Source organism: Zootoca vivipara, chromosome 16 (assembly GCF_963506605.1).
Source record: "Zootoca vivipara chromosome 16, rZooViv1.1, whole genome shotgun sequence".
Lineage (NCBI taxonomy): Eukaryota > Metazoa > Chordata > Lepidosauria > Squamata > Lacertidae > Zootoca > Zootoca vivipara.
In genome coordinates, this window is record NC_083291.1 from 25,530,450 (window position 1) to 25,602,201 (window position 71,752).

Consider the following 71,752-nt stretch of genomic DNA (forward strand, 5'->3'; position numbering starts at 1 on the left):
TGTTCAATCCTTGGCATAGCACAGTGAAATATTGAAGGAGGGAGTAGCATCAAACGTGATAGTCCTGCATTCCTGATGCCACCTGCCATACACTCGGTAATCATATCTTCAGGTAAAGTGGTGACTCAAGAGAATGACTTCTTCTTCTTGTTGTTGTTGTTCGTAGCTTCGAGAACACTGTCCAACCATCTCATCCTCTGTCGTCCCCTTCTCCTAGTGCCCTCCATCTTTCCCAACATCAGGGTCTTTTCCAGGGAGTCTTCTCTTCTCATGAGGTGGTCAAAGTATTGTAGCCTCAGCTTCAGGATCTTAAACCTTTCTTTAAAAATGTTTTGAAGATCGGTACTAAATAATGAATGTATAACTAATAAAAGAAATGATTCAAAATATTTTCTACCCCCTCTACTTACTGCCAATATCCCTGTCAGTAGTGATTTACAAGTAGAAGTGTTTGAGTAAATAATTACTGAATGGTGGATTTCTAGGCTGGGGCGTACCTTAGGGCAGGCTTAGGAGGAGAGAGAGTTGATATGTTTGATTAGAAAACAACAACATTGCTGACATTTTCTTAATAACGATAATTAGAGAACACCATTTGGACTTTTGGACAGCCCTCTTCTTTTTAGGCAGCCCTTTGTCTGATGTGTAGAATGTGCATTAAGATTTCTTTCAGTTCTTGATTGGACAATATTAAGATCATGGAGTGTGCTGAAGGGACTGCAGAGAGCACGATCTCAAGAGCTAATCGGGCATTTGTGCCTTTCCTGTACAGACTAACCATAGGAATGATTAATGAAGCAAAATATGTAATGCCAAAGAAAAGAGAGAATAACAAAGACTTCATGACATTGAGATAGACCTGAGTGCTGAGGTCCTTAATGACAGAGCCTCTCTTTCTTAGATACCTTATGTGCCTCCAAAGAGAGATGAGCAAAACCATGGATGCCGTTACACTGAGGATGAAACTCATGCATAAAGAACATAACTGTACAGTTCTGAAAACGAATAATGGGTTGTCGCAAACCTTGCTGAGACTGGCATTCCGTGGCAGAGTTCTTGAGAGATTGCAGAGCTTCTTGTTTTCAAAATAAAGAATGGTTGGATGAACAGAGAAGAGCATGAGAGCTATTACCACCATTCCGAGCAGTCTGGGTGCAAGTACATTGATCCTTAGTTTCAGCCAGAGGAAAAGGTGATGGGGGAAGTTGGTGACCTTCACACAGTAGAAAATGTTGAGCCATGTGGCACACCAGAGGCTAACATGGGTGAGAAACATCCAGCAAAATGAGCTAATATCCTGTGTAAAACTATGCATATATTTCTCTAGAAGGCTGTAGTACAGAATATAATTGATCATGACAGTCAGCTGCAGCATAATTCTGGAAGTGCTCAAACTGGTCAAGAGGCAGTCGCAAGGGGCCATCTTCCTGTTTTGGAGCCATCGGTGCCCATTCACAACGATGATAAATCCATTTCCTAACAAGGCAACAGCAGAGTCAATTGCTAAAATGGTCTGCAAAAAGATAGCAAGTGGAGTAGTTATGCCCATTGCTGTTACTTTCTGCCAAAAATGCCTGAGTGGAAGAAGTATCGGTGTGTAATTCTCCTGCTTTCTTTCAGAGGTCCAGCAGTGGAGACTTGGGCTTTTAAAATGATGGGATCATGGTGTGGAAAGAAATGCAAATCTTAGAAGGATTCTGTTACTAATGACAGAACCAGGTATCATGTTATTTATACTTGGATTTTGACATATACTGAGATTTCAATGATCAACCAATCTCTGTCAGTTTGGGGTGTGTGTGTGTGTGTGTTGCAGGGGTATCCTTTTTCAATTCTTGGACTCTAGGTAATTTTGTTTCACCAGAAGCAACCTCCCAAACTGTTTTAATGTGAAATGTGAAACAGCTTCCAACAACATGGATAGGATATGCTACTGAACTATAATAGAAGAGCAACTAAGTCCATGACGTACTGGTGAGATGCTGCTGGGGCTGCGTCATGGGGAGGAATCTTTGGTGAGCCATGGATTGAAGCCTTGGGAGTCAAGAGAACGAAAGGGAGAACCAGGACTGAGAGCAAGTAAGAAGTCAGGACCAAACAAAGCCATTTAGGGCCAACGGATACCTAGGAAGCAGGACTGAAGAGTAAGTCAGATGTCAGGGCGGAAGGGCAACCAAAGGATACAGGGACATCAGGTTCACAGGTCAGTCCCAGGCCTGGGGATATTAAGTTGCTTAGGCTGCTCTTGGAACTAACACAGAACCTGGAGCATTTATACACTAACCCAAAGCTTCTCTGTTGAAACCTCCATAGGTGTCTGTATATGTACTGTCTCACCATTCTCAAGGCAGCTCTTTGGGTTGGCCTCATCCATTAGGGAAAACAGGGCTGGCCCAACAATGACATGGGATGAAGCAGCTGCCTTAGGTGATGGGATTGCCATAGTCACTGTCTGAAGTGGTGGTGGCAGCATGTGAAGGCCGGAGTCAGGGGGAAGTCAGAAATAAAACAGCCGGTGCCAGTGATGTTAACTCTATTCAAAGAAGCAGAATAGCTCAGGCCCAGTGAGCCCAGCAACTCTTCCCCAATACCCAATTAAAGCAGTTGTGGGGAGTGAAGGTCTCTGCCTTCCAACAACAACAACAACAACAACAACAACAACAACAATTTTTTATTTGTACCCCGCCCATCTGGCTGAGTCTCCCCAGCCACTCTGGGTGGCTCCCAATCGAATATTAAAACAATACAGCATTAGCACAATTACAAAAGTCACAAACAATACATAAACCACATCAAAAAATACACAACCAAATGGAAAACAATTTCCACATAAATCAAAATCTAAAACTAAGAATACAACCTTAATAAAATCACATAGGTAAAAAATAACAGGATTTTTTTAATAAAGCAAAACAAAACGGAGCCCTCTCTGCCCAGCAGCAGCGGCAGCAGCAGCAGTCCTTTATAGAGCCCATCAGGCCCCGCCCTAGGCCAGGTGGTGAGTGGCAGGACTGGGGCCTCCTCTCTCCAACTCTCCAAGTCTCCTCCTTGCCATCATCTTACCCAAGGAACTGAAGAATTCTCTGCTTTTCTTTCTCCGCTCCGCCCTCTTCATACCTCCATGGGTTCTGGGAGACCAAAGGGGAGGGGAGCTGGTCACAGCAAGAGGGGGAGGCTCCCTGCCTTCTTCAGCAGCCTGACTCCTTGCTGCCTCTTGACTCCTTCCTCTCCAGCCTCCTCTTCTGCCTCTGGTTCAGGATTACTCTTTCCCACAGCCTCTTCCTGCTCACTAAACCCTGTTACCTCTTCAGCTTCCAACACCTCCTCCTTCCAGTTTGCTCCCTCTTCTCCTTCTTACCATACATTGCCATCCCACCACCAATCCCCTGGCTCTATGTTGTCTTCCTTTAGGGGTTCCTTTGGAGGTTCCCCTGCTAGTGACTCACACCACTTCTCTGCACCCAGGCCGTCACTGACAAAGCAGGGCATCCTATTAAAGGCATGAATCTGGATTGGACATTCTAGTAGAATGTGGGGCAGGGCTCCCTCCCCCTCTTCCTCTTCAGTGCCAAGCTGTCAATTTCCAACTCTCTTTCCATAATTTCCCCCATGATTATTATTCAATAGTTTTACCTTTATCTATAGCCCATCTAATCATCACCTCTTTTACCTGTTCGTCCTTCACCTCCCACTCCAGTAATGTTTCATAACTTTAAGAAATTGCCTTGGTGTTATTTTGTAATAACTCTTTATCTAGTAATGAGATTTCCTCTTTTCTTGTCTGGCTTGAACACTTCATTTAGTTGGTGATACTGAATCCACCCTGTGTGGATGGTGTCTTATTTCCTCATAGTCTTTTAACATCAGTTTTTTTATTTTATTTTAATAAATCCTTATTTGTAGTCCAATTTAGTTCCATATTTTTCTTTTTTACTGTTATCACTTCTAAGGGTGAAATTCACCAGGGTGTTTTCGGTTCTAGTAGTTCTTTGTATTTACCCATACTCTGTATATCGATTTTCTTATGATATGACTAGCTGGCCCTGTCACGCGTTGCTGTGGCTAATCCCTGTGAGTGCTACCACCCTGTGTTGATCCATGACATATCCCACCCCCTCCTCCCCCCATCCTGGCTTTCCCCTGTGATTTCCCCCAACCTGTCCCGTTAGAGACGTATCATGCCCCCTCTTCCCACCACCCCCGGGTCATCCCTTTTTGAGATTGGAATTATGACAACTTTCCCCTGCAATATAAAGTTTTGCTGTATCAGGAAAACATGATCTATTTTGTGTTTATTTGTAGGACATATGTCGGGGTTTCTATTAAGCTGACCTGTAACCAGATTTTTGCACTGCTCCTGCTGCTATTTGAAGCTCAGCCATGTTTAGACTTACCATTATATGTGCAAACCCAGACTTATGGTTTGTCTTGTTTCAAACAATCCACAAACAGTAGGCAAGTTTTGTTTCCTTCTTTTGGTTTGCTTGGGAGATACAAAGCAAAAGTCCAGGTTGACATGTAAAACGTTTTTAGTAGTGCTGCAGCAGCAGGACCAAGGAAGGAACAAAGTGGTCACAATTTTCCGGTCAGGCTTGCTAAAGAATTGTTTGGCTTAGTGTGAAATTGTGAAGAAAGGAAAAAGTTAGTTAACATTTTGAAGTGAGGTATTTATTTTTGTCTTTTGGAGAGGCCCAGTGCTGTTGTGGAGGCGGCCTGGTTCGTGGGGGTGGCGTTATCGGCGGTGGTGGGATCCAGAGCCGGCTCTAGGTAGACTCCCGGTGGCGTGGGGTGCTAGGAAACCATGCTGTGCCCTGCGAGGGCGGGGGTGCCGGAGCGATCTCCGCCCCTCAGCGCCATGGTGCCCAACCTGCTCAAGACTGCCCTGGTGGGATCCATGGGGTGGGGGTGGATCGGTGTGATCTCCAGTGTGAGGGTGGGTCCCGCAAGGCGGCGGGATCAGCGGGGGTACGATCTGTGGGGTGGGGTGGGGTCTTGTTCGGGGGGAGGGGGTCACGGGAATTAGTTTGGAGAGGCCTAGGGCTGTTGTGGAGGCGGCCTGGTCTGTGGGGGTCGCGTTATCGGCGGCGGGATCCGTGGGTGTGGGGGAGTGGATCAGTGTGATCTCCGGGCCGGGGGTGGGTCTCAGGAGGCGGTGGGATTAACGGGGGTGCAATCCGTGGGGTGGGTGGGTGTGGAGTGGGCTTGCTCGAGGGGGAGGGGGTCGCGGGAGGTTAAGGGATCGGGGGCGGGATCTGTAGGGTGGGGGTGTGGAGTGGGCTTGCTCAGGGCAGGAGGGGGTCGCGGGAGGCGGCGGGATCGGCAAGGGTGGGATCCATGTGGTGTGTGTGTGTGTGGAGTGGGCTTGGTCGGGGGGAGAAGGGGTCGCTGGTACGTGATCTCCTGGGCGGGCGCGGGTCCCTGGGGAGCGGCCTGGTCTTGGAGCGATCTCTGAGGCGGGCTTGGTTCCCTGAGGAGCGGCTTGGTCTCGGGGCAGTTTGCTCTCTGTTGGAGGCGTGGTCTCCAGGGCATGAGGGATTGTGGGAGTATGTTTGTCTGTTGTTCATTGAATGTCCACTGGAGGGTGCAATTTTTGACCACAAATCCAGGGTTTTACCTGTGTTTGGTGTGTCAGCTGGTCAGTGTAAGTGCATGATTACCTGCTCACATGTGACTCTGAAGTTGTGGCCAAATTTCAGGACGATCGGGTAAGTACTTGTGGGAGAAAAGTGGGGAATAACACACATGCACATTCACCATATATATACTGTGCCTTGGGTGAGGTAGAATCCACAGAACACATTCTACTGAGTTGTCCCTTTTATAATGATTTAAGGCAATATCTTATAGCCCCATATTTATCTCAGTTTAGTTCCTGACTAAGAGAACGGCAGGCAGCATATTTGCTAAACAAGCCCACTGGGAAAATAACCTTCTCGGTGGCTAAATTCCTCTTCCTGGCGCTCAAGTGTCGGAAACGTATAATCGAATGTCTTGATGTGGGTTACCTGTAGGAGGTTTAGTAGCGCGGTCATACCCCATTTATGTATCCCTCTGATGCCTTCAGTTTTATATTTTTAATACTTTTATATATCCCTCTGATGCCTTCAGTTTTATATGTTTATATTTGTATTGAGAAATGTTTTTGTTTTGTTTCTGACTATCGGTCGAATAAAGTATATTGATTGATTGATTGGTTACATATTGGTCTTGTTTTTGTTTAACTTGAATCCTGCTACTTTCTCAAATTCAAGAATTCTTTCTGTTATTTGTGGCACACTTTCTTCTGGGTTAATAACAGATCATTTAGAAAATACCTAAAGGCAGCCCTGTTAAAAGAAGTTTTTAATCTGTGATATTTGATGTATTTTAATGTTTGTTGGAAGCTGCCCAGAGTGGCAGGGGAAGCCCAGCCAGATGGGCGGGGTATAAATAGTAAATTATTATTATTATTATCTGTGAAGGCCTTTATTTTATGTGATTTTTTTATAATATTTTTTATTAAGGTTTTTCAGAATACAAAAAAAAGAGCACAAAAAAAGAAAAAACACAACAATGGTAACACTACAAAAAAGAATAAAAACACAGAATCAAATTGCTTGTTCCTTAGTCCCTTCACATTGTTTGTAGGGACCCCCTCGGGTTTCCCTCCCTGTGGTCCTTTAGTAAATTTATAGTTAGCAAATTCTATATCATTTTAATCACCTTATATATCTTATTTTTTAACTGTCATCTCACATATTATAAATTTCCACAGTTCATTTACAACTTAATTTCTATTCTAATATATTACTTTGGCATATTTTTAAAGATATAATTTAAAGTATTTCCATTCTTCTTCCATCACTTCTTCTCCCTGGTTGCGGATTCTTCTGGTCATCTCAGCCAGTTCCATAAACTCCATCATCTTCATCTGCCAGTCATCGATCGTTGGTAATGTTTGTTGTTTCCAGTTCTTAGCAATCAGAAGTCTCGCTGCCGTTGTAGCATACATTAAAAAAGGTACATTTTTCTTTGGAATCTCTTTCCCTACAATGCCCACTAGAAACGCTTCTGGTTTTTTAACAAATGTGTTTTTCAACACTTTCTTTAGTTCATTATAAATCTTGTTCCAGAAGTCACTTACTAGTGGACACGTCCACCACATGTGGTAAAAGGATCCTACTTCTTTCTTACATCTCCAACATTTATTATCATGACTGTGGTATATCTTTGCCAATTTTACTGGTGTAAGATACCATCTATACATCATCTTCATTAAATTTTCTTGTAATAAACTACATGCAGTAAACTTTATATTCACATTCCACAATTTCTCCCATTCCTCAATCATAATATTATGACCCACATCCTTTGCCCACAAAATCATAACATTCTTTGTTTGTTCATCTTTCGTATGCCACTCAAGCAGCAATTTATACATTCTGGAAAGTATTTTCGACTTGGGTTCTAACAATTCTGTTTCCAACTTTGACCTCTCTGATTGAAAACCAATTAATTTATCCATTTTGAAAACTTCATTTATCTGATGGTATTGGAGCCAATCATCTAATTTACATTTCAACTCCTCATAAGTCTTTAACTTAAATTGGTCTCCTTCTTGAATCAACAAATCTCTATATTTCGGCCAACTGGGTTCCATGTTTACTCTTTTACGAACCTTGGCCTCTAACGGTGAAATCCATTTAGGTGTTTTTCTTTCTAGCAAATCTTTATACCTGGACCAAACACTGTACAATGCTTTTCTTATTATATGTGTTTTAAAGCCTCTATGGGCCTTTACTTTATCATACCATACATATGCATGCCAGCCATAAACATTGTCATATCCTTCTAAATCTAGAATATCTGAATTTTCCAACAAAAACCAATCCTTCAACCAGCAAAAGGTCGCTGCTTCATAATAAATCTTTAAATCTGGCAGGGAAAAGCCACCTCTTTGTTTATCATCAGTAAGTATCTTATATTTAATTCTTGGCTTTTCCCCCTGCCATATAAATTTTGACAAAGCCTTTTGCCATTCTTTAAAGCAATCCAACTTCTCGACTATTGGCAACGATTGAAATAAGAACAACATCTTTGGCAATACATTCATTTTAACAGTAGCTATACGGCCCAACAGAGAAAGTTTCAAGTTGGTCCAGGTTTCTAAATCTTTTTTCACTTCATTCCACATTTTCACATAATTGTCTTTAAATAGATTCAAATTTTTTGCAGTCATATTAACACCAAGGTACTTTACTTTCTTAACTTAACTTAATTTACTTTCTTAACTTAACTTAATTTACTATCTAAATTCTTATCTAAAACTTTGGTTTTTGTTTTATTCAATTTAAAACCTGCTACCTTTCCAAATTCTTGAATTACTTCCAGAGCCCTTTGCACACTGGACTCTGGATCCTCTAATGTCAGGACAAGATCATCTGCAAAGGCTTTAAGTTTATATTGTTTCTTCCCTACAGTCACTCCTTTTATTTCATCGTCCTTTCTAATCCTGTTGAGCAAAACCTCCTCAAGGTCATCTTATCAGAATGTTCCCAGCTTCAGTCAGTTATGAAACACAGTCACAAATAGGCAGTCTGAGTGTGGAAATTGAAACAATTCTAACAAGGGTAATATTGTAGCATAAGATTCCTGGCTTTTTTGGGTTAGAAAGTTGCAGATTTTACCTTAAACTGGCCTTTATTCCTTTAACAGAAAGGCTGCAGTCAGATCAAAGCCTGTCAAAGGGTGAACAGAAGTTCATGAGTTGATTGTTCTCTGACGTCACAAAGGAATGCCTGGCTAGAGCAGACGGAGTCCCGCTTCCAGGGTTCTGAAGCGATCCATTAATACTTTAAAACTTGAAACTGCAGGGTTATTTTAGAGACCCTGCTCTCTTTTGTAGTAAAGCAGAAAGTCGAAGAAATAAAGGTTACAAAGTCTTGCTTTAAACAGTTCGCTGCGGAGGCTTGTCTTTGCTTTCAGCGCTACCGCAGGGGGGGAGAACCCGACCTCCGTTTTAAGAGTTCTCCCGGTGGCCAAATTGCTTGAAAATTATGGCAAACTTCAGATTTTACTCACTGTGGCCAGATTCAGGTGTTCCAGTATTTATTTTCGAAGAAAGTTGAACGCTGTTTCACCGTCGGATGTCAGAGCTGCTCCGATGAAGGGAAGCGCTATGCCTGCCGTGTCTCTGCCTTCCACCTTCCCCGCTCTCGCGCCCTTATTAGGGCTCTTCGGGGGGGAAGGGAGGTCAAAAATAGACAGCCGCCAGGTCACCAAGGCTTCAGGTCGCTCTACCTGAACTTTCGGGGGGCAGCGCGCTCTGCAGACCCCCCCAGGACCCTTCAAAGGACAGGAGAAAATCTCTCCCGCTGCCGCCGGCGCTCGCGTTCAACCCGATGTGATTTTTTTTCCTCCACTGTTATGCCTTTTATTTTTTGTGTCTTTCCTTATTGCAATCGCTAGGAGTTCAAGTACCATGATAAATAATAAGGCTGAAAGAGGGCAGCCTTGCCTGGTCCCCGTATAAGAGCAAATGAATAAACATACATATATCTAGCGTTGAATTAGAACGTAGAGATAATAGCTCACTAAGTCATGTAAGTCATCATGACAATCCCAAACATTGTTCAGAGAGACTCCTTCCTGGTATTTGAGGACCTATCATGGATCATAGAAATCGTCAGTAGAAAATATCGAGCCATGTAGCACACCATAGGCTAACATTGCTGAGAAACAACCAGAAAAATGAGCCAATACCCTGTGTAAAAGTACACGTATATTTCTCTGGAAGGCTGTAGTACAGAATATTATTTATCATGACAGTCAGCTGCAACAAAATTCTGGAGGTGCTCAAACTGGTCAAGAGGCAGTCGCAAGAGGCCATCTTCCTGTTTTGGAGCCATTGGTGCCCATTCCAGCAGTGGAAACTCTGGAGACATGGGCTTTTAAAATGATGAGATCATGGTGCGGAAAGAAATGCAAATCTCAGAAGGTTTCTGTTACTAATGACAGAACCAGGTATCATGTTATTCACATATACTTGGATTTTAACATAGGCTGAGGAGCAAGCTATAAGTCAGGACCAAAAAAAGTCATTTAGGGCCCAAGGATTATTCAGAAGCAGGACTGAAGTGTAAGCCAGACATCTGGGCCAAAGGGCAACCAAAGGACACAAGAACACCCACAGCATAGGGTCAGCCCGAAGCCTAGGGATATTAAACTTCCCAAGCACATGTTGGAAGTAATTCAGAACTCGGAGCATTGACACACAAACCCAATGCTCTGTTCAAGCTTCAGTGGTTCCGGTCATGTACAGTCTCAGAGATCTCAATATGACTTTTTGGGTTGGGTTGGCTTGACTCTTCTTTTTTAGACCTTGCTAAGTCCATTGATCAAACATCGCATTTACTGGGAACTAGGCACCCAGGAATTTTTAGGGATCCTTGCCCAGTGCTCAGCTGAGAGGGACATGCTCTCATCGCCAGAGGACTTCCATGGCTCTGAAGACATGGCTGTTCAATCCTTGGCATAGCACAGCGAAATATTGAAGGAGGGAGTAGCAACAAACGTGATAGTCCTGCATTCCTGATGCCACCTGCCATACACTCGGTAATCATATCTTCAGGTAAAGTGGTGACTCAAGAGAATGACTTCTTGTTGTTGTTGTTGTTGTTCGTAGCTTCGAGAACACTGTCCAACCATCTCATCCTCTGTCGTCCCCTTCTCCTAGTGCCCTCCATCTTTCCTAACATCAGGGTCTTTTCCAGGGAGTCTTCTCTTCTCATGAGGTGGTCAAAGTATTGTAGCCTCAGCTTCAGGATCTTAAACCTTTCTTTAAAAATGTTTTGAAGATCGGTACTAAATAATGAATGTATAACTAATAGAAGAAATGATTCAAAATATTTTCTACCCCCTCTACTTACTGCCAATATCCCTGTCAGTAGTGATTTACAAGTAGAAGTGTTTGAGTAAATAATTACTGAATGGTGGATTTCTAGGCAGGGGCGTACCTTAGGGCAGGCTTAGGAGGAGAGAGAGTTGATATGTTTGATTAGAAAACAACAACATTGCTGACATTTTCTTAATAACGATAATTAGAGAACACCATTTGGACTTTTGGACAGCCCTCTTCTTTTAAGGCAGCCCTTTGTCTGATGTGTAGAATGTGCATTAAGATTTCTTTCAGTTCTTGATTGGACAATATTAAGATCATGGAGTGTGCTGAAGGAACTGCAGAGAGCACGATCTCAAGAGCTAATCGGGCATTTGTGCCTTTCCTGTACAGACTAACCATAGGAATGATTAATGAAGCAAAATATGTAATGCCAAAGAAAAGAGAGAATAACAAAGACTTCATGACATTGAGATAGACCTGAGTGCTGAGGTCCTTAATGACAGAGCCTCTCTTTCTTAGATACCTTATGTGCCTCCAAAGAGAGATGAGCAAAACCATGGATGCCGTTACACTGAGGATGAAACTCATGCATAAAGAACATAACTGTACAGTTCTGAAAACGAATAATGGGTTGTCGCAAACCTTGCTGAGACTGGCATTCCGTGGCAGAGTTCTTGAGAGATTGCAGAGCTTCTTAGTTTCAAAATAAAGAATGGTTGGATGAACAGAGAAGAGCATGAGAGCTATTACCACCATTCCGAGCAGTCTGGGTGCAAGTACATTGATCCTTAGTTTCAGCCAGAGGAAAAGGTGATGGGGGAAGTTGGTGACCTTCACACAGTAGAAAATGTTGAGCCATGTGGCACACCAGAGGCTAACATGGGTGAGAAACATCCAGCAAAATGAGCTAATATCCTGTGTAAAACTATGCATATATTTCTCTAGAAGGCTGTAGTACAGAATATAATTGATCATGACAGTCAGCTGCAGCATAATTCTGGAAGTGCTCAAACTGGTAGCAAGTACATTGATCCTTAGTTTCAGCCAGAGGAAAAGGTGATGGGGGAAGTTGGTGACCTTCACACAGTAGAAGATGTTGAGCCATGCGGCACACCAGAGGCTGACGTTGCTGAGAAATATCCACAGAAATGTGCCAATATCTCGTCCATATGCACGCATATCACTCTCTGCAGAGTTGCAGTACAGAATTTTATTTGTCAGCATGGTCAGCTGCAGCATAATCCTGGAGGTGCTCAAACAGGTCAAGAGGAAGTCGCAAGGGGCCATCTTCCTGTTTTGGAGCCATCGGTGCCCATTCACAACGATGATAAATCCATTTCCTATCAAGGCAACAGCAGAGTCAATTGCTAAAATGGTCTGCAAAAAGATAGCAAGTGGAGTAGTTATGCCCATTGCTGTTACTTTCTGCCAAAAATGCCTGAGTGGAAGAAGTATCGGTGTGTAATTCTCCTGCTTTCTTTCAGAGGTCCAGCAGTGGAGACTTGGGCTTTTAAAATGATGGGATCATGGTGTGGAAAGAAATGCAAATCTTAGAAGGATTCTGTTACTAATGACAGAACCAGGTATCATGTTAATTATACTTGGATTTTGACATATACTGAGATTTCAATGATCAACCAATCTCTGTCAGTTTGGTGTGTGTGTGTGTGTGTGTGTGTGTGTGTTGCAGGGGTATCCTTTTTCAATTCTTGGACTCTAGGTAATTTTGTTTCACCAGAAGCAACCTCCCAAACTGTTATAATGTGAAATGTGAAACAGCTTCCAACAACATGGATCGGATATGCTACTGAACTATAATAGAAGAGCAACTAAGTCCATGACGTACTGGTGAGATGCTGCTGGGGCTGCGTCATGGGGAGGAATCTTTGGTGAGCCATGGATTTAAGCCTTGGGAGTCAAGAGAACGAAAGGGAGAACCAGGACTGAGAGCAAGTAAGAAGTCAGGACCAAACAAAGCCATTTAGGGCCAAGGGATACCTAGGAAGCAGGACTGAAGAGTAAGTCAGATGTCAGGGCGGAAGGGCAACCAAAGGATACTGGGAAATCAGGTTCACAAGTCAGTCCCAGGCCTGGGGATATTAAGTTGCTTAGGCTGCTCTTGGAACTAACACAGAACCTGGAGCATTTATACACTAACCCAAAGCTTCTCTGTTGAAACCTCCATAGGTGTCTGTATATGTACTGTCTCACCATTCTCAAGGCAGCTCTTTGGGTTGGCCTCATCCATTAGGGAAAACAGGGCTGGCCCAACAATGACATGGGATGAAGCAGCTGCCTTAGGTGATGGGATTGCCATAGCCACTGTCTGAAGTGGTGGCAGCAGCATGTGAAGGCAGGAGTCAGGGGGAAGTCAGAAATAAAACAGCCGGTGCCAGTGATGTTAACTCTATTCAAAGAAGCAGAATAGCTCAGGCCCAGTGAGCCCAGCAACTCTTCCCCAATGCCCAAGTGAAGCAGTTGCGGGGAGTGAAGGTCCCTGCCTTCCAACAACAACAACAACAACAACAACAACAACAATTTTTTATTTGTACCCCGCCCATCTGGCTGAGTCTCCCCAGCCACTCTGGGTGGCTCCCAATCGAATATTAAAACAATACAGCATTAGCACAATTACAAAAGTCACAAACAATACATAAACCACATCAAAAAATACACAACCAAATGGAAAACAATTTCCACATAAATCAAAATCTAAAACTAAGAATACAACCTTAATAAAATCACATAGGTAAAGAATAACAGGAATTTTTTAATAAAGCAAAACAAAATGGAGCCCTCTGTGCCCAGCAGCAGCAGCAGCAGCAGTCCTTTATAGAGCCCATCAGGCCCCGCCCTAGGCCAGGTGGTGAGTGGCAGGACTGGGGCCTCCTCTCTCCAACTCTCCAAGTCTCCTCCTGGCCATCATCTTACCCAAGGAACCGGAGAATTCTCTGCTTTTCTTTCTCCGCTCCACCCTCTTCATACCTCCATGGGTTCTGGGAGACCAAAGGGGAGAGGAGCTGGTCACAGCAAGAGGGGGAGGCTCCCTGCCTTCTTCAGCAGCCTGACTCCTTGCTGCCTCTTGACTCCTTCCTCTCCAGCCTCCTCTTCTGCCTCTGGTTCAGGATTACTCTTTCCCACAGCCTCTTCCTGCTCACTAAACCCTGTTACCATAGCACGCCAGGCACTCCTGTCTTCCACTGCCTCCCACAGTTTGGTCAAACACATGTTCGTAGCTTCTAGAACACTGTCCAACCATCTCGTCCTCTGTCTTCCCCTTCTCCTTGTGCCCTCCATCTTTCCCAACATCCGCGTCTTTTCCAGGGAGTCTTCTCTTTTCATGAGGTGGCCAAAGTATTGTAGCCTCAGCTTCAGGATCTTAAACCTTTCTAAAAAAATGTTTTGAAGATCGGTACTAAATAATGAGCGGGAGGCAGTGGAAGACAGGAGTGCCTGGCGTGCTATGGTCCATGGGGTCACGAAGAGTCGGACACGACTAAACGACTAAACAACAACAACAACAACTAAATAATGAATGTATAACTAATAAAAGAAAGGATTCAAAATATTTTCTACCCCCTCTACTTACTGCCAATATCTCTGTCAGTAATGATTTACAAGTAGGAGTGTCTGAGTAAATAATTACTGAATGGTGGATTTCTAGGCAGGGGCGTACCTTAGGGCAGGTTTAAGAGGAGAGAAAGTTGATATATTTGATTAGAAAACAACAACATTGCTGACATTTTCTTAATAACGATAATTAGAGAACACCTTTTGGACTTTTCATGTGAAAATAAAAAAGAATTTATTTCAGACATTTGGGTCAGAAGATTGGGTAAATATTGCCTAATGGAAAGTAGCTCAGTAGGATGTCATTCTAGAGTGAATGTTTTATTTGGGGGGGGACTTTTTTATGTAACTGACAGATGGAAAATCAGAAGTCCTTTTACTTTTCTTATTTTCTTCTTTCTTCTCTGATTATTTTGGAGCCTTTGCTACATGTAGGTAGTGGGTGGAGAGGTGGGAAAGGGAAGACCTCCCTGGGCGAGAGAAGCGGAGAAGAAAGGAAAGCTCCCAAGTGAAAGCTGGGAGGGTTCACCATGATCTGTGTAACACCTACTTCTGTGAGGACTCTACATTTTCTTTTCTTTAATTTTCTGTTTTTCTTTTTACATAGATTCCTTTTTCATGTCATTGTATTATGAGGCAAGTTAGAAAGAGAGGGGGCAATGGAGGGAGAGAATTTTGTCTTCTTGGATGCAAGGGATGCATGACAACAGCCCTCTTCCTTTAGGCAGCCCTTTGTCTGATGTGTAGAATGTGCATGAAGATTTCTTTTAGTTCTCGATTGGACAATATTAAGATTATGGAGTGTGCTGAAGGGACTGCAGAGAGCACGATCTCAAGAACTAATTGGCCATTTGTGTCAATCCTGTACAGACTAACCATAGGAATGATTAATGAAGCAAAATATGTAATGCCAAAGAAAAGAGAGAATAACAAAGACTTCATGACATTGAGATAGACCTGAGTGCTGAGGTCCTTAATGACAGAGCCTCTCTTTCTTAGATACCTTATGTGCCTCCAAAGAGAGATGAGCAAAACCATGGATGCCGTTACACTGAGGATGAAACTCATGCATAAAGAACATAACTGTAGAGTTCTGAAAGTGAAGAATGGGTCGTGGCAAACATTGCTGAGATGGGCATTCCGTGGCAGAGTTCTTGAGAGATTGCAGAGCTTCTTGTTTTCAAAATAAAGAATGGTTGGATGAACAGAGAAGAGCATAAGAGCTATTACCACCATTCCGAGCAGTCTGGGTGCAAGTACATTGATCCTTAGTTTCAGCCAGAGGAAAAGGTGATGGGGGAAGTTGGTGACCTTCACACAGTAGAAAATGTTGAGCCATGTGGCACACCAGAGGCTAACATGGGTGAGAAAAATCCAGCAAAATGTGGCAATATCCTTTGTAATAGTACGCGTATAGTTCTCTGGAAGGCTGTAGTACAGAATATTATTTATCATGACAATCAGCTGCTGCATAATTCTGGAGGTGCTCAAACTGGTCAAGAGGCAGTCGCAAGGGGCCATCTTCCAGTTTTGGAGCCATTGGTGTCCTTTCACAGCTATGATAAATCCATTTCCTAAAAAGGCAACAGCAGACTCAATTGCTAAAACGATCGGCAAAAAGATAGCAAGTGGAGTAGTTATTCCCATTGCTGTTACCTTCTGCCAAAAATGCCTGAGTGGAAGAAGTATCGGTGTGTAATTCTCCTGCTTTCTTTCAGAGGTCCAGCAGTGGAGACTTGGGCTTTTAAAATGATGGGATCATGGTGTGGAAAGAAATGCAAATCTCAGAAGGATTCTGTTACTAATGACAGAACCAGGTATCATGTTATTTATATATACTTGGATTTTGACATATACTGAGATTTCAATGATCAACCAATCTCTGTCAGTTTGGGGTGTGTGTGTGTGTGTGTGTGTGTGTGTGTGTGTGTGTGTATTGCAGGGGTATCCTTTTTCAATTCTTGGACTCTAGGTAATTTTGTTTCACCATAAGCAACCTCCCAAACTGTTATAATGTGAAATATGAAACAGCTTCCAACAACATGGATAGGATATGCTTCTGAACTGCAGTCGAAGAGCAACTAAGTCCATGACGTACTGGTGAGATGCTGCTGGGGCTGCGTCATGGGGAGGAATCTTAGGTGAGCCATGGATTTAAGCCTTGGGAGTCAAGAGAACGAAAGGGAGAACCAGGACTGAGAGCAAGTAAGAAGTCAGGACCAAACAAAGCCATTTAGGGCCAAGGGATACCTAGGAAGCAGGACTGAAGAGTAAGTCAGATGTCAGGGCAGAAGGGCAACCAAAGGATACAGGGACATCAGGTTCACAGGTCAGTCCCAGGCCTGGGGATATTAAGTTGCTTAGGCTGCTCTTGGAACTAACACAGAGCATTTATACACTAACCCAAAGCTTCTCTGTTGAAACCTCCATAGGTGTCTGTATATGTACTGTCTCACTATTCTCAAGACAGCTCTTTGGGTTGGCCTCATCCATTAGGGAAAACAGAGCCGGCCCAACAATGACATGGGATGAAGCAGCTGCTTTAGGCAGCACCTGAGAGAAATGGCACCGAGGAGGAAGAGGGAGCTGCTGCCCCACTGCTGCTTTAGGTGATGGGATTGCCATAGCCACTGTCTGAAGTGGTGGCAGCAGCATGTGAAGGCAGGAGTCAGGGGGAAGTCAGAAATAAAACAGCCGGTGCCAGTGATGTTAACTCTATTCAAAGAAGCAGAATAGCTCAGGGCCAGTGAGCCCAGCAACAATTCCCCAATGCCCAAGTGAAGCAATTGCGGGGAGTGAAGGTCCCTGCCTTCCAACAACAACAACAACAACAACAACAACAACAACAACAACAATAATATTTCTTTTTTTGTACTCCCAATCGAATATTAAAACAATACAGCATTAGCACAATTACAAAAGTCACAAACAATACATAAACCACCTCAAAAAATACACAACCAAATGGAAAACAATTTCCACATAAATCAAAATCTAAAACTAAGAATACAACCTTAATAAAATCACATAGGTAAAGAATAACAGGAATTTTTAAATAAAGCAAAACAAAACGGAGCCCTCTCTGCCCAGCAGCAGCAGCAGCAGCAGTCCTTTATAGAGCCCATCAGGCCCCGCCCTAGGCCAGGTGGTGAGTGGAAGGACTGGGGCCTTCAGGCGCTGAGCAGGGGAGTCCTCCTCTCTCCAAGTCTCCCCCTTGCCATCATCTTACCCAAGGAACCGGAGAATTCTCTGCTTTTCTTTCTCCGCTCCGCCCTCTTCATACCTCCATGGGTTCTGGGAGACCAAAGGGGAGGGGAGCTGGTCACAGCAAGAGGGGGAGGCTCCCTGCCTTCTTCAGCAGCCTGACTCCTTGCTGCCTCTTGACTCCTTCCTCTCCAGCCTCCTCTTCTGCCTCTGGTTCAGGATTACTCTTTCCCACAGCCTCTTCCTGCTCACTAAACCCTGTTACCTCTTCAGCTTCCAAAACCTCCTCCTTCCAGTTTGCTCCCTCTTCTCCTTCTGACCACACATTATCAACCCACCACCACCAATCCCCTGGCTCTATGTTGTCTTCCCTTAGGGGTTCCCTTGGAGGTTCCCCCGCTAGTGACTCACACCACTTCTCTGCATCCAGGCTGTCACTGACAAAGCAGGGCATCCTATTAAAGGCATGGATCTGGATTGGGCATTCCAGTAGAATGCGGGGCAGGGCTCCCTCCCCCTCTTCCTCTTCGGTGCCAAGCTGTCAATTTCCAACTTCTTTCCATATTTCCCCCCATGATGATTATTCAATAGTTTTACCTTTATCTATAGCCCATCTCATCATCACTTCTTTTACCTGTTCGTCCTTCACCTCCCACTCCAGTAATGTTCCATAATTTTAAGAAATTACCTTGGTGTTATTTTGTAATAACTCTTTATCTAGTACTGTAATGAGATTTCCTCTTTTCTTGTCTGGCTTGACACTTCATTTAGTTGGTGATACTGAATCCACCCTGTGTGGATGGTGTCTTATTTCCTCATAGTCTTTTAACATCAGCTTATTTTATTTTATTTTAATAAATCCTTATTTGTAGCCCAATTTAGTTCCATATTTTTCTTTTTTACCGTTATCACTTCTAAGGGTGAAATCCACCAGGGTGTCTTTGGTTCTAGTAGTTCTTTGTATTTACCCATACTCTGTATATCGATTTTCTTATGATATGACTAGCTGGCCCTGCCACGCGTTGCTGTGGGTAATCCATGTGAGTGCCACCTCCCTGTGTCGATCCATGACATATCCCACCCCCTCCTCCCCCCACCCCGGCTTTCCCCTGTGATTTCCCCCAACCTGTCCCGCCCCAGACGTATCACGCCCCCTCTTCCCACCACCCCTGGGTCATCCCTTTTTGAGATTGGAATTATGACAACTTCCCCCTGCAATATAAAGTTTTGCTGTATCAGGAAAACATGATCTATTTTGTGTTTATTTGTAGGACACATAGGCGTACCGGGGGGGCAGGCGGGGGCAGCTGCCCCCCCAGAAGCAAAAAATTAACATATTTTACAGACCATAACCAGCACTTTTCCCCTCCAAAAACTGAAGTGGAAAAGGGCAAACGGGAGACGTGCTTTGCTTTAGCGAGAGCTGCTCGGTCTCTGCTTGCTGGGGGGCAGGCGGGCGGGAACACAGCTGTAACAAAAACACATCAAATAAATAAAGCAAAGTGACTACTGGTAGTTAAGCAGTTAAGACAATGGAGCAGATATCTCCTTTCAGGCAAGATTTGATAGCTCACCACTTCACCCTATTGTTCTTCAGTGGGAGTTGTTAATGAGCATTCAGGGATCGCATTCAGAGTTCTATTGGCGAATTAATGAGGGTGCAGAGGATTCAATTTGACTGAGGTGGCTCTGCAAGGCTAAAAGGAAGTAAATAAGGACTTCCGGTCTGGCGCCATTGAAAGCCGGAGGGGACTTTTCGGGTTCCGAGGTTCCCGGCGCCTCAGAGGGGGGGTAGTGCCGCTTGGGCAAAAGCGGCCACCCAGAGAACCCCCGAATTGGGCTTTTCGGGGACGTGGGTACCCAGCAGAGCTCCTTTGAGTCCAGTTCGCCGCCCGACAACCCCCTTTTTGGGGGGAAGACGTGCGCAGGCAGAGCGGACGGAGCCTTGGGTCTTTTTGCTACCTCTGAGGCGGTAAGCTCTGTGCCGGCGACAACGCGCGCTAGATGCCTCCAAAGAAAGAAATCTGGACTTGTAAGTAAAGAAAATTTATAAATTTGGACGAATTTGGGATACAGGAGGGGAATTTAAAAGAAAACGGAGGTCGTTCCCTCCCCTACCGAGGTACCATCAAGCAATTGCAGAGCCTGCAGCCGTATCGCTGGAACGGGACTCTGGACTTTGCTAAAAAGTAACTTGTACCCCTCCCCGGTGGTAGCGGAGCCAAGGGGAGGTGAAGGATATTTAATTTGGATCTCCGCAAGTTTCGGATATAAATAAGATCAAACTCTCCGATAGCGGGGTGACAGAAGCCTGGATGTACCGGCCAGCCAAAAAAGGATTTACTCTCGGGCACAACAGCCTATGCGCCATACTGTAATTTGAGAAGACAAAGGACGGAGATAGTCAAAACAACCAGACATGCTGTGTGAGAAAGAGATGCAAACTGTGTGGGAAAAAGTGCGAGAGGTGATGCAGGGAGTTAAAGAGTATACGAGACTGACAAAGTTATGTATTGAGAATCTACGCCAACCTCTCTCCTCTGACAGCACTGACGCCCAGACTGAAATTTCAGAAAATAAAAACTTTAACTCTTCAAGACAAGAAGACTGAGAGGACTTACAGTTATCGAACGAAGTGCAGCCGGTGGGAGAGGCTGCACGGGACATGAGCTCCCAGGACCTGTGTCTCCCAGTGAGAGAGGGAGAGCAGGTTCCTGGAAAAAACAATCAAGCTGTGCCACAGACTGAAGTGATGGCCTGGGTTCGAACCTCCTTTGTGAGAGAGGGGAGGCAAGAACCGGGCGAAGAACACGCTAACTGGGAGAACAAGAAAAAGGAACAACTGGACTGGGGATGGCAGGGGGGCTGGTGGAGCAAAGAAGCTGGGTTGAAGTGGGTGAGAGATGGAGTGGGTTGAGAGGAATTGTAAACAAAGGGACGGATTAAATGGTTTGGATTTGGACTGAACATATGAGCTGATTGGGATATCCAGGGGAATGTCATCCGGTGGAGGAGGGGGGATATTAGGTTTTTCAAATCGTAATTGGAGGGAAAGATTATTTGTTTTGATAGTTAGAATAATTTTAGTGAAAATTTAAGAGGCTAAAGGGTGTAATTAGAGGTTTAATTAAATTGGTAATGTGGTTTAAAGATGTTAGAATGTTAAATTGTATATGTTAAAATTCTTTTTCGGTGATTAATTGGAGAGATTTTAATTTAATTAGAAAATTGCTAAATAGGGGTTATATTTAGGCTCAGGAAGGGAGGAGCGGGGAAGTCAATGTTATGACAATGTGATGAATAATAGATTGGTTTTATTTTCTTTTATTTTCTTTGTCTTTTGCTTTTTGTTTTAGCTATTTTTTTCTTTTTTCTTTTTTCTGTCTTTTTTGGATTTTTTTTTCTTTTTATTGTTGATGATTGGCTGTATGGTTATATGGAGATAATGATATGAATGGAAATCTTAAGTTGAAAATGACAATAAATATAATTAAAAAAATAAAAATAAAAGGAAGTAAATAAGAAAAAGGGGGGCTGTAGCTTTGATAGACACAGTGATGTTTATAAAAAGCAGTGGTGTTCCAGTCTGCCCCTCCTCCTGCATCTGTATACTGTAAATCAGGGGTGGCCAACTCCCAAGAGACTCTGATCTACTCACAGAGTTAAAAACTGGGAGTGATCTACCCCCTTTTGGGGGGGTTCAGGTCAAAGCTGTTGAGATTTTTTAAGGAGGGGACACCCTGTTTTGGGGGGTTTAGGTCAAACTTGTTGAGCTTCTTTTAGGAGGGAGGGAGGCCCATTTTTGTTTAGGGCTTCAGGTCATAGTTCAGCTTTTTTTAGGGAGGAGGAAAATTTTGGGTGAGCTTTTTTTTAGGGGTGCCAGTGATCTAGCAGTGATCTACCACAGACATCCAGTGATCTACTGGTAGATCACAATCTATCTGTTGGACATGCCTGCTGTAAATCAAGCATAGAGGAAGCTGCTTACAAGGCTCCTGTACAGGCGTACTGGTATCTTCCTCTTGCTGCAGAGTTCCAGCGTCACCCAGAGGCACCCACAAATGTGAGTTATCTCTCTCTCCATTTCTTCCTTCCTTCCCTCCCCCTTCCATCCTTAATAAAATACTGGGGGGGGGGGCAGGTAAGCCCCACATAGAAAACCCATCAACATGGGGGGGTGACTCTTTCAAATATGATATTTACCAGTAATTGGGGGGGGGAGGCACCTAGGCCTCTAGGAATTGGCTGCTATGCCTAGGACAATTCAAGCAAGCAGAATGATGCATATGCTATGGTAATATATCAATAGAATCATAGAATTTTAGTCAGAAGGGACCACAAGGGCCATCTAGTCCAACCCCCTGCAATGCAGGAATTTTCCCCCAAGGTGGGGCTTGAACCCACAACATGGTTGAAATATTATGCTGATATGCAGCAATGCCTCGGAGCCGTCGTGACTGCAGCCGTGCCTTGCCTCGCCCTTGCCTGCCCTGCCACCCCCTCTCGCCTGCCCGACCCTCCCGTCCTCTCCAGCCAAGCAGGGTAGCCGCCGACGCTGCCAGCCCCAGAAGCACAAGGTGGCCGCTGCCGCTGCCGCGATGTCATCGGTCCTGCTGGCCCTGTAGCCCCGCCCACATTCCCACTTCGTAGCCCCTCCCCTCCCATGCCTTGGCCCCGCCCCTGAATGGCCATGGCTCCCCCCCCCCAGTTTTGATCCTGGGTATGCCCCTGGTAGGACATATGTCGGGGTTTCTATTAAGCCAACCTGTAACCGGATTTTTGCACTGCTCCTGCTGCTATTAGAAGCTAAGTCATGGTTTGACTTACCATTATACTGTATGTGCAAACCCAGACTTATGGTTTGTCTTGTTCCAAACAATCCACAAACAGTAGGCAAGTTTTGTTTCCTTCTTTTGGTTTGCTTGGGAGATACAAAGCAAAAATCCAGGTTGACATGTAAAATGTTTTTAGTAGTGCTGCAGCAGCAGGACCAAGGAAGGAACAAAGTGGTCACAATTTTCTAAATGTGTCCTGTCAGGCTTGCTAAAGAATTGTTTGGCTTAGTGTGAAATTGTGAAGAAGTTAGTTAACGTTTTGAAGTGAGGTATTTATTTTTGAGAGTCCCATGGACTGCAAGAAGATCAAACCTCTCCATTCTGAAGGAAATCAGCCCTGAGTGCTCACTGGAAGGACAGATCCTGAAGCTGAGGCTCCAATACTTTGGCCACCTCATGAGAAGAGAAGACTCCCTGGAAAAGACCCTGATGTTGGGAAAGATTGAGGGCACTAGGAGAAGGGGACGACAGAGGACGAGATGGTTGGACAGTGTTCTCGAAGCTACCAACATGAGTTTGACCAAACTGCGGGAGGCAGTGAAAGACAGGAGTGCCTGGTGTGCTATGATCCATGGGGTCACGAAGAGCCGGACACGACTAAACGACTAAACAACAACATTTATTTTTGTCTTTTGGAGAGGCCCAGGGCTGTTGTGGAGGTGGCCTGGTTCACAGGGGTGGCGTTATCGGCGGTGGCGGGATCCATGGGGTGGGGTGGGGGTGGATCTGTGTGATCTCCGGTGTGGGGGTAGGTCCCGCGAGGCGGCGGGATCAGCGGGGGTGTGATCCGTGGGGTGTGTGTGTGTGTGTGGAGTGGTCTTGCTTGTGGGGAGGGGGTCACAAGAATTTGTTTGGAGAGGGCTGTTGTGGAGGTGGCCTGGTCTGTGGGGGTCGCATTATCAGTGGCAGGATCCGTGGGTGTGGGGGAGTGGATCCGTGTGATCTCCGGGGCGAGGGTGGGTCTCAGGAGGCGGCGGGATCGATGGGGGTGCGATCCATGGAGTGTGTGTGTGTGTGTGGAGTGGGCTTGCTCGGGGGGGGAGGGGGTCACGGGAGGTTGAGGGATCGGGGCGGGATCCATAGGGTGTGTGTGTGTGTGGAGTGGGCTTGGTCGGGGGGGGGAGGGGGTCGCTGGTACGTGATCTCCTGGGCGGGCACGGGTCCCTGAGGAGCGGCTTAGTCTCGGGGCGGTTTGCTCTCTGTTGGAGGCGTGGTCTCCGGGGCGTGAGGGATTGTGGGAGTATGTTTGTCCATTGTTCATTGAATGTCCACTGGAGGGCGCAATTCTTTTGACCACAAATCCAGGGTTTTACCTGTGTTTGGTGTGTCAGCTGGTCAGTGTAAGTGCATGATTACCTGCTCACATGTGACTCTGAGGTTGTGGCCAAATTTCAGGACGATCGGGTAAGTTGTGGGAGAAAAGTGGGGAATAACACATATGCACCTTCACCATTTATATATATATATATATATATAGATTAGTAAATCCCCTGTGAACTTTCATCTTTTTGTATCCTAAATACGCATGCCACCCATAGTGGCTATTAAACACTTCAAGTACCATGATAAATAATAAGGCTGAAAGAGGGCAGCCTTGCCTGGTCCCTTTATCTGCATAAGAGCAAATGAATAAACATACATATATCTAGCTTTGAATTAGAACATAGAGATAATAGCTCACTAAGTCATGTAAGTCATTGTGACAATCCCAAACATATTTCAGAGAGACTCCTTCCTGGTATTTGATGACTTATCATGGATCATAGAAATTGTCAACCAATTTCTGATCTACAAGCAGGTTTTACCCTGTTCCTCCCCAACAAATGAATATATATTCAAGGAAAGTGCTGACTCAAGGATCACTGCTCTAAGGAAATATTCTGAAGATCTATACTAAATGAATGAATTCATAATTAAAAACAGAAGAATGAATAAATATTTTATTTCCCCCTTACTTATTACCAATATTGCTGTTAGTAATGATTGACAAGTAGAAGGATCTGTGTAAATAATTATCAAAGGTTGGATTTCTAGGCAGGAATAAACTTCAGGGGAGGTTTAGGAGGAGCAGACAAGTATTAAAAGGGGGTGGGAGTTTCTTTTTTGGATACAAAAATTCATGTCCACAGCCCTCTTCTCTTTATGAAGCCACATCTCTGATGTTTAGTATGTGCAATAAGGTTTCTTTCAGTTTCGGATTGGACAATATTAAGATTATGGTATGTGCTGAAGGGATTGCAGACAGCACTATCACCAAACTTAAACTGTCAGATTTGTCGTACCTGAAAAAACCGCTTACAAGAATGATTAAAGCAGTAAAGTACGTCATATCAACAAGCAGAGAGAAGATCAAAGACTTCATGACATTGTGATAGACCTGAGTGCTGAGGTCCTTAATGATAGAGCCACTCTTTTTCATATTCTTTCTGTGCCTCCAAAGAGAGATGAGCAAAACTATGGATGCCGCTATGCTGAGGATGAAACTCATGCATATAGAAATGAACTGTAAAGTTCTAAAAACAGAGAATGGGTCTTTGCAAACCTTGCTGAGACTGGCATTCCATGTCAGAGTTCCTGAGAGATTGCAGAGCTTCTTAGTTTCAAAATAAAGAATGGTTGGATGAGTAGAGATGAGCATGAGAGCCATTATCACTATTCCAAGCAGTCTGGGTGCAAGTACATTGATCCTTAGCTTCAGCCAGAGGAAAAGGTGATGGGGGAAGTTGGTGACCTTCACACAGTAGAAGATATTGAGCCATGTGGCACACCAGAGGCTGACGTTGCTGAGAAATACCCAGAGAAATGTGCCAATATCCAATTCATATGAACACTTATCACTTTTTGCAGAGTTGCAGTACAGAATACTCTTTGTCAGGATGGTCAGCTGCAGGATAATTCTGGAGGTGCTCAAACAGGTCAAGAGGAAGTCGCAAGGGACCATCTTCCTGCTTTGGAGCCATCGGTGCCCATTCACAACTATGATAAATCCATTTCCTAAAAAGGCAACGGCGGACTTAATTGCTAAAATGGTCTGGAAAAAGATAGCAAGTGGAGTAATTATGCCAATTGCTGTTACTTTCTGCCAAAAATGCCTGAGTGGAAGAAGGATCAGTGTGTTATTCTCCTGGTTTCTTTCGGATGTCCAGCAATGGAAACTTTGGAGACTTGGGCTTTTAAAATGATGAGATCATGGTGCGGAAAGAAATGCAAATCTCAGTAGGATTCTGTTACTAATGACAGCGACCCCAGCATGTAAATCAGCAGTAGGGCAGCATTTTTGTCTGCTGCCTGGCCACCACCTCCTCCTTCCTTGCCCACCCATTCCCTTACTTGTTTACCTTCCTTCTTCCCCCACCCATCTATTCCTTCATTTTTGCCTTTGGTGCCTCCTCCACTCGGATCCATATCCGAGTGTACCGTTATCACTTCTAAGGGTGAAATCCACCAGTGTGTCTTCGGTTCTAGTAGTTCCTTCGTATTTACCCATACTCTTTATATAGATTTTCTTATGATATGATTAGTAAATCCCCTGTGAACTTTCACCTTTTTGTATCCTAAATACGCATGCCGCCCATAGTGGTCATTAAACTCTTCCAGGTCCAGTAAATCTCCATCCTGCAACAATATCCACTCCTTTTACCAATTTAAACAAACCGAATCATAAGACAACTTTAGGTCAGGTAATGCCTCTGTATATTTTATCTGTTTAAAGTTTATGTTTAATTCTTGGTTTTCTATGCTGCCAAATAAATTTTGATAGGTCTTTTTTTTAAAAAAAAAAACAGCCCTCCCCTCCAATGATCGGTATCATTTGAAATAAAAACATCATTTTAGGCAACACATTCATTTTTACTGCTGATATCCTGCCACAAAGTGATAGTCTTAACTTATTCCAGATTTCCAAATCTCTTTTAACTTCTTTCCAAATTTTTGTATAGTTGTATTTAAATAGGTTACAGTGGTACCTCTGGTTACATACTTAATGCATTCCGGAGGTCCGTTCTTAACCTGAAACCGTTCTTAACCTGAGGCACTTCTTTAGCTAATGGGGCCTCCCACTGCCGCTGCTGCATGATTTCTGTTCTCATCCTGAGGTAAAGTTCTTAACCCGAGGTACTTCTTCTGGGTTAGTGGAGTCTGTAACCCAAAGTTTCTGTAACCCAAGGTGTTTGTAACCTGAGGTACCACTGTACTATTTTTGTTTGTCAGCCAGATTCCCAGATACTTGGTTTTGTTTACTATTGCCAATCCTGATATCGTTGTAATTCTTCTTTTTCCTGCATAGTCATATTCTTTGCTAACATATTGGTCTTGCTTTTGTTTAACATGAATCTTGCTACTTTCCCAAATTCAAGAATTCTTTCTGTTATTTGTGGCACACTTTCTTCTGGGTTTTCGGTTGTTAATAACAGATCATCTGCGAAGACTTTTATTTTATGTGATTTTTTTTCTCCACTGTTATGCCTTTCATCTTTGTGCTTTTCCTTATTGCAATCGCTAGGAGTTCAAGTACAGTGGTTTACAAACACAATTGGTTCCGGAAGTCTGTACTTAACCTAAAGTGAACTTTCCCATTGAAAGTAATAGAAAGTGGATTAATCTGTTCCAGACAGGTCCGCGGAGTACTTAAACTGAAAATACTCAAACCGAGGCGTACTTAAACCGAGGTATGGCTGTACCATGATAAATAATAAGGCTGAAAGAGGGCAGCCTTGCCTGGTCCCTTTATCTGCATAAGAGCAAATGAATAAACATACATATATCTAGCTTTGAATTAGAACATAGAGATAATAGCTCACTAAGTCATGTAAGTCATTGTGACAATCCCAAACATATTTCAGAGAGACTCCTTCCTGGTATTTGATGACTTATCATGGATCATAGAAATCGTCAACCAATTTCTGATCTACACGCAGGTTTTACCCTGTTCCTCCCCAACAAATGAATATATATTCAAGGAAAGTGCTGACTCAAGGCTCACTGCTCTAAGGAAATATTCTGAAGATCTATACTAAATGAAGGTTTAGGAGGAGCAGACAAGTATTAAAGGGGGGTGGGAGTTTCTTTCTTGGATACAAAAATTCATGTCCACAGCCCTCTTCTCTTTATGAAGCCACATCTCTGATGTTTAGTATACGCAATAAGGTTTCTTTCAGTTTGGGATTGGACAATATTAAGATTAAGGTATGTGCTGAAGGCATTGCAGACAGCACTATCACCAAACCTAAACTGTCATATTTGCCGTCCCTGAAAAAACCGCTTACAGGAATGATTAAAGCAGTAAAGTACGTCATATCAACAAGCAGAGAGAAGATCAAAGACTTCATGACATTGTGATAGACCTGAGTGCTGAGGTCCTTAATGACAGAGCCACTCTTTTTCATATTCTTTCTGTGCCTCCAAAGAGAGATGAACAAAACCATGGATGCCGCTACGCTGAGGATGAAACTCATGCATATAGAAACCAGCTGTAGAGTTCTAAAAACAAAGAATGGGTCTTCGCAAACCTTGCTGAGACTGGCATTCCGTGTCAGAGTTCCCGAGAGATCGCAGAGCTGCTTAGTTTCAAAATAAAGAATGGTTGGATGAGCAGAGATGAGCATGAGAGCTATTATCACTATTCCAAGCAGTCTGGGTGCAAGTACATCGATCCTTAGCTTCAGCCAGAGGAAAAGGTGATGGGGGAAGTTGGTGACCTTCACACAGTAGAAGATATTGAGCCATGTGGCACACCAGAGGCTGACGTTGCTGAGAAATACCCAGAGAAATGTGCCAATATCCAGTCCATATGAACGCATCTCACTTTTTGCAGAGTTCCAGTACAGAAATCTATTTGTCAGGATGGTCAGCTGCAGGATAATTCTGGAGGTGCTCAAACAGGTCAAGAGGAAGTCGCAAGGGACCATCTTCCTGCTTTGGAGCCATCGGTGCCCATTCACAACTATGATAAATCCATTTCCTAAAAAGGCAACTGCGGACTCAATTGCTAAAATGGTCTGGAAAAAGATAGCAAGTGGAGTAGTTCTGCCCATTGCTGTTACTTTCTGCCAAAAATGCCTGAGTGGAAGAAGGATCAGAGTGTAATTCTCCTGGTCTCTTTTGGATGTAGAGCAGTGGAAACTCTGGAGACTTGGGTTTTTAAAATGATGAGATCATGGTGTGGAAAGAAATGCAAATCTCAGAAGGATTCTGTTACTAATGACAGAACAAGGTATCATGTTATTTATATATACTTGGATTTTGACATATACTGAGATTTCAATGATCAACCAATCTCTGTCAGTTTGGGGTGGATATATATATATATATATATATAACATTTTTCAATGCTTGGACTCTAGGTAATTCTGTTTCACCATAAGCAACCTCCCAACCTGTTATAATGTGAAATGTGAAACAGCTTCCAACAACATGGATAGGATATGCTACTGAACTATAATACAGTGGTACCTCTACTTACGAATAACTCTACTTACGAATGTTTCTTTTTTATATAATCTATTTTTTATTAATTTTCCAATTAAAACACAATTATATCACATTCATTATTTCAAATTATACAAATACATATCAATTAAACCGAATATTATGCCAAATCATATAATATTTTCTGGAGTTCCCATGCTTCAAAAATTTGGGGATTCCTCGCAACCGTCTACTGCCGTCTTTTTCTAAAGTCCAAATCTTCACTCAAAGTCCAAAATAATCCCAATCTTTCCCCACCAGTCACTAAAATGTTTTCTTCTTCCATCCAATTTTTTCACAGCTGCTGAAATAAGTATCAAATGAGATTTCACATATATTCTTTCTCCTGTGTGAGTTTTAATCGTTCTGGCCCCCCCATATATCTTCTGTCTGGAGTGTCCTGTTGCGTCTGTCTTTCAACACGGAGCAGCGCCATCTTAGAAAGCTTAGATCACTTTCGCTTTCTTAAAACTTTTTTAAACCAACCATCTTTGTAAAATTTACAGCTTTTCCAGGCAAAAGATACAGCCGTCACATTATGCATATACTCTTGATAAATTTGTGGCTCTCCTTGCCCTGTAGCTGAACTTAGCTTCAGATCGCTGTTCAAATTCAAAGTGCGTCACAGGCATAAATCCACTGAACGCATTCCAGGGACTCCGGCCATCCAGTTAGAGGGGGGCTTCTCTCTTCAGCAGTTTTACAACTTCAAAAAATATGCTCAATACAATAGTTTATAGAGTTCATTACTCACTCAGGTATTCTTTATCTCTCATTTGTTCCAAACAAACAAGGACATCACGTCCGGGAAGGTATGAAGTAACTCGTAGAGTATATGAAAAAAATAAAAAAGCTCGCTTCCCTTCTCGTAACGTCCCCATCAATCTTTCTTCCAGATAAAATACAGCTTTGACTAATCACCCTCAGCAGCACAAATTCCTTGGCAGTAAACAGAGCTTCTGCCCCTCCTTCCGAAGCATGTCCATGAATTTAAGCCTAATTATCTTCTTTAATCATGGAGATCCCGCCATGCAGATTAGCGTCCGGGAGTTCCGACATTTCATGAGTGCTCTCAGCCCAAGCCCCCCCCTGAACAGTCTGGGTGGGTTTGGGGGCATCGCGGGCCCGCGGCCCCTCTCCGTAACCCCCGGAGAGGTAGGGGGGTTGCCGTTAACTCCCCTGGCAACCGCCGAATTCCTCATGAAGGTCGGAGGGATGGAACAAGGGTCAGCCATTCCTGCAGGCGGAAGCGGAACCTACTTACGAATGTTTCTACTTACGAATGGAGCTCCGTCCACCATCTTGGATGTGGTTTAGATAGGATTTTTTCTACTTACGAATTTTTAGATAGGGTTGCTTCTACTTACGAATTTTTTCTCCCAATGCATTCCTATGGGATTCGACTTACATTTTTTTTTGACTTACAAATGTGCGTTCGGAACACATTAAATTCGTAAGTAGAGGTACCACTGTAGAAGAGCAACTAAGTCCACAAATGCTGCTTCATTTTTGCCTTTGGTGCCTCCTCCACTCGGATCCATATTTATTTATTGCCTTTATTCTCTACCTGTTAATCCCAGGAGCTCAAGGTGGTGTCCATATTCATATCTTCTACCAATAATAATAATAATAATAATAATAATAATAATAATAATAATAATTTATTATTTATACCCCGCCCATCTGGCTGGGTTTCCCCAGCCACCCTGGGCAGCTTCCAACAGAATATTAAAATACAATAATTATTAAATATTAAAAACTTCCCCAAATAAGGTTGCCAGGTGTCCACTATTTGAGCGGACAGTCCTCTTTTTTTCACATTATGTTCACTATCGCCCCCCACAAAATAGTGGACTTTTTTTTATTCAAAAGCTTTATGATGAAACTAGTGTCATTCAGCCCGTTCAGTAAACGGGCGCTAGAGAAGTGGCGGGGCCGCGGCCTTCCCTCCCTTTAGCAGTGGGCGCTCCGCTGAGCCCAGTTGGGCAGCGGGCGCCCGGGAGAAGCTTGTTTCGGCGATGGCGGCACGGGGGCGCGGCTGGCCCTCCCTCGGCTGCCGCTTCCTCAAGGGTGCTCCGCTGAGCCCAGCTGGGCAGCGGGCGCCCAGAAGAAAGCCGCGATTCGGCCTGTTTTGGCGGCGCCGCCACAGAAAGAGGCCGAATCGCGGCCTCCTCCTGGGCGCCCGCTGCCCAGCTGGGCTCAGCGGAGCGCCCCGCCGAAGCGCCGGCCGTGGGAGGGGCCAGACGGCCCTTCCACGCGCCGCCGCCACAGAAAGAGGCCGAATTGCGGCCTTCTTCTGGATGCCCGCTGCCCAGATGGGCTCAGCGGAGCGCCCCAACGAACGGCGGCTGTGGGAGGGGCCATCCCCCCACGCGCCGGCGCCACAGCGTCGGCGGCGCACCTGGCGACCGCGGGATGGAGGGAGGGCGAGGGCAGGTGCATAGGAGCGCGGCCGCTGGCAACAACAGAGAGCGCCGCAAGCGCCGGCGGCCCTACCAGGAAGCCTGGGGCGGCAGCAGCCGTGCTCCCTCCCAGCTCCTGCTGGAGAAGCTTGAGCGGATCCGGCCGCCGCCTGTACCTGAGCCGGGTGGCAATGCGAGAGGGGAGTGCGAGGGAGAGCGGCGGTTGGCAGAGGGGGGGAGCGCGCATGTGTGTGTGTGTGTGTGTGCGTCCTGTCTCTCCGTCCAATCCCTGTGTTCCTGGGGCCCATGCGCAGTACCCCAGGGACACACGGGACAACTTGGACGCAGGGACAACTTGGACTTTATTATATAGGATGGTACGTAATCTAAAGTTCTACAGTCTAAGACAGGGGTATCAAACTCAAATTCATCGGGGGCCGCATCAGCAGTTTGGTCACCCTCAAAGGGCCGGTTGTATCTGTACGACTATGTGTTCACTCTTTATTATCATAAATTATTGTCACTGCATTCAATTATTACTGTTTTTGTAATAATGTAAGTAATAACTAGCTCTGAAAGCGGAAACATAGTCAGAATAATGGCAAGTAGATATTCAAATGTACAATTATTGTACAATTTATTGAAAAATGATTTTTGGTAACTGCACTGGGTGGTGGAGGCTCGCTAGGGTTTCATGCAGGAGCTTTGCAGAGCTACTGGTACCTGGAGATGCTGGGGTCCTTCTGCATGCAGGACAGATGTTCTGCCAGTGAGCCACCACCCTTCACCAAAGGGACTGGCTGAGGTTGACTCACTGGAGCTGCTCTCCTGGTTCCAGGGTTTAAGGGCCAGAAGTATAAAGCAGCATCCTATGTTTCTGAGGAGAGGGAGAGGGAGGGGAGGAAGGAAGGAAGGAAGGAAGGAAGAAAAGAGGGAGTGGGAGGGAGAGAGGAAGGAAGGAAAGAAAGAGGGGAGAGAAAGAAGAGTAGGAAATAAGGAAGGGAATAAAGAAGGAAAGAAAAAGAAAGAGGGAGAGAAGACAGAGATAATTGATTGCGGGCCACATGATGGGCCACATGACAAGGGCCACATGACGAGGTCCGGTGGACTGGATTTGGCCCCTGGGCCTTGTGTTTGACACCCGTGGTCTAAGAGAATAAGGATAGGAGAATCGCGTTTTGTCTTTTTTTTTCAAAGTAAGAATGAGACAAAGATCGAATATCCATTGAACTCGATTCTCCGGAAAAATTATTAATCATACTCAATTGATTCACAAGACATTTTAAAAATGGGGGGGGCGCCTCTTGCCGGAGTTTGGCCCACCTGTTCCTGACTCGAGGGGAGAACAAATGGGACAGGCGCAAAAGAAAAAGACGCCTCTTCCTGTTCCTGACGCGCAGGAGCAGCAGCAAATCAGCTACTGGTAGAGGCGCAGGGAAGAAAGGCGGGCTTGGAGGAGACTTGCCTGACAACCTGAGGGAGCGAGATCCTTGCTGCAAGGATCGCCTCCCTAATACAGGAATGGTAAGAAGGAACCCCTGTTGGGAACTTGGGTAGCTTTGCCCCAAGGATCCCTAAGAAACATAGAAGCATAGAATTGTAGAATTGTTGTAAGGGACCATGAGGATCATCTAGTCCAACCCCCCTGCAATGCAGGAATCGAACCCACGGGGGCTCGAACCCATGACCCTAAGATTAAGATTAAAAAATAAAGATTAAATTACGATTAAGATTATAAAATTATGTACAGTATAACCTTTTAAAAATGTATTGTAGCTTGTGTCGACTGACCTAAAATGGCGTCGAGTGATGAGAGTGACAGCGGCGAGATTTCTAATTCTTTAAAATGAAAGAGAGGAGTGTGCAAATACATCAAAGACTGGGAAGCTACTTTTGCATGGATTACCAAGAATGAAACCGACAGGACAAATACGACAGCCTACTGTAAATTGTGTCATAAATCATTCACAATTGAATATAATGGTATAGAAGCTGCCACACAGCATACAAGCACAAAAAATCATTTAGATAGGGAGAAAACGGCTTCCAGCAACAAGCGAATCAATTCGTTTTTCATTGTTAAAGACTCCTCTTTCAGTGAGAAAGTGACTGTAGCTGAAATGGCAGAAACTTACCATGGGATCAAACACCATATTTCTTTCCTGACTCAAAATTGCGGTATTAAGTTAATGAAGCAAATATTTGATGATTCAGAAATTGTAAAAAAGATGGCTTGTGGAAGAACCAGATCATCAGCTATTGTCAATTAGGTTTTGTATCCTTTATCTATTGAGTTGGTTCTCAATGATGTTAAAACTGGAATTCCATTTTCTCTCTCCACTACTGACGCATCAAACAAGGGAAATCGCAAAATGTATCCCGTTGTTGCACAATATTTTACTTGTGAAGATGGACTGTCTGTGAAAATTTTAGACTTTTATGAGGATTCTTTCGAAGATTCTACATCAATAAAAAATCAGCTGTGTTGAGTTCTTAGTGATAACGAATTGGAAATAAATAATGTTTCAGCTTACTCAGCAGATAATGCATCGGTCAATTATGGAGTGAACAAATCTGTTTACCAAAATTATTGCTGGAAAATGACAATATTGTAGCTGCTCATTGCAATAATCACATTTTACAGAACAGCGCAAAAAATGCATTAAAGCAGTTATCTTTTGATATCAAAAATGTAGTGCTGAAGGTTTTTGCTGAATTTTCGAATTCTGCGAAGAAACGAGAAGAGTTGAAATAATTTTTTGAGTTTTGCAAGTCAGAATTCCATGAAGTTTTGCGCCATGTTCCAACACGTTGGTTAAGTTTGTTTAAAGCGGTCGAAAGACTACTTTTAAACTGGATACCTCTAAAATCGTATTTTATTTCTCTTGGATCTGATGAGTGCCATAAGGTTATCTGGAACCTTATTTCGGATCAGGAAAATGAACTAGCAAAGGACGATGAACCAACAATTTCAGAATTGTATTTATATTTCACGCACTTCTTCATGTCAATAATGCAAGACACCATAGCTGCCAAGTTATCCCTTATTTTAAGGGATTTAGCCTTATGCTGAATAGGCTTCCTTGCGAGAAAAGGGAAAACTTGGCAGCTATGCAAGACACCCTACTGAAGCTGGAAAGCAAGAAAATTCTTGCATGTGATCTTCACATTATCATGTGTAAGCTGCGTGATTCTTTGCAAAAAAAATACGATGAGCAGTTTTTTGGAATGCAAGTTTTATTTGCCTTACGTAAAAAACATTTGCCTGAGAATGCCGTGCGAAAGTTCAAAGAAGAAGCCATCAATGTGTATCAAAGAGGCATTGCGTACCTAGAAAAGTGGTATAATTTTGGAGTGTGGGTTAGAGATCCAGGGAGGAAGCATTTGAAGAAATTAAGGAGGCTTTGACTGGATGGTTACAATATCACCAGGTGAATGATGTTTTGACAAAAGATAAGAAACTAGGATTTGAAGATAAAAGGTCCAAATTTCAAATAGAATTGTTGGGAGGCAGAGTAAAGTTATTGTCAAAGATGTATGATTTGTTGCTTGAATGGTGTACAAAATATGAGTTGACGAAAGATGTGATGATAAGATGGGCAAGAGATTTTGGGTATAATATTGAATATGATGCGTGGTTGAAATTATGGAATGAAACAATGAAATTCACTGCATGTACCGCCTTGAAAGAAAATGTTATGAAAATGATGTGTAGATGGTATTTAACACCAGTTAAATTGGCAAAAATGTATAGAACAAGTAGCAAAAAGTGCTGGAAATGTCAAGAGGAAGATGGTGAATTTTTTCATATGTGGTGGACATGCGAAAAGGTGAAAAGATATTGGGAAATGATATATAATGAATTGAAAAAGATGTTTAGATACACCTTTCCTAAAAAACCTGAAGCTTTTTTATTGTGTATAATGGGAGGGGAAATTGCTAAAGAAGATCAGAGATTGTTTATGTATGCTACAACCGTGGCAAGAACTTTATTGGCCCAAAAATGGAAATTACAGGACGTACCGACAGTTGAGGAGTGGAGGACGAAGATGACGGACTATGCAGAACTAGCTAAGTTGACCCATGGGATCTGATACCAGGGGGAAACAAGGTTCCAAAAAGAATGGAGTAAATTCGTTGAATATATGGAGAGGAACTGTAGAAGTTTAAGGACACTTGCAGGACTAAAATAAATCCTACGAATTGACTTTGAATAAGTAGGTAAAAGAAACTGCGGGATAAGAGTGGAAAAACAAAGCCGAAGGATGGGAGGGAGGGAAATCTTAGCTCGGCGGAGCAAACTATATTAAGACAGAAGAGTATAAGATGCAAGAGGTTGTGTTATGTGTGTAGTTTGTGTGTGTGTGTTTGTTTTATATTTGTTAATTTGTGTGTTTATGTGAAAACCAATAAAAATCTTTATGAAAAAAGGAAAGGAAAGTGGTATAATTTCACCGATTCAGTATATGAGAGGCTAAGTTGTTTCAATCTAATTGATTGCAATAATCCTCCAACTTTAGAAGAAATGACAAACACCTGGTTATTATCACCATAGTGAGAAGAACTTCCACCCAACACTCTCTTCAATGAAATTTTTGCCTTAGAAGAAGTTTATGTTCATCTGCAGGGCGATTCATCCCTTGAAAAGTGGACATACTTTTTCAAGAAAGAGCCAGCTCCGAGTTTACTGAAACTGTTCCAGTATTGTGCATCAATTTCAGTATCAAATGCAAACATTGAACGAATTTTCAGTGTCATGGGAAATTTGTGGACTGACAAACGTAACCGACTGCTTGTACCATCAGTTCGAAGTGAACTTTGTATATTTTTTAATATTTCTCAACGTTGTATTGAAATTAAAGAATTATTCCTTAAACACAAATAATTCATCAAAGCTGCGCAGTCAAATAAAAAATACACACAACAGCAAAGTAAAATGTAATTTTAATATTTTACATATTATTATAATATATTTGATGTTTTGAATTTTAAGTAAAGTTTTGAAGTGATTATATTAATACATGTTAAAATGTTTGTAAGAAAATATATAATTTAATTTAATTTAACCCCCCCCCCGCTTGTCTGCTATTTTTTGGAAGCAGACCTGGCAACCCTATCCCTAAACAGGGCTGCCTTCAGATGTCTTCTAAAAGTCTGGTAGTTGTTTTTCTCTTTGACATCTGGTGGGAGGGCATTCCACAGGGCAGGTGCCACTACCAAGAAGGCCCTCTGCCTGGTTCCCTGTAACTTGGCTTCTCACAGCAGGGGAACCACCAGAAAGCCCTCGGTGCTGGACCTCAGTGTCCGGGTGGAACGATGGGGGTGGAGACGCTCCTTCAGGTACACTGGGCTGAGGCCGTTTAGGGCAGGGTCCCGAAACTAAGGCCCGGATGCAGCCCTACCGCCTTCTAAATCTGGCCTGTGGATGGTCCGTGAATCAGCATGTTTTTACATGAGTAGAATGTGTCCTTTTATTTAAAATGCACCTCTGGGTTATTTGTGGGGCATAGGAATTCATTCATTATTTTTTTTCAAAATATAGTCCGGCCCCCCACAAGGTCTGAGGGACAGTGGACCGGCCCCCTGCTGAAAAGGTTTGCTGACCCCTGGTGTAGGGCTTTAAAGGTCAGCAGCAACACTTTGAACTGTGCTCAGAAACGTACTGGGAGCCAATGTAGATCTTTCAAGACTGGTGTTATATGGTCTTGGCAGCTGTTCCCAGTCACCAGTCTAGCTCCTGCATTCTGGATTAGTTGTAGTTTCCGGGTCACCTTCAAAGGCAGCCCCACCATAGAGTGCATTGCAGTAGTGCAACCGAGAGATAACTAGAGCATGCACCACTCTGGCAAGACAGTCTGTGGGCAGGTAGGGTCTCATTTAAACACCACAACATTCCTGTTTAGGGAGAGAGAGAGAGAGACTATCCCAAGGACACCTAATGAGCTTCACGGCTAAGTGGGGATTATAGCCCTGGTCTCCAGGCCGACGTCCATCACTCCAGCCACTACACAACATTGGCTCTTTGGTGTCACGTCACCCCTGATCATTGGCCATGCTGGCTGGGGGCTGTTGAGTGCTTGGTGTACAAAAGGGGGAAAGGTCCTAGTCAGCTTGCATGGTGTGGGGCAATGATGCTGCTGACACATGTTGTAGTTCACCTCAGAAGCGAAAAATGTCCTGGGCTGCCCCTGAGGATACATAGCTATGCCTGCAATTCCCCAAACTGATTCTGAATTATGATTGCAATCAAAATCTGGGAACCTCAGCTATTAAACAGTTCATGTTGGAAAACCTAAAAGAGATGGGAACAGGAGACATGTTTATGAGTGGAATAGCTGCAATATATTCAGATCAGACAGCAAGGCTCATCGTAAACAATAACTTAACAAACAAATTTAATATCTCAAAGGGAACCAGGCAAGGTTGTCCTATATCACCTCTATTATTCATTACTGTCATTGAGATCTTAAACAACCACCTCAGAGATATGCCAGAGGTCAAAGGAATCAAGGTTGGGAAGAAAGAGTACAAATTAAAGGCCTTCGCGTTGACTGTGGAACAACCAGAAATTAGCTTACCTGAAGCGTTGAGGATTATGGAAGGATTATGGAAGAATTCGGCCAGGTGGCGGCATTCAAACTTAACAAGACGAAGACCAAGATGATTGTGAAGAACATACCAAGAGAGGAAAGCGAGAAGTTGGAAGAGAGAACGGGAATCTCATGTATTAAAAAGATAAAATATTTAGGAATTTGGTTGACACCGAAAAATATAAATTTGTTTAAAGATAATTATGAAACTATTTGGAGAGATATCAAAAAAGATTTGGAAAATTGGAAGAATCTAAAGTTATCTTTCTGGGGAAGAATTGCAGTGATCAAAATGAACGTTCTTCCCAGGCTTCTGTTTCTTTTCCAGAAAATTCCAATAATAAATGGGGTTAACCAATTTAGAGAATGGCAAAGAACGTTTGGATTAAGTTAAAAAAGGATTAAGTTAAAAATTCTAGTAGACAAAAAGGAAAGGGGGGGATTTGCAATGCCCGAATTGAAATTATACTACAAGGCAGCCTGCCTCGTCTGGCTTAAAGATTGGATCATGTTGGAAAATTCAGATATCTTAGACTTAGAGGGATATCAGAATCGATTCGGGTGGCATGCCTACCTCTGTTATGAAAAGGTAAAAGCCCATAAAAGCTTCTTAAATCATATATTTAGAGGACCCATCTTTGAGGTCATGTTCCCAGACCTAAGCTCTACTAGAGAATAAAACCCCTTGGTGCATTTCCCCGGCGAATGTACTATCAATACGTAAACTCAATATGGAAAAGAAAGGAGTCACCTATGAAGACATTATAGTTAAGACAAATGATGATTACAAGTTGAAACCATACGAACAAATTCAAGACACATTGGCAGGATGGCTACATTATTATCAAATAAATGATTTATTTAACAAAGACAAAAAAAACTGGCTTTGAAGAAAAGATTTCCAAATTCCAAATCGAACTGTTGGGAAACAATCAAAAATTGTTGTCTAAAATGTATAGTTTATTATTAGATTGGTACACAATGGATGAAGCTGTAAAGGAATCAATGATCAAATGGGCTATCGATTTTGGGCATGATATACCAATTGATATGTGGTCCAAATTGTGGAGGGAGAATTTAAAATTTACCGCTTGCACTGTGTTAAAGGAAAATGTCATGAAATTAGTATATCGCTGGTACCTGACACCGGAGAAACTAGCCAAAATGTATAGGAATCAAAACAAGTTTTGGTGGAAATGTAAAATATCAGTTGGAGATTTCTACCACATGTGGTGGAAGTGTGAGAGGATAAAAAAAATTGGGAATTGGTGTATAATGAATTTAAAAAAATACTGAGCTATACCTTTACAAAAAAGCCAGAGGCTTTTCTGTTGGGGTTAGTTGACAGAGAAATTTTAAAAGTTGATCAAGGATTCTTTTTGTACGCCACTGTGGCTGCTAGAATCTTAATTGCCCAGAAATGGAAATCACAGGAAATTCCATCAATTACCGAGTGGCAAACGAAGGTCTTAGAATATATGGAAATGGCCAAATTAACCCACAGAGTCCGGGACCACGACGACGAGAAATTTCGATTAGAATGGAGTAAATTTATTGAGTACGCTAAGGACAATTATAAGGGAATGAAATTGTTAGCAGTAGTAGCATAACTCCTACATCGTTGAGATTATAAGAAAGCTAGATAATACGGGAGAGGATCGAAATAGTGTACCATTTGGTGGGGGGAGGGAAGTCGCAAAGTACTGAATGTATTGTGACGGGTATAGGGCTCCGTTGAGTTGTTTATGACTCAATTAGGAGCCTCTGATTATCGCCCGGCGCGCTTCCTCTCCGCTTCTTTGCTTCCGTAGAACCGGGCTGGCAGTAAAACACACACACAGCAGAGTTCTTCTTCTCACACAGCGAAAGCTTGTATAGCCGTTGGATAAAAAGCCTCTTAAGAACACACAGAGTCCAAAGTGTTCTAATAACTACTTAAGTTTATTCTAGAGAGAAAATAACAAACAACCTGGTGAGAGCGCAGACATCTTGCGACCGTCTCCCAGGCAAAAACGAAACCAACTGCAACATACAGAAACACTTCTGGTACATTCTGTAACATGATCTTCCTCAGTGGTCAGGTGCTACAGTACACAGTTAACTCTTTAGTTACTTGTTACTCATCACACCCCCTCTCACCTGAACACTGGGGATAGCGGGTATCCAAACTTACCCCAAAACCAACCCTTCACAGAATTCCCCATGCCGTTGGAAACTCAAGGGTTTTGTGAACCCATCTGCTAGGTTCTCTTGGCTTGGACAATACCTCAACTTTACCAAGCCTACCTGTATGCTCTGACATACGTTTCGGAAGCGGATGTCTAAGTGTTTGGTTCTGGCCTTGAACTGTCCAGACTCCGCCAGTCTCAAAGATGGTTGATTGTCGCCCCAAACAGTGATGGGCTGGCTACAATCACCCCAGATTTCCTGGACCAAACATCTGTAGTACTCCAATTCAGTGCATGTCGCAGACAACGCACAGAATTCGGCTTCCGTGGAAGACATTGCTATTAGGCTTTGCCTGCGCGACCGCCAACCAATCAGGGCATTTCCAAACTTGACTACCAAACCAGTCACTGACTTCCTGTCCTCCTGATTGGTCCAATCAGCATCTGCAAAACAAGTGAGTTGTGGCTCACCTTGCGCTGACATCTCCAAACAATACTCTTTGGTCTCCTGCAAATACCTAAGCACTCTCTTAATGCCATTCCAAGCATGCACGCTAGGTTTCGATGCTTCTCTACTGAGCAAATTGACTGCAAAAGCAATATCTGGTCTGCTCCATTGTGACAAATACAACAGACTCCCTAGCGCTGACTGAAACACTTCAGGACTCTCAAACGCTACTTTGTCCTTCACTTGTGACTCTTTCACAAAGTTTGTCTCCATGGGTGTTCTGACCCCTTTACAATCAGACATTCTGAACTTCTCAAGCAAATGTTCAATCTTGCCTTTCTGACTGAGCAAAAAACTTCCATCCTCAGTTCTGTCTATCTGCACACCTAGATAAACATTCACTGCACCTAGATTCTTGAGTTTGAACCTCTTGCCTAGCTCTTTTGCAAACTTCTGCACTTGCATCTGGCTCTTTGCTAAGCAGATCAAGTCATCAACATAGACAAGCAACAGTTCTTGCTGTTCTCCTTCACCTCTGAGATACAGACAACTGTCAGCTAGACTCTTCCTGAAACCTAGGCTCTTCAAAACAGAATCAAGACATGAATTCCAATTTTTAGCGGATTGCTTCAGACCGTAGATCGACTTGTGCAGCTTCCACACCTGACCTGGCACGTCACTCTCAAACCCTGGAGGAGGCAACATGTACAACTCCTCCTGGAGGTCAGAGTTCAAATAAGCGGTGTCCACATCAAAGTGGTTGACCACTAGGCCTCTCTGCGCTGCAGTCGCTAAAAGCATCCTGAAAGATTCCGCTCTCGAAGTCGGACTAAAGACATCTGTGTAGTGGATTCCTTTCTTCTGAGTAAAACCTCTAGCCACTAATCTAGCCTTGTACTGAGGCTCTCCAGTCACTGTGGGTTTCAGCCTGTAGACCCACCTACAACTGACTGCTTTCTTGCCTTCTGGCAACTGTGTTAGGCTATACACACCAAGAGATTGCATGGAGTTCAACTCTTTCTCCATTGCAACTTTCCACTTACCAGCTTCCTCCACTGACAACTGTTGCACCTCTTCAAAGCTTTCAGGCTCACACACTGCTAGGTTCGCCCATACACTGACAGCTGAAAACCTTTCAGGTGGTTTACCTTTCGTGGTGCGTTTTGAACGCCTTGGTCCCACATCTTCCCCCTCTAAATCCGAACTGCTTGTCTCTGACTGTGGCTCTCTCGGACTAGCAGCACTGTCAAGAGACTTACTACGCTTTGCAGCCCCCTCTGGGCTTGCTTTGGGTGAAGTGGGTGACCTACCACGTTTGCTGTACTTCCCAGGCTTGACCTGGGGTGAAGTCGGTGCGCTTCTGACTACTTGCTTCACTTCCCTAGGAGCTACACCACTTGGACCAGCTGCCTGACCTGGATCTGGTCCTGCAGCACCTGGAACTCCAGCATCAGCCACCTGAGTTTCCTCTTCCTGGTCAAAACCTGAAGACCAGTCAAGAAGAACTTCGGGGTTAGCATGAATGCGTCTCCAGCCCTCTTGTTCACAGAACGTAGCACTCCTGCTAATGTGAACGCGGGTTTGGTCCCCCTCTGCTGGTACAAACCTCCAAGCCTTTGAGTTTGGTTCGTAACCACAGAAGATCATTTTTCTGGATCTTGATCCTCCCTTTCTGCGCTTCTGCTTTGGAATTAGAACCCAAGCCTCACACCCAAAAGTTCTGAAATAGTGCACCTTCGGAACTTTGCCATACAACATGTAGTAGGGTGTGTTTTCCACAACTGAATTAAAAGCGCGATTTGAACAATAATTCACAAATTTATAGCATTCCCCCCAAAACTTCTGGGGTAGTCCTGCATCAAACAACGTTGCCTCTACCAGTTCAGACAGCGTCCTAAATTTCCTTTCAGCTAAACCATTCTCCTGTGGACTAAAAGGAGCGGTTTTTCTGTGCCTAATTCCCTTGCTTCGGAAAAACCCTTGTAGTTCTGCACTCAAAAACTCTCCCGCCCTGTCACTCTGGAAACACTGGACAGTGACGGAGAACTGTAGTTCTACTTCGGCTACCCACTCCTGTATCACTCTGGCAGCCTCCCCCTTCTCTTTCAGTGTTATGACCCAGGAAAAATGGCTGAAATCATCCAGAAGACACAAAACATATTTTGAACCACCTAAACTTAACGTTGACATAGGCCCAGAAATATCCAAGTGCACCAACTGAAATGGTTTTGTGCTCTTCCTCTCAGACCTAGGATAAGAGCATCTCTTCGTCTTCGCTTTCGCACATGCGCGGCATTGCAGGTGTTTTTGACATGGCTTGAACCTGCAACCTTTGACAAAATCAGGGGCTTTTTTCACATAAGGAAAAGACATGTGACAATATCTTCTGTGCCAAGCATGAATACAATCCTTATGGATAGCGCCCTCTGTGCCCTTTGGGGTATTGGCACTTTTAGCCTGAGCATCACCAGTGTTACTTCCACCTGCTTGCCCCCTCCCATCTAGGACAAACAGACCATCAGACCCAACAGTAACGCTTACCAGCTCAGCCCCATCTCTGGCAATTTTGCAAACACCATTGGCAAAACTTATTTCAAAGCCCTCACGCAATAAGCAAGACACACTTAAAAGACCATTCTCCATGCCTGGTACAACATAAACATCAAGGTTAGTGTCTAAGCATTGCATATAAAAAACACCCTTGCTTTTAATTGTTCCAGAAGAACCATCAGCAAGATGCAGGCTTTTTTCATCTTCAAGTGGCCTGCAGTTCAGGATCTGTCCTGAAGGCGGTACAAGATGATGGCTGCTGCCTGAGTCGATAATAAAAGTGAAACTGTCCTGTCCTTTGTTTCGAATCGTTGCTAAGGCAGCAGAAAGACGGCTGACAGGCTTATCTGGAGTTTTCCCACGTCCTCTGCCTCGGCGCTGCTGGCTGGTCCCACGACCACGTCCGCTGGGTTGCCTGGCACCTGGCTGAGTGACCTTGGCTGCTTCCGGAGCTGGGCAAAATCTCGCTACGTGCCCAGGCTGCTGGCACCGATAGCAAAGCCTTGTTGCGCACGCACTCACAGTGGATTCCTCAGTGCTTTTTACTGCACCCCCACTGGCTTCTCTGCGCCCATGGCCCCCCTTCTCAGCCGATTCTTTCTGGCGTCTCAGTTCCTCATCCGCCAAACGCCCAGAAACGTAAGCAATCGTGAGTTCAGATTCAGGCATTGACTCAAATGTTAAACACAAATGTTCATAGGCATTTCCCAAACTAGACAGCAAAATATAAACTTTTTCCTTCTCTTTGAACACAAGCTCATGCCGCTGCAGCTTATGGAATGCATCAATCACATTGGCAATGTGCTCCTTAATGGGTTGCCCTGGTCTCAGTCTCAACTCAAAGAGATGCCTCATAGCATGCAGCTTAGCTCCAGCTGTTTTTCTCTGATGGACCCCTTCCAAACTGTCCCAGGCTTCCTTGGCATTTTCAGCATTTTGCACATAGGGCAGTTGTGTAGCATCGCAGCTCATGGCAATGGCACATAGAGCCTTATTGTCTTTCCTGGTTTCTGCTGCAAACCTCTGTGCTTCAGCTGCTGAATTATCAGCGACAGGGGTTGGAGGATTTAACACACAAGTCCACAAATCCTTTCCTAGCAACCACATTCTGGCCCTTTCTCTCCACTCTGCATAGTTGTCGCCATTCAACCTCTGGAACGGCACGACAAATGACTCCTGTAGCTGCTCCGCCATCTTGTCCACCCCCGGGCTCCGTGTCTGTGTACTCACTCAGAATAGCTCACGTTGCTCCTCCGGGTAGACTGCGGATCCCAGCCTTCTGGTACAGGGTCTTTCTGCTAGCGAGTGCATCTATTGATTGCCGACTGCAAGACAACAGGTTTCTCCCAGCTAGCTCTTTACACCGGCTTTCTCCACGGCTTTTACAGCTGCAATCACCTTTTATTGCTTTGGTGATTGATTAGGTTCTATGACCCATAACCTGTGACGGGTATAGGGCTCCGTTGAGTTGTTTATGACTCAATTAGGAGCCTCTGATTATCGCCCGGCGCGCTTCCTCTCCGCTTCTTTGCTTCCGTAGAACCGGGCTGGCAGTAAAACACACACACAGCAGAGTTCTTCTTCTCACACAGCGAAAGCTTGTATAGCCGTTGGATAAAAAGCCTCTTAAGAACACACAGAGTCCAAAGTGTTCTAATAACTACTTAAGTTTATTCTAGAGAGAAAATAACAAACAACCTGGTGAGAGCGCAGACATCTTGCGACCGTCTCCCAGGCAAAAACGAAACCAACTGCAACATACAGAAACACTTCTGGTACATTCTGTAATATGATCTTCCTCAGTGGTCAGGTGCTACAGTACACAGTTAACTCTTTAGTTACTTGTTACTCATCACATGTATATTATGCAGATGTATTATTATGTCTGTGTTTAATTGAAATGAATAAAAATTTATTGGTCAAAAAAATATGATCAGAGAAATAGTATGAAGGGTATGGTGTAATTTGGGGGTATAAGGGTATTAGACTAGTTTTCTAATATCTGAAAGGGAATCTGTGTGTTTATAATAGGTCGTCCTATAAAAAGATAAGTTGGGTGGAGGGAGAGAGAGATGCAAATCTTAATAGCTTTCTCTTACAAATGACACAGCCATGCATCATGTTGTCTGTATATGCCAAGGACCATATTGCAATTTGCATGGTGACATTTACAGTAATTTTCCTTCTGTCACAATGGGATTTACCAAGCCCTGATCACTTGTTACTGACTCAGATGATAGATTTAAAATGTATGTTTTAAGAAAATCACCTGAGCCATATTCTCCGTAATGATCTGTACAGGATATTTTTGTGGTGTTGTTGTATCATTTTATGTAGGCAGCAAACATTGTAAAAAAAAAAAAAGCCTTCTTCTACAGCTCTAACACGCAACATGTTACTTAAACAAGAACCTTAAACAAGGCAGGAGTCAGGGGGGAGTCAGAAATAAAACAGACAGTGCCAGTGAAGAACCAGAACAGCTCAGGCCTAGTGAGCCAAGCAACTCCTCCCCAACATCCAAGTGAAACAGTTGCGGGGAGTGAAGGTCCCTGCCTTACGACAGCTCTCCAATCTCCTCCTTCCCAGGGTCTTTCCCAATGAACCTGAGAAACGCCTGCCTTGTTCATCTCTGCTCCACCCTTTTCATACCTCCATGGGTTCTGGGAGACCAGAGGGGAGGGGAGCTGGTCACAGCAGAAGGGAGAGACTCCCTAGCTTCTTTAGCATAAATCAAAATCTAAAACTAAGAATACAACCTTAATAAAATCACATAGGTAAAGAATAACAGGATTTTTTTAATAAAGCAAAACAAAACAGAGCCCTCTCTGCCCATCAGGCCCCGCCCTAGGCCAGGTGGTGAGTGGCAGGACTGGGGCCTTCAGGCGCTGAGCAGGGGAGTCCTCCTCTCTCCAACTCTCCAAGTCTCCTCCTTGCCATCATCTTACCCAAGGAACCGGAGAATTATCTGCTTTTCTTTCTCCGCTCCGCCCTCTTCATACCTCCATGGGTTCTGGGAGATCAAAGGGGAGGGGAGCTGGTCACAGCAAGAGGGGGAGGCTCCCTGCCTTCTTCAGCAGCCTGACTCCTTGCTGCCTCTTGACTCCTTCCTCTCCAGCCTCCTCTTCTGCCTCTGGTTCAGGATTACTCTTTCCCACAGCCTCTTCCTGCTCACTAAACCCTGTTACCTCTTCAGCTTCCAACACCTCCTCCTTCCAGTTTGCTCCCTCTTCTCCTTCTGACCACACATTGTCATCCCACCACCACCAATCCCCTGGCTCTATGTTGTCTTCCCTTAGGGGTTCCCTTGGAGGTTCCCCTGCTAGTGACTCACACCACTTCTCTGCATCCAGGCTGTCACTGACAAAGCAGGGCATCCTATTAAAGGCATGGATCTGGATTGGGCATTCCAGTAGAGGGTATGTGCAAATGTTTTTTTCCCATTCCAAGGCAAACCACATTTGAACCTAAAATAGAGAAGATTGTTCATAAAAAGAATGTGGCTGGCATTTGTCTGGCCCGAGAGAGAGAGAATGGACTGAACCTTTTGAGGGGAATGGGTGACGTCAAAACGCTACGTTAGCAGCACCGAAGTGACCCCCTGGGGCGCATAAGCTGGAGTGTGGGTTAGAGATCCAGGGAGGAAGCAACCATCCCTGCACTCCCCAGGGACTTGGAATATCTCATAGAACCAGAGTTGGAAGGGTCATGAGGGTCATCTAGTCCAACCCTTGTATTTCAGGAATTTTTTTGCCCAAAGTAGGGCTTGAACCCACAACCCTGAGATTAAGAGTCTCGTGCTCTACCAACAGAGCTATCAATGTTTTTTCCATAAAAGGAAATAAAACAGTAGCTGCATAAGGGCAAATGAATAAACATACAGGTATCTAGGCTTGAATTAGAATGTAGAGATAATAGCTCACTAAGTCAAGTGTACAATTTCCGTATTTCCACATACAAAAGCAATTCTTCTTCTTCCTCTTCCTCTTCCTCTTCTTCAGAAATGGTATGCAAGTCATATGACAATCCCAAATGTTGTTCAGCGAGACTCCTTCCTGGTATTTGATGACCAACCATGGATCATAGAATTCGTCAACCAATTTCTGATCTATAAGTAGGTATTCCCCTGTTTCTTGATGTTCACCAACAAATAAATATATATTCAGGTAAAGTGCTGATTCAAGGCCATTGACTTAAACTGCTCTAAAAAAAGGCCTGAAGATCTATACAAAATGAACGAATTTGTTAATAAATGGAAGAATGAATAAATATTTTATTTTCCCCCTACTCATTAGTAATGATTGACAAGAGGAAGGAGCTGTGAAAATAATCATCAAAGGTTGGATTTCTAGGCAAGAACAAACCTATGGGCAGGTTTAGCAGGAGCAGCTAGTATATCTCAGACAAGTATTAAAGAGATGGGGGGAGTTTTGGTGGGGGGTTTTTGATATAAGAAATTCATGTCCACAGCCCTCTTCTCTTTATGAAGCCACATCTCTGATATTTAGTTTGCGCAATAAGATTTCTTTCAGTTTGGGATTGGACAATATTAAGATTATGGTATGTGCTGAAGGGATTGCAGACAGCACTACCACAGAACCTAAACTGCCATATGTCCCGTACCTGAAAAAATCACCTACAGGAATGATTAAAGTAGCAAAGTACGTCATGTTAACAAGCAGAGAGAAGAACAAAGACTTAATGACATTGAGATAGACCTGAGTGCTGAGGTCCTTAATGACAGAGCCACTCTTTCTTAGATTCTTTCTGTGCTTCCAAAGAGAGATGAGCAAAACCATGGATGCCGCTACGCTGAGGATGAAACTCATGCATATAGAAATCAGCTGTAGAGTTCTAAAAACAGAGAATTGGTCTTCGCAAACCTTGCTGAGACTGGCATTCCTTGTCAGAGTTCCCGAGAGATTGCAGAGCTTCTTAGTTTCAAAATAAAGAATGGTTGGAGGAAAAGAAACGAGCACGAGAGCTATTATCACCATTCCAAGCAGTCTGGGTGCAAGTACATCGATCCTTAGCTTCAGCCAGAGGAGCAGGTGATGGGGGAAGTTGATGACCTTCACACAGTAGAAGATGTTGAGCCATGCGGCACACCAGAGGCTGACGTTGCTGAGAAATATCCACAGAAATGTGCCAATATCTCGTCCATATGCACGCATATCACTCTCTGCAGAGTTGCAGTACAGAATTTTATTTGTCAGCATGGTCAGCTGCAGCATAATCCTGGAGGTGCTCAAACAGGTCAAGAGGAAGTCGCAAGGGGCCATCTTCCTGTTTTGGAGCCATCGGTGCCCATTCACAACGATGATAAATCCATTTCCTAAAAAGGCAATGGCGGACTCAGTTGCTATAATGGTCTGCAAAAAGATAGCAAGTGGAGTAGTTACGCCCATTGCTGCTACTTTCTGCCAAAAATGCCTGAGTGGAAGAAGTATCAGAGTGTAATTCTCCTGGTCTCTTTTGGATGTCCAGCAATGGAAACTCTGGAGACTTGGGCTTTTTTAAAATGATGAGATCATGGTGCAGAAAGAAATGCAAATCTCAGTAGGATTCTGTTACTAATGAGAGAACAAGATATCATGTTGTTCACGTACTGAGACTTCAATGAGCAACCATTCTATATCGGTTTGAGGTGGGGGCTTTTTTGCTGTGTGTATAAATTTTACAGTGCTTGCACTTTAGGTAATTCTGTTTCACCATAAGTAACCTCTCAATTTCTGACATTTTGGCCACATTCTTCCGAATTGCTTGGAAAAGCTAACAGAGTGGTCTTTTTTGTCTCGCTGTGGTGAACATCCTGAAATTATCCCAAGTTCACTACTATGAAAACACTTGCAACTTATGGACAAATTGCTTACAGACGTAGACTTTGTTTGGATAAATATGGCAATACCTGGAATGCCTTTATACAAAATGCAGCAGGCTATTAATATTTACATATGTATTAGGATACTAAGATCAAATTTATATAAGAATGTATGAGTTAGGGTATTTTTCATATATTGCAAATATTCGTACATCTTTTCTTTCAACACATTCATGCGCCTTTTTCTTTTCTTCTTTAAATCACTTTATTTCTTTATAATTGAAAGTTTTTTCAATACAATATTAATACCGAAATTTCCCCCACCATGATTTTACCATGCTGTCCCCTTACTGTGATCCTCTTACTCATCTGATCTTATTTAACAACTCTTATCACATTCACAGTATTTTTTTAAATTGGGATAAAATCGGAATTGTAGCTGTCCATTCCAATACCCTCCCCCTTTGTTCTGCCAATTTCTTCAGTCTCCATTGGGCAAATTGTGCACTAAATATTACTCAACATACCTGCTCTTCCTAGTCACACATTTTGTCTCCACGGTGGCTAATGTTTTTGCTACAATGGTGTTCCTGGGCTGCCATGTTAAGTGTGAAACAGCCTTCAACCCCATGGAAAGGAAATGCTACTGAACTATTGTAGAAGAACAGGTGAGTCAATGAAGTATTTGTGAGAGCCACAGTAGTAGCAGTAGTAGCAGTAGTAGTAGTAGCAGCAGCAGCAGTAACCACCACCACCATCACCATCAATTTCTTATATCCTGCCCATCTCACTAGGTTGCCCCAGACACTCTGAGTGCCTTCCCTTTTACAGAGGAAAGGAAAAAGAAAAACACATTGAACATTAAAAGCTTTCCGAAACAGGGCTGCCTTCAGATGTCTACAAAAAGTTATACAGTGGTATCTCTACTTATGAATAACTCTACTTACGAATGTTTCTACTTACGAACGGAGCTCCGTCCGCCATCTTGGATGCGGTTTAGATAGGATTTTTTCTACTTATGAATTTTTAGATAGGGTTGCTTCGACTTACAAATTTTTTTCTCCCAATGCATTCCTATGGGATTCGATTTACAATTTTTTTCCACTTATGAATGTGTGTTCGGAACGCATTAAATTCGTAAGTAGAGGTACCACTGTACAGTTCTTTAACTCTTCACCAGGGTGTTCCACAAGGTGGGTGAGACTACCATAAAGGCCTTCTGCTTGGTTCATTTTAATTTCACTTCTTACAGTGAGGGAACAGCCTTTGCTACACGTAGGTAGTGGATGGAGAGACAGGGAAGGGAAGTTCTTCCTGGATGAGAGAAGAGGAGAAGAAAGGAAAGCTGCCAGGTCAGAGCTGGGAGGGTCCACAACTTTCTTTTATTTATTTTTCTCAGACAGTACATCTAAAGCAGAGAGAGGGGGGGGGAGAGGGAGAGAGGGAGGGAGGGAGATAATTTTGTCTTCTTGGATGCAAGGGATGCATGACAACAGCCCTCTTCTCTTTAGGCAGCCCTTTGTCTGATGTGTAGAATGTGCATGAAGATTTCTTTCAGTTTTGGATTGGACAATATTAAGATCATGGAGTGTGCTAAAGGGACTGCAGAGAGCACAATCTCAAGAACTAATCGGCCAAACTAATCGGCCATTTGTGCCATTCCTGTACAGACTAACCATAGGATTGAAGTAAAATAAGTAACGTCGAAGAACAGAGAGAACAGCAAAGACTTCATGACATTGAGATAGAGTTGAGGTCCTTAATGGCAGAGCCACTCTTTCTTATATTCTTTCTGTGCCTCCAAAGAGAGATGAACAAAACAATGGATGCTGTTACACTGAGAATGAAACTCACGCATAAGGAACATAACTGTAGAGTTCTAAAAACGAAGAATGGGTCGTCGCAAACCATGATGAGACCGGCATTTCGTGTCAGAGTTCCTGAGAGATTGCAAAGCTTCTGGTTTTCAAAATATAGAATGGTTGGATGAACAGAGACGAGCATGAGAGCTATTATCACCAGTCCGAGATGAAGAAATTATAGTAGCGGGGGATTTTAATGGGGTAGTTGAACCAAAAATTCACAGAACCAATGAGGGAAGGAGGGAGAGGGGGGAACTACTGGGGATTTCCCCCCCCCCCAAATAGTCAATAATTATGAATTGAAAGATATTTGGAGGTTGAGAAATTTAGTAGAAAGAAAATATTCATTCTATTCCGGAGCGAAAAAATCCACCTCAAGGATAGATATAATATGGATATCGTCGGAGCTAAGTAAACTAGTAAAAAAATGTGAAATTATGGCAAAGTCAATAACAGACCACAACCAAATTATGATAAAAATAAAAGAGAGCTACGGACAATTTAGAAGGTGGCGCTTAGACGAAAGAATTTTGGATGATGACAGATTTGTTGGTAAAATGAGGAATCTCCTAAAGGATTTTTTTCAGAAGAATGTAACAGAAGAGATATATCTGGCAACGGTCTGGGACTCGAGCAAAGCCTTTATTAGAGGAATGTATATACAACAGAAAAGTAGAGTAAAGAGGGAAAAAGGAGAAAGATTCGGAAAAATTAGAAAAGAGATTGAGAGAAACGCGATTGAATTAGGGAAGAATTCAAAAGATGTAAATACAGCAATACAAATTAAAATTTTACAAAACAATTTATCAAATTTATTGAATGAAGAAATTGAAAACAATATTAAATGGGCTAAACAAAGAACATTTGAATACGGGGGGAAGGCAGGCAAACTGCTGGCATGGCAATTAAGGAAAAAACAAAGTAAAAGGATAGTAATAGTAATAAAGGAGGGAGAGAAGATTTGGTCAAAACCGGAGGACATCCAAAGATGTTTTGTGAAATTTTATAAGAAGCTATATAAAGAGAAAGAAATGAATGAAAGTAAATTAGAGGACTATTTTAAAAATCATGAAATAAATCAAATTAATCAAGAGGAGAAGGATTTGTTAAACAAGGAGGTGTCAAAACAGGAAATATACACAGCTATTAATAAACTTAAAAGTGAGAAGTCACCTGGAATGGATGGCCTGTCGGGACGACATTATAAATTATTTAAGGATGAATTAGTAGTGGTATTCCAAAAGTTATTAAATAAAATTTTGAAAGAAGGGAAAATGCCTAAGACATGGCAGGAAGCATACATAGTCCTCATACCAAAAGAGAAAGAAGGAATTGCGGAAGTAGGAAATTTTAGACCGATCTCCTTGTTAAACATTGATTATAAGATCTTCACAGAGATTTTGGCCAGTAGAATAAAAGGATTATAGGCCAGGAGCAACAAGGTTTCTTGCCGAAGAGAAAAATGTCCAAAAATATGAGAATCTTCTTGAATCTATTGGAGTACACTGATTGGAATCCGAGCAAAAAAAGCAGCATTCATCTTCCTGGAGGCCGAAAAGGCATTTGATAATTTGGCCTGGGAGTTCATGAAAAAAGCATTGGGGAAAATTGGGATAAGGGGGGCATTTTTGGAAGGGGTGAGGGCAATTTATAGCAAACAAAGGGCGAGAGTAATTGTAAATGGAATAAAATAAAAAAATTCCTTCAGTAGCACCTTAAAGACCAACTAAGTTTTTATTTTGGTATGAGCTTTCGTGTGCATGCACACTTCTTCAGATACAGTGAAATGGAAGTTTCCAGGCACTTATGTAGAGAAGGGGTGGGGAGGGGTGGGGATGGGGAGGGGGGATCACTCAGAAGGGTGGTGGAAATGGGTGATTGACTGACTGATAGCTGTTGATGACCGCAAACGACTGCAAATGGTTTTGCATGAAAAAGCAAGGGTTGAGATGGCTGAAGATCGCTTATCATGTATAATGAGATAAGAACCCGATATCTCTGTTCAAACCAGGTCCCTCCATGGTTTTGAGCTTGGTGATAAGTTGCAATTCAGCAACTTCTCTTTCCAGTCTATTTCTGAAATTCTTTTGTAGTAAGACAGCTACTTTGAGATCTTGTATAGAATGTCCTGGGAGATTGAAGTGTTCTCCTACTGGTTTTTCTGTCTTCTGGTTCCTGATGTCAGATTTATGTCCATTTATCCTTTGGCGTAGGGTTTGGCCTGTTTGTCCAATATAGAGAGCTGAAGGGCACTGTTGGCATTTGATGGCATACACAATGTTAGAGGATGAGCAATTAAATAGTTGTTTAACTTCATCAGGTGGATATTTTAGTTCTAAAAAGGTTTGCTGTAGATCTCTTAGGTGAGATTCTCTGTCTGTAGAGTTGGAACAGATGCGGTTGTAACGTAAGGCCTGGCTGTATACGATGGATTGTTTGGTATGTTTGGGATGGTAGCTAGAAGCATGTAGATATGTTTGTCGGTCAGTTGGTTTTTGCACACGAAAGCTCATACCAAAATAAAAACTTAGTTGGTCTTTAAGGTGCTACTGAAGGAATTTTTTTATTTTACTTCGATCCAGACCAACACGGCTACCTACCTGTAACCTGTAAATGGAATAATCTCAGATGAATTCAATATTTCTAAAGGTACCCAACAAGGATGCCCACTGTCCCCATTATTGTTTATTTTAGCATTGGAATTTTTGGTTCAGGGTATTAAAGGGGACGAGGAGATGAAGGGAATCTCAGTTGGGAGGAGAAAACATAAAATCAGGGCCTTTGCAGATGACATTATAATAATGATGGAAGACCCAGTGGAAATAATAAATAAGTTGAAAGAGAAATTATTAGAATACGGGGAGGTAGCAGGATTTAAGGTTAATGGGGAAAAGACTAAAATAATTGTTAAAAATATGGGGAAAGAGGGGAGAGAAAAACTAAAAGGAATTTTAGAGTGGGAGATAGTAAAAAAAAGAGTAAAGTACCTAGGGATAATGGTAACCCCAAATAATGTTAATTTGTATGAGAATAATTATGCGAGAATCTGGAAAAATGTTAAAGAGGATCTAGAGAGATGGAAAGGATTAAATCTGACGTTTTCGGGGAGGCTAGCGGCAATTAAGATGATGGTTTTTCCCAAGTTTCTATTTGTATTCCAAATGTTGCCCATCAGGATTAAAAAAGAAACATTTGAGACTTGGAGAAAGGATGTAAGTAAATTTATTTGGCTAGGAAAAAAGGCAAGAATACAGTTCAGATTACTAACAGATATAAGAGAAAGAGGTGGGTGGGGGGTCCCAAACTTGAAATTATATCATGCAACGGCTTGCTTGTGCTGGCTGAGAGAATGGGTTGTGCTGGAGGACTGGGAGTTGCTAGAGCTGGAAGGCTTCAGGAATTAGGAGGCTGGCACGCATATCTATCAAAAGAAGAGAAAGGGAATTATAAAACATTTTCAGATCACGTCATTTAAAAATCGCTTTATAATACATGGGAGGAATGTGGTGTAATTTGGGGGTATATGGGTACAGTATTAGACTAGTTTTCTAATATCTGTCTGAGAGGGAATCTGTGGATTTATAATAAAAAAGAGAAGTTGGGCAGAGGGAGAGAGAGATGCAAATCTTAATAGCTTTCTCTTACAAATGACACAGCCATGCATCATGTTGTCTGTATATGCCAAAGACCATATTGCAGTTTGCATGGTGACATTGACAGTAATTTTCCTTCTGTCACAGTGGGATTAACCACGCCCTGATCACTTGTAACTGACTCAGATGATAGATTTAAAAAGTATGTTTTATGAAAATCACCTGAGCCATATTCTCCGTAATGATCTGTACAGGATATTTTTTGTGTTGTTGTTGTTGTTGTTGCTGCTGCTGCTGCTGTTGCTGCTGTTGTTGTTGTTGTATCATTTTATGTGGGCACCAAACATTGTAATAATAATAATAAAGGCCTTCTTCTACAGCTCTAACACGCAACACATTACTTAAACAAGAACCTCCAATGTGAAGCACAGAAGGCAAACAAACAATAGGCTTATGCCTGTAGACTGTATATCATAACCTGCTTTGAGACTTTGTGGGGAAGGACAGGTAAGAATGCAAAGAAATAAGAAGTAAGAAGTAAGAAATAAAATAAAATTTAAAAAAATGACTGTGAATTGTTTTTTTATGTGGTACCATCTACCACAATCAGCACTTCGACCAGAGGTTCTACATTCTTTTTAAAAAATAAATAAAAATTAAATCAAGGTTGTTTCTACACACTGAAAGGAGTTAAGGTTTTATGAACATTCAAAGTGAATATTCACAAGCCTCCAAGGAACGTTTTGCTTCCCCTACTCCAGGCAAAGGAAACGTACCTTGCAGCATGTGGTGGGAAGCACTCTCAGCTCCTGGTCGAGTGCCTGTTCCCACTGGGGACTGGGAATGCAACAACCAGCTCCAGAATCCCCCCAAAGTAAACAGAGAATACGGTATGCAATTCCATTCCCTGAGAGATATCCAACATTGAGCAGGAATTGGCACACACAGCATGAGTTCCCATCTAGAAATTGTGGCCACAGTCCCCAGTGAGAAATGATGCTCAGCTGTGGGCTGTGAGTGCCGCCTGCCACTTCAGCCTTTGTTTCTTCACCTTGGCATAGGAGAAGTGAGAGGAAGGGACAGTTTGCAAGACTGGGGGAAGACCCAATACAGGTTTCAGCAGCTTATAAATCAGAAAGAACAACGGCAATTAAAGTAAGAGAGCCATTGTGGTGAAGTGGTTAGAGTGTCAGGTGAGGACCTGGGAGACCAGGTTTCCGATTCCCATTCAGCCACGAAGCTCCTTGGGTGACCTTGGGCCAGTCACTACCTCTCCGCTACCTCATTGGGTTGTTGTGGGGATTAAATGAGGACAGGAAGAAAACCATGTACGCCACCTGCTCAGACCTGTGAAGAGAAGGCTCAGAACAAGCCGAAAACGTCTCGGATCCATGCTTTCTAATGTGGGACAAGCAAAGTGTGGACGAGCCCTGAGTAAGGTCCTGGCCCTTACTTACAATTTCTTAAGCTATGTTCTCATTTGGTTCCACAAGCAGGACAAAGAAAGCGGCTGTTACAGGGAACCCCAATCACTGAGCGGTGTGAGATTGCAGGGGTACCCGGTTCACTTTAGCCCAAGGTCTGCGTTTCCTTTTGGAATGAGGCACAGCGGAGACTGGGGTGTCTTTATGATATATGGTTTATTTACACACACATATATATACACAGCATTACAATTCAGGAGTGTCTTGCCTCCTCTAGGAGTGCAGCATTGGCTTCAAACAGACACTAGACATTTTCTCTTCCCTCTTGCACTCTGCTTGTCACCTAACTTCTCTCTCTGCTCCTCGCCCACATTGCTTCCTAACTGTTGCTTAATTCCTAATTTCTATTCTAAACTCTAACCTTTCCTAAAACACTAAAACAACTGGCATTATCTTTTACACCAAACCCTTAGTTGAGGGTATATGCTAGAAGCCTCCCAGAGTGGCTGGGGCAACTCAGTTAGATGGGTGGGGTACAATTATTATTATTATTGTTGTTGTTGTTGTTAGGAAACCCACTCATTTGCAAATGTGATTCTTTTTTTAATCCTTTGTGTGACCTAATTTGTTCTATACCTCAAATGAAAATTATCTAACTTTATGAACTTCTACACTTGGTTAAATAAAGGATTAACAAGGTCCAGCATATGGCTTAGATAGACATTGGGTCTGACTTAAATACACATATGAGTCAATGTATCACCTCCAAGGAAATTAGCTTTGATACCCCAAACCTTCATTAAACCCATAAACTTAAAGGGATGTAGGTAGCATTGTGGCCTAAACCACTGAGCCTCTTGGGCTTGTTGATCATAAGGTCAGCAGTTCAAAAATCTGCATGATGGGGTGAGCTCCTGTTGCTTTGTCCCAACTGCTGCCAAACTAGCAGTTCGGAAGCATACCAGAGTGAGTAGATAAATAGGTACCACTGCGGTAGGAAGGTAAATGGTGTTTCCGTGCACTCTGGCACTCATCACACTGTTCCGTGCTCCAGAAGCAGTTTAGTCATGCTTGGCAAGACCCAGAAAAAGCTGCCTGCAGACAAACGCCGGCTCCCTTGGCCTGGTTACCATTACCTTTTCCAAATCCAAAAAACTATAGCAGCATCGTATCTCAGTGGTAGAGAATGGGCTTTGTACTTGGAAGATCTCAGGTTCAATTCCTATCATCGCCAGTAAAACAAAAACCCACAACACAAGTATGACAGATAGCAGAGTCCTTGCCTGAAACCTTGCAGAGACACTGCCAGAAAGAGTCAACCATGGTGGACCTGCTGGACTATTAGTATAAGGTAGGTTCAACAAGGTCTTCTGAACATTCGGAGAATTTTAATCAAGGCCTCTTTCACATCTCTTTTCTGCAGACTGTATATAATTGGATTAAACAAGGGAATGACAATGCTATAAAACAGAGAGAACGTTTTGTCCTGACCAGGGGAGTGGTTCGACTCAGGTCTCATGTACATGAATATGGCGCTGCCATAGAAAAACACCACCGCTGATCCGTGAGAGACCCATGTAGAGAATGCTTTGTGCTGGCCGTGCGCAGATTGGATTTTCAAGATGGAAGCCAGGATGCAGATGTAAGTCATTAAAATAAAGGAGATGGGGATAAGCAAGGTGAAAATGCATCCCACTGGAGGAAACTTTTCAACAACCTTGGTATCGGCACATGCCTACTTCAGCAATGCTGGCATTTCACTCTGTGTAAGACAAGGGTTAATCTCTACTTTTGAGAGAACTCTGCATTTTCTTTTCTTTATTTTTCTCTGTTTTTCTTTTTACGTAGATTCCTTTTCATGTTATTGCATTATGAAATATAGCAGACAGTACATTTGAGGCAAGTTTTATATATAGAGAGAGGGAGGGAGGGAGGGAGGGAGAGAATCTTGCCTTCTTGGATTTAAGGGATGCATGACAACAGCCCTCTTCTTTTTATGTAGCCCTTTGGCTGATGTGCAGAATGTGCATTAAGATTTCTTTCAGTTTTGGATTGGACAATATTAGGATCATGGAGTGTGCTGAAGGGACTGCAGAGAGCACAATATCAACAACTAATCGGCCATTTGTGCCATACCAGCACAAATTAGCTGTAGGAATGATTACAGCAACAAAAAATGTTATACCAAACAACAGAGAGAAGAACAAAGATTTCATGACATTAAGATAGACCTGAGTGCTGAGGTCCTTAATGACAGAGCCACTCTTTTTCATATTCGTTCTGTGCCTCCAAAGAGAGATGAGCAAAACCATGGATGCTGCTACGCTGAGGATGAAATTCATGCATAAAGAACATAACTGCAGAGTTTTAAAAACGAAGTATGGGTCATGGCAAACCTTGCTGAGACTGGCATTCCGTGTCAGAGTTCCTGAGAGATTGTAAAACTTCTGGTTTACAAAATAAATAATGGTTGGATGAACAGAGAAGAGCACGAGAGCTATTATCACCATTCCGAGCAGTCTGGGTGCAAGTACATCGATCCTTAGCTTCAGCCAGAGGAAAAGGTGATGGGGGAAGTTGGTGACCTTCACACAGTAGAAAATGTTGAGCCATGTGGCACACCAGAGGCTAACATTGCTGAAAAATAACCAGAATAATGTGCCAATATCCTGTGTAAAAGTACGTGTATAGTTCTCTGGAAGGCTGTTGTACAGGATATTATTTGTCAGGATGGTCAGCTGCAGCACAATTCTGGAGGTGCTCAAACTGGTCAAGAGGAAGTCGCAAGGGGCCACCTTCCTGTTTTGGAGCCATCGGTGCCCATTCACAACTATGATAAATCCATTTCCTAAAAAGGCAACTGCGGACTCAGTTGCTAAAATGGTCTGGAAAAAGATAGCAAGTGGAGTAGTTATGCCCATTGTTGTTACTTTCTGCCAAAAATGACTGAGTGAAAGAAGAATCAGCCGGTTATTATCCTGGTTTCTTTCAGATGTCCAGCAATGGAAACTTTGGATACTTGGGCTTTTAAAATGATGAGATCATGGTGCGGAAAGAAATGCAAATCTCAGTAGGATTCTGTTACTAATGTCAGCGATCCTACCATGTAAATCAGCAGTAGGGCAGCATTTTTGTCTCCTGCCTGGCCACCACCTCCTCCTCCTTCCTTGCCCACCCATTCCCTCACTTGTTTGCCTTCCTTCTTCCCCCACCCATCTGTTCCTTCATTTTTGCCTTTGGTGCCTCCTCCAATAGGATCTGTATTTATTTATTGCCTTGATACTCCACCTGCTAATCCCAGGAGCTCAAGGTGGTGTCCATTTCTTCTTCTTCTTCTTCTTCTTCTTCTTCTTCTTCTTCTTCTTCTTCTTCTTCTTCTTCTTCTTCTTCTTCTTCTTTATTTATACCCCTCCCATGTGGCTGGGTTCCCCTGCCACTCTGGGCGGCTTCCAACAGAAGGATTAAAATACAATAATCTATTAAATATTAAAAGCTTCCCTAAACAGGGCTGCCTTCAGATGTCTTCTAAAAGTCTGGTAGTTGTTTTTCTCTTTGACATCTGGTGGGAGGGGGTTCCACGGGGTGGGTGCCACTACTGAGAAGGCCCTCTGCCTGGTTCCCTGTAACTTGGCTTCTCGCAATGAGGGAACCACCAGAAGGCCCTCGGCACTGGACCTCAGTGTCCGGGCAGAATGATGGGGGTGGAGATGCTCCGTCAGGTATACAGGACTGAGGCCATTTAGGGCTTTAAAGGTCAGCAGCAAGACTTTGAATTGTGCTCAGAAACGTACTGGGAGCCAATGTAGGTCTTTCAAGACTGGTGTTATATGGTCTCGGCGGCTGTTCCCAGTCACCAGTCTAGCTCCCGCATTCTGGATTAGTTGTAGTTTCCAGGTCAATTTCAAAGGTAGCCCCACCATAGAGTGCATTGCAGTAGACCAACCTGAGAGATAACTAGAGCATGCACCACTCTGGTGAGACAGTCTGTGGGCAGGTAGGGTCTCATTTAATCCCCACAATATTCCTGTGAGGTAGGTTTAGGCAGAGGGGGGGGGACTATCCCAAGGACACCTAATGAGCTTCATGGCTAAGTGGGGATTTTAGCCCTGGTCTCCCGGGACCACGTCCATCACTCCAGCCATTACACAACATTGGCTCTTTGGTGTCACGTCACCCCTGATCATTGGCCATGCTGGCTGGGGGCTGTTGAGTGCTTGGTGTACAAAAGGGGGAAAGGTCCTAGTCAGCTTGCATGGTGTGGGGCAGTGATGCTGCTGACACATGTTATGGTTCACCTCAGATGCGAAAAATATCCTGGGCTGCCCCTGAGGATACATAGCTATGCCTGCAATTCCCCAAACTGATTCTGAATTATGATTACAATCAAAATCTGGGAACCTCAGCTATTAAACCGTTTCCTTGTGTGAAGGCAAGTGCAGCGGTTCCCAGCTATGCTCTAGGAAAGTAAATGGGCACAGTTCCCAAAATGATCAGAGAAATAGTATGACGGGTATGGTGTAATTTGGGGGTATAAGGGTACAGTATTAGACTAGTTTTCTAATATCTGTCTGAGAGGGAATCTGTGGGTATATAATAGGTCGTCCTACAAAAAGAGAAGTTGGGCAGAGGGAGAGAGAGATGCAAATCTTAATAGCTTTCCCTTACAAATGACACAGCCATCCTCCATGTTGTCTGTATATGCCAAGGACCATATTGCAATTTGCATGGTGACATTGACAGTAATTTTCCTTCTGTCACAATGGGATTTACCAAGCCCTGATCACTTGTAACTGACTCAGATGATAGATTTAAAAAGTATGTTTTATGAAAATCACCTGAGCCATATTCTCCGTACAGGATATTTTTTGTGTTGTTGTTGTTGTTGTTGTTGTTGTTGTTGTTGTTGTTGTTGTTGTTGTTGTTGTTGTATCATTTTATGTGGGCACCAAACATTGAAAAAAAAGGAAAGCCTTCTTCTACAGCTCTAACACGCAACATGTTACTTAAACAAGAACCTCCAATGTGAAGCACAGAAGGCAAACAAGCAATAGGCTTATGCCTGTAGACTGTATATCGTAACCTGCTTTGAGACTTTTTGGGGAAGGACAGGTAAGAATGCAAAGAAATAAGAAATAAAATAAAATAAAATGACTATAAATTATTTTTTTCATGGTACCATCAACCACAATCAGCACTTGGATCAGAAGTTCTACATTCTTTCTTTTTTAAAAAAAATTAAAGAATCAAGGTTGTTTCTACACCCTGTAAGGAGTTAAAGTTTTATGAACAAGCAAAGTGAATATTTACAAGCCTCCAAGGAACTTTTTGCTTCCCCTACCCCATGCAACAGGTAGCACTGTGTCCTAAGCCACTGAGCCTCTTGGGCTTGTTGATCATAAGGTCGGCAGTTCAAATCTGCATGATGGGGTGAGCTCCTGTTGCTTTGTCCCAACTGCTGCCAAACTAGCAGTTCGGAAGCATACTAGCATGAGTAGATAAATATGTACCGTTGCTGTGGGAAGGTACCGTAAATGGTGTTTCCATGCACTCTGGCACTTGCAGAGACACTGCCAGAAAGAGTTAACCACGATGGACTTGCTGGACTATTAGTATAAGGTAAAGAAAAAGGTAAGGGACCCTGACCAGGTCATTCCAGTCAGAGGCGACTATGGGGTTGTGGTGCTCATCTCGCTTTTCAGGCTGAGGGAGCCAGCCTTTGTCCACAGACAGCTTTCCGGGTCATGTGGTCAGCATGACTAAACTGCTACTGTTGCATGGAAGACAGTGACACAAACCAGAATGCACGGAAAAGCCATATACCTTCCAGCCGCAGCGATACCTATTTATCTACTTGCACTGGCGTGCTTTCGAACTGCTAGGTTGGCATCTCATGTTTGTCTTCTGAACATTCCGAGAATTTTAATCAAGGCCTCTTTCACGTCTCTGTTCTTCAGACTGTATATAATTGGATTAAACATGGGAATGACAATGCTATAAAACAGAGAGATTGTTTTGTCCTGACCAGGGTAGTGGCTTGACTCAGGTCTCATGTACATAAATATGGCGCTGCCATAAAAAAGCACTACCACTGATATGTGAGAGACACAAGTAGAGAATGCTTTGTGCTGGCCGTGGGCAGATTGGATTTTCAAGACGGAAGCCAGGATGCGGATGTAAGTCATCAAGATAAAGGAGATGGGGATAAGCAAGGTGAAAATGCATCCCACCGAAGTGACCTTTTCAACAATCTTGGTATCGGCGCATGCCAACTTCAGCAATGCTGGCATTTCACAGAAAAAGTGATCAATCAGATTGGGACCACAGAATGGCAACCGCCAGGTGAGGACTGTGTGTGCCACTGGCAACAAAAGGCCACTCATCCAGGTTGCCACGGCTAGCTTCATGCATACTCTCTTGTTCATGAGGACCGTGTAGTGCAGTGGGTGGCATATTGCCACATATCTATCATATGCCATTACTGCCAGGAGGATGCACTCAGTCGTGGCCAAGACCAGGAAGACATACATCTGAACGGCACAGCCAACCAACGAGATGGTTTGTCTTGGGCTCTGGAGGTTCACCAACATCTGGGGGACTGTGCTGGATGTATAGCAGATGTCCACAAAGGCAAGGTGGCTCAGGAAGAAGTACATGGGCGTGTGGAGTCGGGGGTCCAGCCAGATGAGCATCAGTATGATTGAGTTGCCCACCAGAGTGATGGTGTAGGTCACCGAAAAAAGCCCAAACAGCAAAGGACGGATCTTCAAGCTCTTAGAGAGACCAAGCAGGAGGAATTCAGCCACAAATGTTTGGTTCCTCATAGCAGCTTCCTAGTCTCATTTCCTATACAAAAGAAAGAGATGAAACCCGTCACCTGGGCTTGTGTGTCTGAAGTGGAGAATACTATTCACTCTCATGTTCTGGCTTAGTTTGGATGAAAACAAACAACAAATCCGTTTATTGTGAGGACCATGCCTTTACACAAATATCTACATGACAAAAATTAAAAATACTAAAATTCATTGCATACTATCCCCGCAAAACCTTCATCTCACAAAACAGGAGGAAAAAGAAAAAACAGCAATTAGTTAAACAGATGATGAAGGGGTCTTTACTTTGTCATCCAGATATCTTTCCCTGGCTTTCATGGCCTTCATCACAAAGACCGCTACCGCATGCGTAATCTGTGGGTTAAAAAGGTAAAGGGACCCCTGACCATTAGGTCCATTCATGACCGACTCTGGGGTTACGCGCTCATCTCGCATTATTGGCTGAGGGAGCCGGCATATAGCTTCCAGGTCATGTGGCCAGCATGACAAAGCCGCTTCTGGCGAACCAGAGCAGCACATGGAAACGCCGTTTACCTTCCCGCTGTAGCGGTTCCTATTTATCTACTTGCATTTTGACGTGCTTTCGAACTGCTAGGTTGGCAGGAGCTGGGACCAAGCAACGGGAGCTCACCCCGTCACAGGGATTTGAACCGCCGACCTTCTGATCAGCAAGCCCTAGACTCAGTGGTTTAACCACAGCGCCACCTGGGTCCCAATCTGTGGGTTAGCATCAACTAAAATCTGTGGGTTAGCATCAACTAAAATCTGTGGGTTAGCATCAACTAAAATCTGTGGGTTAGCATCAACTAAAAATTTTTTTACTCTATCTTCAGGATTGATTTTAGAGTTGGGTATAATTTGCAGCATCGCATCTCTAAAGCCCGAGTAAATGGGACAATAGAGGAGGTAATGTATAAGATCCTCTTTAATTTTCATGAAGCAAGGGCGTAAACGGTGCTCTACTGGGATTTTTGTGAATCTACCGGTCAGGTATGCAGTTGGCAATGTTTGAAACTGGGCCATAGTGAAAGCTCTCCGAAGGGTGGGTTCAGTGACATCCACCAAGTAGTTGGCACAGATTTTGACTGCTTTTACTCGGGGAAACCAGTAGGAAAACCCAGAATTCTTTTTTATCTTTGTGGTGTCTAAAAAGGCATCTTTTTCAAAGATCCATTCCCGAACTTTATCAGGGCTCCTAGTTTGGATTAAATAAACTTACAAAATATCATTTATCTCTACATGTTCCATTATCTTTCACCCTTGATAATAGAGTTGGGACAGTCCCCTCCCCCCCTCCAGCAATGTTTCTTTGTGCTGAGTGGTGACATCCTTGATGATTGGGAGTGGGCAAATTTCTTTCTGGCCTGTGGAGAGTCTCACCATGGCAATAAGCATCTGGGTAGGCTTTTCTCAATCACATTTAAAAACGACAAGGAAACCCCACTTTGTCTCCTCATCTAAATTAAGCCAAACCCTCCCACCACCACCACCACTGCCGCACCAAAATATCAGAAATCCACCCCCCTAGAAGCAGCTGAATATCTCCCCACTGTCATTTACTGGGATAAATGGTCCCAAGAAGGGAGAAGATGCCTTTAGAATCAACAGAAACTTCCTTACCCCTGAAGCCCCCGAATGTATGGGTCAGGATGATAATAATAATAATAATAATAATAATAATAATAATAATAATAATAATAATATATTAAGTATGCACTAGAGGTGTGGCTTACAACTAAAATCCATTTCACATGCCTCCTAACTAAACACTTTGTTAAAATGTTCGGAGGGCAACACACACACACATACAGGCTCATCCTGATTTCTGAAACACTGGTGTCCCCTCCCGTTCCATTTGCTCTTGTAGCTTTCAAGCCTTGATGGAGTCGCCTTACCCTTCCACTCCTCCCAGTACAGACACCCCTTGTTATGATGGGACCCATAGCACACCCCTAATCCTCCCCTCTATGTATCTGATGCATTCTCAGTGAGTTGGTAAACTTGTGTTTGAGCTGTAGCATTTTGGACAGCAAACGAGGGCTTGCATAACTGAATGCTCCTCGATAGTATTAATTAATTAATTAATTAATTAATTAATTAATTAATTAAATCCCCACACAAATAAAACTTGCATGTCAGGGAGAAGTCTAGGCTAGAACCCCAACCTCTGGGGTGAGCTATTAATCACTCATTCATATTTATCACTCCCCTTCTCCCCGGCATCTTCATTCATGTTGTTGTTGTTGTTGTTTAGTCGTTTAGTCGTGTCCGACTCTTCGTGACCCCATGGACCATAGCACGCCAGGCACTCCTGTCTTGCACTGCCTCGTAGCTTCGAGAACACTGTCCAACCATCTTGTCCTCTGACGTCCCCTTCTCCTAGTGCCCTCAATCTTTCCCAACATCAAGGTCTTTTCCAAGGATTCTTCTCTTCTCATGAGGTGGCCAAAGTATTGGAGCCTCAACTTCTGGAAATCTAAAAAAGCGGAATATTTTGGTTCTTCCAACAAGTCTCATTTCGAAGAAGAAGAAGAAGAAGAAGAAGAAGAAGAAGAAGAAGAAGAAGAAGAAGAAGAAGAAGAAGAAGAAGAAGAAACAACAACAACAGCAGCAGCAGCAATAATAATTCTATTGTTGTGCATACCCCAGTCTCTAGTCTCTGGGGGTTCCAGTACTTACCCAGAGTTCAGTTTCCTTAGAATGAAGGTAAGCGGAGACATTGGTATTTTTAGGAAATATGTTTTTTTTTACACATACATACAAGCTGGACATAAGACAGTGGGACTCGCAGCATTTGCAGTTCAGCAGATCTTGCTTCCCAGTTAGGTTTCCAGGGACATTGCTAAATCCATAGCTTTTCTTCTTCCGATTCTCCTGTATTTCAATTGAACTGGATGACCTTTTTAAGAGGGAGGTGAAGCAGCACTTCCTTCTCGGACACCATGCCTAAATTAATCTGTAGGTTTAGTAGCAATGGCTGCAAATTTGAACTACTTGAGAATCACTGCTCTTTCTGTATAGAAAGAGAATTTATTATCGAAGTTTGTACTGTACTTCTCTGTATCCATAGTTGTGGGTGCTATTGCGATATCTATTCAATGCTGAACACTCCAATACAGTGGACCAGAGACTCAGACACTGATCTGCAGCAATATATTAATGAAATCTGCCCTTTGGAGAAAGTGTTGAAGTACAAGTAACATTACCATTCCATATTGCTTCCTCTTTTGTCTCCTTTTGGATGCTGTCTCCTGATCAGAGTTATGGATATTGGGACATCTATCTAATATCATGGAAAGATTTGGTCCAGAGATGTCCTTCATAGCAGAAGTTCCCATACAGTGGTCTGCAAGCTTCATTCAAGTGGTCTGTGAAGAACCATTTGAATTATATAAAAGTCCATGGAATTCAGATTGTAATACTGTACAATAGAATACAATGTAAGAAATAATACAATTAAATAGCATGCAGCATCGAGCACTGGTGCTCATTGCAACTGCTTCAACAGGCAGAAAACAAAATCATCAAGATGCAACTGCTTCAACAGGCAGAAAACAAAATCATCAAGATCCTCAGCAACTTTCAAATGGTCCGTGGTGGGGAGAGCATATGGGAACCACTGTTTTATAGGTTATTTCTGCTTTCCATCAATTCTTGTCATCATTGATAATGCGTGCAGGGGGAAAAATATTTGGTAAAAAGAGAGAGAACAAATATCTGGCATGCATCTTTTAGATAAAATATTACATCTTTCAGAAGAGTTACAGCTCAATTCTCTACTCAGAAGTAAGTCCCACTAAGTTCAAGGAAGTTCCTCTCAAACAGGGAAGTGAATACTATATGCTTGCAACCTAGCATATATACCTGAAAATACCTTTTGATCACACTCTGTTAATATAGCTACTGTCAGTGCTTTTTTCCTGGGGGGACGCGGGGGTGTGCATACTCCTCAACATTTTGTGAATCTAAGTTTGGCCTCATTGAGAGGCAGTATTTCAATATGAGTAGGAAAATGAGAGTACCCCTAAACATATATTTTTTAAAGGAAAAAAAAGCACTGGCTATTGTTATATAATAGCTATATGTCTTTAGCACATATATTTTGCTTATCTGTTGCTAGTTTTGGATTGTTTTATTGCTGCTTATTCAGTCTATAGCTAGTGATTTGAGTTGATCGTCACAATCACATGTTGGTTGAAAATCAGGAGCTGTATGGTTTAGCAAATAAACAAATCACCGTTTTAGCAAATAAGCAGTGTTAAAACTCACTCATCTGTTGGTTTTCAGCATTGTTGTAAGGATTATTCAGTCTCCCCTGCATACACAGGTCTCTTACTCCCTTCAGAAAAATAAAGCATCACGAGATGTTACTCTGCACACTTTTAAATCTTTGTTGATCTGGGGAAGGCTGTAGCTCAAGTGGGAGAACACATGATTTGTGTACAGAAGGATCCAGCTTCTATTTCCACTTAAGAATTCAATGAATAAGCTGTTTCCAACTTGAACTCCCTTGACCATTGCAATGCTGGCTGGAGTGTTAGGGGAATTGTAGACAAAAGCATTTGGAAGACAACAAGTTGGGGAACGCTTTTGTAGCTAATATGGGGCTAGAATATATCTTTTGTGAAACATTTTATATTTCAATGAGTTTTCTGCTGTCTAGTCTAGGTACGTTGGAAGAGCTTAAAGGTAAAGGGACCCCTGACCATTAGGTCCAGTCGTGACTGACTCTGGGGTTGCGGCGCTCATCTCGTGTAATTGGCCGAAGGAGCCGGCGTACAGCTTCCAGGTCATGTGGACAGCATGACAAAGCCGCTTCTGGTGAACTAGAGCAGCACACGGAAACCCTGTTTACCTTCCCGCTGTATTTATCTACTTGCACTTTGAAGTGCTTTTAAACTGCTAGGTTGTCAGGAGCTGGGACCGAGAAACGGGAGCTCACTCCGTTGCGGGGATTCGAACCACCAACCTTCTGATCGGCAAGCCCTAGGCTCAGTGGTTTAACCCACAGCGCCACCCTTGTCCCTAGGAAGAGCTTAGCCCTTTACTAATAGATTCCTTTAGCGTTCTCGCCTGCTCTTTCCCTCTGGGTTGATTTTGAATGGAATATCAAGCAGTCTTTGAGCTATGGGAGAAAGATAGAATCATAGAATTGTAGAAATTCAAGAGATTCTGAGGGCCATCTAGTCCAACCCTCTGCAAGGCAGGAATATTTGCCCAACATGGGGTTTGAACCCACGACTCTGAGATTAAGAGTCTGCTGTCAGAACCACAGTTCAGTCCTGAGCTATATACTGTTTAAAAAGTTGGGTGCCTCCCCCACTCTGACAAATGGTGGCAATAATTCATGGGGTTCCAGACACTCACCCAAGGCCCGTGTTCCTCTGGAGAATTGAGAAACAGCGGAGACTGTCATAGCTTTAAAAAATATGGTTAATTCACCTATTTACACCTTCAGTCTGCCTGGAGGGAGTCCAGATCTTACAGCATGGTCATTTCAAGAGGGGCTTTTTCTTCACAGCAGTGAAGCCCTGGAGTCAAAGGCATTTCTCTCAGGCCAGCCTTCAGCCAACCTGCCCAAGATGGATCCCAGTCTCTCTTCCTCCTTTTTCATCACAGAACCCCTTGCTACCAGACTCCCTTTTCCTGTCACCTCAATCACATAGTTACCTTGGCAACCTTCCAACACCCCCCAGTGTCTGTTCACACCTTAGGAGGGGGGGGGAGGACAATTCTATTGCATTGCCAATGGCCCTCGATTGTTTCTTAATGGCCCTAGCTTGGCCAGGTCATTTTGCATAGGCTAATCCAGGAATTCCTCTCCAGCTTGTATTTCTCCCTTCACACCCCAAATAATAAAAAGCCTACTATTTATTAATTTCTAGGGTTTAGGGGGTCCCCCCAATCTATAACAATACTATTATTTTAATAAGTGAGTGCTCAAGGATCCATCTGTGAGACTAAATCTCATTAAATTCAGTATACTTTACCTCTGAATAGACACATATAGGATTGCTCTGTTACTACAAGGTGCTACAACTGTATTGCAGTTTTCACCAGTAACAAGCTGCCCTTAAACACATTCACTCTGAAGTATACCCCACTGAGTTTAATTGAACTTAAAACATCTCAGGAACAAAGTATGCAATCTTTGTGTTAATGTAAGAAATCAGGCTGCACGAATCTTCCAGCTAGGGAGATTCAATATTTGGAATTTTGGAAGCTGGAAGCCAGCAATGACCCTTGCTCTTAAATCTACATTTCTTCCAAGAGAAGAAAATGGTGGGCTTACCTGAGAGAGAATAAAGACTGCAAAGTGTTTTTAAGTCCCTCCTAGGAGAATGGGGTCTTAGGTAGGGTGTTAAAGATATGTTTAATATGCATAAAATGTAATGTTTGTATGTGTTGTGTTTGAAAAGATTTTGCAAAGAGAAGGTTGCATTAGAAACATGGATGTTTCACTCTGACAAATGTGGCAGGAGAGGTTGAATGTTTCCATCTCAGTCTTTAGGCTAATTGATGAGTTGTCCTGGAAACCCAAACTGCAGATCTGTCACAGCAGAAAGTGTTGTCTTGAATTGCAGGCCCATATACGTTAGGATTGGGAGAAGTTATCCGTAAATGATAAGGTCAGAAAGAGATGAAAGGTGTGCTGTCTCACTAACAATGACTATTCACAAAACCAAAAACTAATAACACAGACATCCTGGCACTAATAAGACAATTAAAGTGTAGTATGATAAATAAAATAAAATAAAAGTGATATGTCAATTGCAGAGTTGGTACATATAAGCACATGTGGTGGGGCTGCTCAAAGGTGACTAAATTTTGGAATAAATTGTTCACTGAGATCACTTTGATAACTAAACATACTGTGACTCCACTTTTCCACCTGGTTCTTTTGAATCTGTATATGGAAACAGAACAGGACTTGAAAAGCAAATAATTTATCTCCCATCATTTAAAACAGCCCAGGACTCCATTGTCAAACCCTGGGAGACCTTTGATCTTAACAATTCGGATTGCTAGTACTGCAGGCTTTGGCAAATCGCCCTCCTTGAAAAGATATCTCATTAAAAAAAAAGTATCTAACGAACAGAGATTGAGTAATCCCCCCCAAAAAAATATGGCATAATTTTATTTGTTAAATGAGTATTGACACACACAGTCATTCAGTCTCACTAGTATATGCTAACATCTGCCTCATTTAAGACTTTATAGAACCTTTATTTTCAATAGTGATGGAACTCACAGGTGGATAATACTTTTGTTTTTATATAGCTTTATGATTTCTAAAGGGAATTTTTGTATGAGTTAATACTTTACCATCCCTTTGAAGCTATGCTGTATCTTTGTAGTTTTCTTCTTCTAGGCTGTGACATGTTTTTTTTATTATTCTTTGGGTTTTTTTCCCCTTTTAGCTGGGTTTAAACAAAATCACTAAAATCTGGATTTTTAAAAAATGTTGCAGTGCAGTCCAGAGTGATAAAATAAAACCTCTTGATGCAATATTTTCTTTAATTGCTTGACAACGTAGCAGAAATAATATTATTGCAAAGTACACCTATTTCATTAGCAATTTATATTTGTTACAACAGCATTGTGACTACTACTTCTCTGAAAATAAGGGGTTTGAACTTTAAAAAAGTAGCCCACTTTGGAATCAAGTTTCTCCATCAACAAAGCTTGTGCTGTGGCAGAATTTTGACCAAGGCCCCTTTCATGTCTTTGTTCCTCAGGCTGTATATCATGGGATTGAACATGGGGGTGAATATGCTATAGAAAAGAGAGACTATTTTGTCCGAATCTGCTGAGTGACTAGACTCTGGTCTCATGTACATAAACATGGCGCTGCCATAGAAAAGCACCACCACTGATACGTGAGAAACACAAGTAGAGAATGCTTTGTGCTGGCCGTGGGCAGATTGGATTTTCAAGACGGAAGCCAGGATGCGGATGTAAGTCATCAAGATAAAGGAGATGGGGATAAGCAAGGTGAAAATGCATCCCACCGAAGTGACCTTTTCAACAATCTTGGTATCGGCACATGCCAACTTCAGCAATGCTGGCATTTCACAGAAAAAGTGATCGATCAGATTGGGACCACAGAATGGCAACCGCCAGGTGAGGACTGTGTGTGCCACTGGCAATAAAAGGCCACTCATCCAGGTTGCCACGGCTAGCTTCATGCATACTCTCTTGTTCATGAGGACCGTGTAGTGCAGTGGGTGGCATATTGCCACATATCTATCATACGCCATTACTGCCAGGAGGATGCACTCGGTAATAGCCAAGACCAGGAAGACATGCATCTGAACGGCACAGCCAACCAACGAGATGGTTTGTCTTGGGCTCTGGAGGTTCACCAACATCTGGGGGACTGTGCTGGATGTATAGCAGATGTCCACAAAGGCAAGGTGGCTCAGGAAGAAGTACATGGGCGTGTGGAGTCGGTGGTCCAGCCAGATAAGCGTCAGTATGATTGAGTTGCCCACCAGAGTGATGGTGTAGGTCACCGAAAAAAGCCCAAACAGCCAAAGACGGATCTTCAAGCTCTTAGAGAGACCAAGCAGGAGGAATTCAGCCACAAATGTTTGGTTCCTCATGATGCCCTTACAGTCTCATTTCTGAACAAAAAGAATAGCATGATGCTGGCATTTATTATTATTATTATTATTATTATTATTATTATGCTGGCATTTAAATGAAGGGAATGAAAAGTATTGGTCATACTTATCATCAATAGACTCTTATGCAGACAATAGCCCTCCTTCATGGGTGCACTAACATGTTAAGGAGGTGGTAGAGTCATACCTCTAACCCTGCGTGAGATGCTGCATGTCTGGTCTTTGAGCTGGATGCAGAAGGGAGCCCACATGGGTAGAATTAGCTCCATGCTATTTGGAGCGCTGCATTATCAGAGTTCCCAACTGCATGGAAGTTACATATGTTCAGCTAATACACACATAGGCTTCCCTTTGCACACAGCATTCTGAACATATGGGGCGAGTGGAACATGTTAGTTCAAAGATGGCACCAGCAGGCACTCTTCCACTTCTTCCAGCACATGTAATAATGCAAATGTGGAGGAGATCATCTAATGAAGAGGGATAA

At 43.1% G+C, this 71,752-nt stretch overlaps 5 protein-coding genes across 6 annotated transcripts in view; all 5 read right to left on the reverse strand.

The window, feature by feature from the left end:
* Nucleotides 1-11,065: 11,065 nt before the first annotated feature.
* Nucleotides 11,066-12,292, reverse strand: LOC118075287 (taste receptor type 2 member 7-like). Its single transcript, XM_060269100.1, has one exon. It carries the CDS (start codon nt 12,290-12,292, stop codon nt 11,066-11,068), a length of 1,227 nt encoding a protein of 408 aa, XP_060125083.1.
* A 2,877-nt stretch (nt 12,293-15,169) lies between these two features.
* LOC118077409 (taste receptor type 2 member 8-like) lies at nt 15,170-15,970 on the reverse strand. Its single transcript, XM_060269101.1, has one exon. The coding sequence runs from the start codon at nt 15,968-15,970 to the stop codon at nt 15,170-15,172; it is 801 nt and encodes a 266-aa protein (XP_060125084.1).
* Nucleotides 15,971-27,593: 11,623 nt separating this feature from the next.
* On the reverse strand, nt 27,594-28,520 carry LOC118075289 (taste receptor type 2 member 42-like). Its single transcript, XM_035097192.1, has one exon. It carries the CDS (start codon nt 28,518-28,520, stop codon nt 27,594-27,596), a length of 927 nt encoding a protein of 308 aa, XP_034953083.1.
* Nucleotides 28,521-61,489: 32,969 nt separating this feature from the next.
* On the reverse strand, nt 61,490-62,629 carry LOC118097809 (olfactory receptor 2A5-like). Its single transcript, XM_035141057.2, has one exon. It carries the CDS (start codon nt 62,627-62,629, stop codon nt 61,697-61,699), a length of 933 nt encoding a protein of 310 aa, XP_034996948.1. The 3' UTR covers nt 61,490-61,696.
* Nucleotides 62,630-70,314: 7,685 nt separating this feature from the next.
* Nucleotides 70,315-71,752, reverse strand: part of LOC118097810 (olfactory receptor 2A5-like) — a 1,473-nt gene continuing 35 nt past the window's right edge. Inside the window, exon 2 of one of the 2 annotated variants that reach the window (XM_060268700.1) lies at nt 70,315-71,239. In XM_060268700.1, coding sequence (XP_060124683.1) covers nt 70,315-71,239 — 925 coding nt within the window. Of the gene's footprint in view, nt 71,246-71,752 lie in introns of those variants that run through there. The other variant, XM_060268701.1, reaches the window with a different exon arrangement.

What these genes read in the sequence shown, in the direction of transcription:
- LOC118075287 (XM_060269100.1), bottom strand. Translation starts at nt 12,292, where the DNA reads ATGGGCATAACTACTCCACTTGCTATCTTTTTGCAGACCATTTTAGCA.
- LOC118077409 (XM_060269101.1), bottom strand. Translation starts at nt 15,970, where the DNA reads ATGGCCCCTTGCGACTGCCTCTTGACCAGTTTGAGCACCTCCAGAATT.
- LOC118075289 (XM_035097192.1), bottom strand. Translation starts at nt 28,520, where the DNA reads ATGGGCAGAACTACTCCACTTGCTATCTTTTTCCAGACCATTTTAGCA.
- LOC118097809 (XM_035141057.2), bottom strand. Translation starts at nt 62,629, where the DNA reads ATGAGGAACCAAACATTTGTGGCTGAATTCCTCCTGCTTGGTCTCTCT.